General features: G+C 34.4%; 1 protein-coding gene across 2 annotated transcripts; it reads left to right on the top strand.

Moving 5' to 3' along the window:
• Window positions 1-3629: 3629 nt before the first annotated feature.
• Window positions 3630-49637, top strand: LOC143247394 (putative nuclear hormone receptor HR38). Of its 2 annotated transcripts, XM_076495393.1 has the most exons (10): window positions 3630-3832; window positions 33810-34002; window positions 37045-37229; window positions 39566-40383; window positions 40635-40803; window positions 42951-43080; window positions 44418-44578; window positions 44877-45079; window positions 45703-45881; window positions 47126-49636. In XM_076495393.1, the coding sequence occupies exons 2-10, from the start codon at window positions 33861-33863 to the stop codon at window positions 47380-47382; spliced, it is 2244 nt and encodes a 747-aa protein (XP_076351508.1). In that variant the 5' UTR covers window positions 3630-3832; window positions 33810-33860; the 3' UTR covers window positions 47383-49636. The 2 variants fall into 2 exon arrangements, with proteins under 2 accessions (XP_076351508.1, XP_076351509.1); XM_076495394.1 differs by lacking the exon at window positions 33810-34002 and having other exon boundaries at window positions 47126-49637.
• Window positions 49638-60948: the final 11311 nt, after the last annotated feature.

Below are 60948 nucleotides of genomic sequence, written 5' to 3'. Positions count from 1 at the left end.
TCTCAAACAAATTTATTGGACACGAATGCGTTTTGGCGAAAAATCCGATGTTTTCCTCCGTTTTCAAAGTGCACAACTTTTATTGTCATTTTGGTCTGACAATCAGTGCCTTAACATGTGTAATATCACATACTCTGAGCTTGTAACGTTATTACATATATTTCTCTTTAAAATAACAAAAATATCCCTTTTGCGTTTCTTGTTTTGAAGAGTATATATTCAAAATGTCTTCACACAACAGCATCCTCTCAGAACGAAACTTAAACTTCACATTTTTCTCATCCCATTTTTTTCAGATTTGGTGTAAAAACTTCATTTTCTCTATAAATGTTAATAAGATACTACTGCAATAAGAATTCTGGAAATAAGTCTCTGGTCACTTATTTTATTTTTATTTTATTCGGTCACCCCACCTGTACGACCGCAACAAACAACCTTCAATTTATTGAAGTGTCCAGATCAGATATTTAGAATTTCAAAGAAGGGGATATTTTTATATTTTTCTTACTATTAACATAACAGTAAGAAGGGAATGTAGGCTAACTTTGGCGACAAGGCCATTTAGAAAAAGGCTTGCAACAAGTGGTACTTCAGTCACGGTAAACAGCAGGCTGTGTCTTATAACAAGTAAGAATCTATGAAAATAAAGTCAGTGGGAAAAGCTGCCCACATGCCACAGGCAACAATGCGCAAAGTGATCAAGAAGAAATGTTCAAAAAAGAGACACGAATCACATGTAGACAAACTATTTTCACAACATATTTATTCAACCATCATATGCTGAAGCGATTGGAGAAAAAATGATATTCGTACTATTACGTAAGAAAGCATAACAGCAAATCGTCGTGAATCTCTGTGCAATCATTACTGTTGAAATCGATGCTGAGAAACTGCCCTCTCCTTGCACTTGGTGGATTGTGGAAAGCAGTAGGGAGGTTATTGTTCCTCGGACATGACAATGAAACGACTGACCCTTCTGGAAAGGAGATCACGCTGCAGGGCTATTTTCAAAATGCACGGTCGTTAAACAGAACACGACCGTAAGTAAAGACCTTAACTATAACGACTTGGTGAGGCTCCTAAATCGTTTTAAGATTTGTATAATGTGTGAAATGATTTCCCTAAGGACATTTCTGTGACCATAAAGGCGATTCTGAATGACTTTTTATTGTGCAAGTCATCTTGTTAATGTTTAATTTTTAATTGTTTTTATTATAACTAGTAAAAAGATAGTTGTATACCTTATGCCAAAAAATTAACAATATTGCTACTATCCCTACAGATATGATATAAATAACCAATTAATATCTCCATCCGGTGGGACAGCGGTAAGTCTAATGATTTTCAAAATCAGGGGTTCTATTCCCCTCGAAAGACATATCAGATAGACCACATAAATAAAACTCATATAAATAAATGAACGAAAGAATCGTATACCAGAATGATCACATTAAAAAGTTGCCATTTTGACTGACCTTTTTCACCATAAATGTTTGTTTGTTTTTTGAATTTCGCGCAAAGTTACTCCAGGGCTATCTGCGCTAGTTGCCCTAAATTTAGCAGTGTAAGACTAGAGGGAAGGCAGCTAGTAATCACCACCTACCGCCAAGTCTTGGGCTACTTTTTTTACCAACGAATAGTGGGAGTGATCATCACATTATAATGCCCCCACGGCTGAAAGGGCGAGCATGTTTGGTGTGACGGGGATTTAAACCTGCGAGTCTACCTCCCTAACCACCTGGCCATGCTGTGGTCAAATTTACTTGAAAGTAAAGAGACTAATGGATCATTCATGAGAATTCCAAAGCATTTAAAATTCTAAAGTAACTTTTTTGTTGCTAGAAATGTGTTTTTTTCCAATAAAGTGTATTTTTTTGTATTTTTCGTATAGCAAAGCTACTTTGAGCTATCTGCTGTATTTACGAAGGGGAATTGAACCCCTGTTTTTAGCGTTGTAAATCGGTAGACTTATCGCTATTCCAGGGGAGGATAGGGGGCATGGAAGAGTCAACAATATTCCAGATATATTATGACATATATTTAAGCTAATATAGATTATGCTTTGTATTTTTGAGTACCAGGAAGGTTATGAGATAAAGTCTATTACAGATAACTGAAAATAACTGTAGTTACACAATGAAAATATTGGGTATGTTACCACGTTATAAATAATACAACTTTTCAATTCTCTAACTCTTACTTCCAGGGGTTTCTTCTCTGTTTTTGTGTATTTGACCATGTTAAGTTTAGTTTCTATAAAGAAGTATAAATAATCCAATGAGAACTTCAGAATCTTCATAGTTTAGCCAAAAAAAAAGATTTGGCACCAATAATACAAATCATTTGAAATAATCCACAATGTCCAGTGAGAGTATAACTTTCACTGCTTGTCGAGTTGACCATTGTTGATGCAACAGAATACTGTAGGTCAGTGCGCTTAGTGCAACTGACAATCAGCTCGATGAAGATTTCGCGCTGAGAAAATTCTCCACTCGGTTAGTATTTTATACTTTCAACCTAAAAGACACCTCAATAGACACATGGGTTGACTGACTTGACCAGAAACCTCAAAGCTAAGATACAACTTCGGTTATTTAAGTTACCGATCAGAGAAAGGACAACCAAGTAGTAGTCCCGACTGCCTGGATGACTACTTTGAACCAGTTAGCAAAACTAACTGTCACTTTTATAATGCACCCACAATTGAAAGCGTGGAGAGTACTTGGCGTAGCATACAGTGGGCCTTAAACCTTCAACATTTGGACTCGTGGCTCGACAGGTTAACCAATGGGTCACGTTTAGCTTAACGTTGTTCAGTATCGGCTGAGACGTTAGGGTCAAACATTTCAGTAGGCATGGGTGGAAAACGAAACGGTTATTCACAACTCAGAAAGTTAGCACGGTACATGGCGTTCGGTTCTTTGAAACTTAATTGTTAGAGCACTACAATACATGAAAACATTTGAGATAGTTTTTTAATATAAATAATACACATAAATTTTACCGTTATATTATAATATTTTTTATCAATCATCTTGTATTTTTTATTCTGCCATGGCTGTACACAGTTTACTTCAGTGGTTCTAAAACTGTGTAGGGTTAGAGCCTTCCAGGTAGTCCAAAATATGAGTTACATAAAATGAAGCACCGTCCTTTCTATTAATTTTTTTTTCTCTTGGTGGGAAACTAAAGGGGGTGAGGCAGGATCGGTAGGTGGTTCGCGGAGGCTTTTGCTCAGCTAAAATGGTTCTCGAACTAAAAATTATGAGATCCATTGTTCTGCTTTAGCCGGCGACAAATAACATAGATAACATTAACAGATCTGGACAGCTCTAAATGTTTCTCATTTAATTTTATTTCACAACATCGAACGAACATCAGAGAATTTAGCAGTGAACTAACATACATGTACAGAGCTACAAATATATATATACTTTCCTTTGACACGGTGACGTCACCGGAGTCAGTTTACGCCAATGTCCTTATTAACTCGACAACACACTGGGTTTCGGTTCCTTAGTTACCATGACAACATTTATCATCATGCGTCACTCGTCCGTCACATAACGTGAGAACGAACGGCGCGAAGCGAAGACGCACGCCAACTGGCACCAGTCAACAATCACACTTGGCATAAGCCAGTTAGAAATGGGCCAAATCGGTTCTCTTTTCGTGTTTCACCAAAGAAACAGGTCACAGTGCACCGATTATAAATGCGATCAAAGAAAGTTTATTAGAATTAAGGATTTTGGAGTAAATTGCAATGATATTAGATGCCTTTGATGGCACACAACAGAGTTAGCTATCAAAGGAAAAAATTATTTATATGAAGGTAAGGATTATTATTTGATATATGTTTCAGAAATTGTTTGACCTATGGTAAAAAAAATGTTTAAAAATTGAATAAGGTACTTTTGTGGCTTAAATCAAAATCATCTGATGTTTTATGTAATTATTTTATTTAAAGAAACGTTTGTTATTAAGCACATAGCAACACAAAGGGCTACATGTGTCATGCAGGTATAGAAACCCAGATTCTAGTAGTATAAATTCCCAGACATACCGCTGCGCTACTGGGATACATTTGTAAAACTAACTTCACACGACTTTACTGAATTATTCTAAAGACATATGTTTGATTTCGATTACTCACACGTAGATTATAATAACATCAACTAAAACTATGTGGTGGGTAGAGCACAAACAGTCTGTTGTGTAGCTTTGTGTTTAACTTCAAACAAACAGATAAAATAAAAATATCAAAGATAAGAAAATCTAAATTAACGTGTAACCACCCTAGTCGTCTAGCGACAAGTCTGCAGGCTTAAAACACTTAATATTGGGTTTCAATACCCGTTGTAGACACAGCACTGGTAGCTCATTGTATGGCTTTGTGATTAACAATAACCAAGCCAAGATGTAAAAATATTCGAAGAATAAAGAGAAAGTATCGTACGGTATTTTATTGTATTACAGTTAGGGCGCTCGACTCGTAATGCGAGGGTCGCGGGTTCGAATCCCCGTCACATCAAACATGCTCGCCCTTTCAGCCTTGGGGACGTTATAACGTGACGGTCAATCCTACTATTCATTGGCGAAAGAGTAGCCACCACAGTTGGCGGTGAGTGATGATGTCTAGCTGTCTTTATTCTAGTTTTACACTGCTAAATTAGGGATAGCTAACGCAGATTCTCCTCGTGTAACTTTGCGCGAAATTAGAAAAACAAAAAACAAGCAAAAACAATTATAATGGGTATTTATATTTTTGCTAACAAAAGTATGTTGATTCGTTTATATTTACTGCTTCCCTATACGTAGTAACAGTGTTACTTTCTGAATACGTTTATTTGTAAATTAGTTATTGAAGATAATCGTAAGTATGCCATACTCCAAAACATAGCCATTGTTTGAATATCCGAAAACAAAGATGCTAAGATAGTACGCCATCTGGGTTGATAGATAACAACGAAACAAGTGTTAACATAGAAACAAGATGTCTTGTCATTTAATAAAGTAATCCCAGCAAAATACATTATCTCAGAGTTGGTTGTTTTCAACAATTACCATATCCTTTCTCATTTGTCTAGTCTAGCTCTTGCTTCTCAGATATCGTATTTTGCCAAAGAAATCTCGTTTATCTAGTATACTTCTCAGATATCTTATTTTGCTGAAGAAATTCCTAAAATCTCGTTCATCTAGTCTGCTTCTGAGATATCGTATTTTGCAAAGAAGTCCTTAAAATCTCCTTTATCTAGTATGCTTCTCAGATATCTTATTTTGCAAAAGAAGTCCCTAAAATTAATGTTTTGTCTTACATGCTTTAATTTAATGTATTTCAACAAGTTCTTATAACAATTGGGGTAAAGTATAATTATGTCAAAATATGTTAAGGCAAAACAAACTGTGAACGATTTGTGAATTGTTCATCTTTTTTTGTTTATTTTCCGACACAACTACATTGCTGTTTTTTTATTTTCACAAAACAAACCAAACTAATAGAATATTAATATGTTGTTGTTTTTACCGTGGTCTGCAATGGTTTAGAGAAGCAACGAATCTGTCCCTGATTTCAAAACGGGCTATCTGCTGCGTTTGCCGAGTAGAATCGAACCGCTGATTTTAGGGTTGTAAATCTGTAGACTTACCTCTGTACCAGCAGGGGGACGAAACGGTGGAGAAACGCTACTTTAGACGACCCTTAGCGATCTGAAATTGAAACTTGGCAGAAATGAAACTGTGCTATTCTTGTTTAGCTTCTGTTATTTGTATTTGCCAATTTTAAAGACGGCTCAAAATTTTTCATACCTCTGAGTGAAAAAATCATCCAACTAAATATTTTGTTCAAATATATGGAAGAAATTCATCCCATCTGTTTTTGCAGAAATAGTAAAGCTTTACCGTGGGCGTTTCCATTGACTTGAAGCGTTTAATACAATCTATTTGAATTTAATTTTGTAAAAGTAGTTACTGGTAACTTATTGCGATAGCAGCTTGTAACATTTATTCTACTGCTACCAATGTCGTCAGCAACTCGCTAACATCATCTGTAAAGTTTTGGTGTAACAATTCGTAACTTTGCTCCCAATATAAAATTATTCGAATGAGACTTCGACTGTGTCTATATAACACTGTTATTTTGTAAATATAAAGAATACACATAGTTTAAGTTTTTTTTTTCTAGTACGTATATATTGCGCATGAAATTTCCCATTCTCAAAGTATGAGTTAAACCTAGCGTTCTAGGTCTGACACGGACAGATGGTTAGAGCGCTAGGTTCACAAGCTGAAGATGGCAACGTCATTGTTTTACCTATCCGCGTCTTCTTTTCTCAACGTCGTGAGCTGTAGCAAGTACGTCAAATCATTTGACGTCACAGGTGTCTGCTCGAGCTCTACAAACGAGGATTTTTTTTTCAGTGTCATAAAAGTTGGCCAAAATCAAAAATGTATTTTGAGAACAACATATTTTTTAAAGTTAAAAACAGTAAATAATGGAAGTGTATTTAAAAAAAAACTAGGAACATGAAGACATAGGAGGCGCTGTATGTATTATATCGTTATTTACCCTATTTCGTAAAGTACATTTTGTGCTTAAACCCAATTCATTGAATTCTGTTTCAGAGAGCACATTAATATGTTTTATTACATAATGCATACTTCAACTTACAATGCATATATAATACTTCATTAATCTAGGCCTTGAAGGCCTATACAAGCTGAATTCTATATCTACAGGAAAATACAGAGATGAACTATTTATTGGTAAACGAATATCCCAATAGTTACCGCTGAGTGGTGTTAACAAGTTGTTTTTCTTCTACTCTATCACTGCTAAATTAGGGAAGAATAGCGCTTATAGCCCCCTAGTAGCTTTGCGTGAAATTTAATATAAATCAAACCGAGAACAGTTAGTGCTACAACCACTTCTATTCAGGATGATTGTTGATGACGTTCTAGTTAACATTTCCAATATTTTATCTGGAGTAAGAAAGAAAAAAATGTTTTAAATACGTGCTTGTATTTAGGTTGCTTATCGTTAGCTCTTCTTTGGATTGGTCTCCAGCAGCACAGCGGAATGTCTGCGGACCTACAACGCCAGAAACAAGGTTTCGAGACCCATGGTGGACAGAACACAGATAATCCACTGTGTAGCTTTGTGCCTAATTACAAAGAATCCTTGACTAACCCCCCAGTGGCACAACTATATGTCTTTGGATTTACAACGTGAGAAACCGGGTTTCGCTACTTGTGGTGGGCAGAACACGTACAATCTATTGTGTTGCTTTGTGCTTCGCTACAAACAAATTATTTAGATATTTAACTACATTTTTGCAAAATAACTTTTTAATTCGTGATATCTTTTCGATAGTTATATGTATCTTAGAAATTTCTGTCGCGGGTTCGAATCCTCGTTACACCAAACATGTTCGCCCTTAAAGCCGTGGGAGCGTTATAATGTGACGGTCAATCCCACTATTCGTTGATAAAAGAGCAGTCCAAGAGTTGGCAGTGGGTGGTAACGACTAGCTGCCTTCCCTCTAGTCTTACACTGCTACATTAGGGATGGCTGGAGCAGATCGCCTTTCTGTAGCTTTGCGCGAAATTCAAAAATCAAGAAAACAAACTTAGAAATTTTTAGTGATTTAATACATCTGCTTTTAAAATTGTAAAAGCTATACGCAGATAACGGTTATATTCTAAACACGTGAACACTTTTTCAGGCGTTGATGATAATACAGTTAGAGTAAAAATAGTTTAAGTGACATTTCAAACACAGAATAGACTTGGACGCATTCCAAGATTATGCTTATCACCTAAGCTATTCTTAGAAAAGTCTATTTGTATCCTTTGGAGAAGTTGTTCTTGTAAGTGTTTTTTTTTTGTATTATTTTGTTTTGGGCAGAACTAAAATGATTGTTTGTTTTGAATTTAGCGCAAAACTACTCAAGGGCTATCTGCGCTAATTGTCTCTAATTTAGCAATATAAGACTAGAGGGAAGGCAGCTAGTCATCACCACCCACCGCTAACTCTTGGACTATTCTTTTACCGTCACATTATAACGCCCCCACGGCTGAAAGAGCCAGCATGTTTGGTTGGACAGAGATTCGAACCCGCGACCCTCGGATTACGAGTCAAGTGCCTTAACCACCTGGCCTTGCCGGGCATCTAAAATCGTTGACAAACTGGAATTTCGGATTCCATGTTAACCCCCTTTATATCAAGTGGCACAAACCTAGATTACAAGGTAGTCAACACTTTCATTTCAGAATAATTTTTGGTGAGCTCAGAATTGAAAATCGTTATATTTACTCCATGCTTTCAACTCAAAACATGGCAAATGTTATTAATAATAAATTACTATATCACTTAAGATTTATGATGGTAATGTCATAAATTGTCAGATCCAAGAAACGGTCTACAAGATAAAAATCTACTTGAAGTAATCAGAATCCATCGCATTTTAAACTGATCAACAGAATGCTATACTTTGTAGAAGATGGATCCACAGTAAAAAAAAATGGTAATACTTGCTAGAAGGCGCTGTACTGCAATTAGTGTACTGGTTGTGATATAAAGGGTCATGATACATGCTAGAACTTAATCTGTCGCTATAAATAACTCCTGCAACTTTCTCTCCGAATGTCGGATGTGTTTTCAGAAACCCATGACAAAACCAGTGAGTTTTTTTATGTGAGTGACTCACATAACAGTGAGTCTTCTGTTTAGTTGTCATCCAATGGACTAGAAGGAAACAGGTATTCGACAGTGTCTGCTGCCAACACTTGGACTACTTTAATTGAACAGTGAATCTTACCATCATTCTTATAACGCACCCACGATATCAAATTGTCAAGTGCGATTTTAAGCAGTAGAGCACACCTGGCCCAGCAGTCAACTGAGAGAAACATGTGGCAATGAAGCTTCTGGAAAGAAGATATATATTTATATATTGACAAAGAGGAATATTTGGTAATAATGTAGAATATCTTTCATACCTAAGAGTTAAGTGAAGAATAGTTAAGAATAAAGCAGTGTTCAGGCAGAATGATGCTAATAGTTAAGAATAAAGCGGTGTTCAGGCAGAATGATACTAATAGTTAAGAAGGAAGCAGTCTCTGGGCAAAACGGTGTTAATTATTAAGAAGAAAGCAGTCTTCAGGCAAAATGGTGCTAATTGTGAAAACTTTTGGATTCTTTGGGCAAAATGCTGCTCGCTCTGACACTGTTAAAATGTAACCAGGATATTCTTTCAGATATCGTGTAACCATCAAACGTTCTGCATATCTTTGCAGCACGGTTTTCATATCTTAACTTTTTTAGGCTTATCTGTCTTGACAATTCTGGAACTAACTAAAGTGCAACTGTTGGAATTTGGACATATCATATAAGTACCACATTGTCTCACGAATAGAATTAATACTAGGTATGAATGGTGGTCACAATGAACATTGGTAACACGTTATATGCGACAATTTCGGGGCCAGTGTTCTATGACGATAGTCATTTTGGCCACTAGAGTTCATCAGCTTATCCACCAAATGTTGTGTTTCGCCATCCATTGATCGGTTTTCTAAATATGGACATTTTAGATTGGGTTTGTTATGAAGTTCGCGCAAAGCAGCATGGGATCTTTCTGCGCTAATCGTCACTAATTTAGCAGAAATAGACTTAAAGGAAGGAAGATAGTTAGCATTGCCAACTATTGGGCTACTCTTTTACCAGCAAATAGTGGGATTAACTACACATTATAACGTCCCAACGTGTGAAAGGCGAACTCCTTTGAGGACGAGGATTCGAACCTACGACCCACACACCCATAGAGATAGTAGGGTAGTCCAGCATCCTAACCACTAGGCCAAGCCATCGACATTAGAATAAATTGGATGAATTTAAAATACCTTTATATAACCATATGATACAACGGCTTTAAATCGTATCCTTTACATAATGTTTGAGCTATGAAATACAACGACACGCAGCTAGAAAGTACATTAATCAATGTTCGTGTTATTAACAACAACGAAATATGTTCATCTTTTCCACATGACACAGTGTAGCTATCCAGGGAAAACGTCAGAGCAGGCTTTGTTTGTTTGTTTGTTTTTGAATTTCGCGCAAAGCTACTCGAGGGCTATCTGCGCTAGCCGTCCCTAATTTAGCAGTGTAAGACTAGAGGGAAGGCATCTAGTCATCACCACCCACCGCCAACTCTTGGGTTACTCTTTTATCAACGAATAGGGGTATTGACCGTCACATTATAACGCCCCATGGCTGAAAGGGCGAGCATGTTTGGTGCGACAGGGATTCGAACCCGCGACCCTCGGTTTACGAGTTGAACGCTTTAAGGCGCTTGGCCATGCCGGGCCATCAGAGTAGGCACAAAGTACTTTCTTTTTAATAGCCCGATTACAATGATATGATGCTGATTATTGCCGAAAAAAAACAACAAACAGAAAGATGGTAAAACTAAGCTCATAGTAAGAAACACATCATGATTTGTGAGTGAAATTTTTCTGTGCTGAAAGTCGAAAAAATAAATAGTAATATTTCAATTGAAAATGTAAACTATAATTATTCATATTTTATTTCCGATCACACCAAACATGCTCGCCCTTTCAGCCGTGGGAACGTTATAAGTCACGACCAATCCCACTATTCGTTGGTAAAAGAGTAGCCCAAAAGTTGGCAGTGGTTGGTGATGACTGACTGCCTTCCCTCTAGTTTTACACTGCTAAATTAGGGATAACGACTGCAGATAGCCCTCGTGTAGCTTTGCGCGAAATTCAATAAGCGAACACGTCACGTCTTTGTTATCATTATTGTTTTCTGCTAACTACAATGGAATTAGCGACGCTACAGTGATGTAAGAAGATCAGCTGACCATTATTGACTTTTTCGACGTCATTTCTTACGTTATTTTTTTGGCTAGTTAATTATTTTCTTGGTACAACAGTTGACTGACGTCAAAAGCAACTTACGTCACAATAGATCGATTCTGGTAAATTTCTTTTCATTCGTAACAAACTATTGACGTAGGTATAAGTTGGACGATTGGCTTGGCTGAGTAAAAGTTTTGAGGGATCAGAAGTGTGTGTGTATGTTTTCTTATAGCAAAGCCACATCAGACTGTCTGCTGAGCCCACCGAGGGGAATCGAGCCCCTGATTTTAGCGTTGTAAATCCGTAGACATACCGCTGTACTAGCAGAGGGCAGGAATCAGAAGTAGTTGTATTTACAGGGCGTCGAACTATTGCCATTGTCATCAGAAAGATGTCTGGAAAACAGAACGATTTAACACCTGCTACACGAGCCAGTCCAGAAACATGATGTGGATAAAAAAAAAATAGTCTTTCGGGAAAAATTTGGATTATTTTTATTAGAGAGTTTGTTTGTTTTTTGAATTTCGCGCAAAGCTACGCGAGGGCTATCTGTTTCTAATTTAGCAGTGTAAGACTAAATGGAAGGAAGCTAGTCATCACCACCCACCGTCAACTTTTGGGCTACTCTTTTACCAACGAATAGTGGGATTGACCGTCACATTATAACGCCCTCACGGATGAAAGGACGAGCGTGTTTGGTGCGACGGCGATTTATTAGAGAGAGAAAAAAAGAGACGATTGTTAGTATTTTTTAGGCCTACGTCGCTAGACCAGACTTGGAATTACTAGATGTGGTGGTGAATGTGATGGTTTAAGTGTAGTGATTACGTTAAACCGTGGATTCAAATCGTATGAGAAAAGAACATATTAGAGGATATCCCAATCGATCTGACATACCAGCTGAATCAGAGATTTGTCATTTGATTACTGCATTGGTAGCGAAACATAAAAAAGCGAACGCTGTAGAATTACTATATTTATAAGAGGGGAATTAAAATTATAATTAAGAAATAATTGGCTTCAATATTATCTCAAATTGACGCCATATTAAATCGCGAAATGAAGTATTGAGTTGAATCAGATGTACGGTGCACTACAAGATAATTTCTCTAGCGGGTCTCCAATTAAAAATGCAGTTTCTGCAAATGCAAGAGTAAATATAAGATGGTATAATGCCCAGTATAGTACCACCGTATAAATTTTGTCATGCCCTATTTTCATCAATACTTAGTTTGTTTGTTTGTTGTTGTTGTTTTCGTTCTATAACTTGAGCTAAGCTTCATTCATAAGGATCTGTCGAAATGACCCTAAATCAGCGGTCAGCCATCCTTGTCTTAGTGTTAAGATATACTGGGCTGAATCGTATAGCTAGTGTTAAAATTTACTATTTTTATTTTCTATTTTCATCCCAGTATCGCCATTTTGAATGTTGTTTTAAGAAGTGATTTGTATTAATACTTGTAGAGAAATGAACAAAAACATGTAATTTTCAGTTGGAAGATAAATAAGAAAAAAAAATGTTTGCAATTAATTTAAAGATCATAGATTCGACCAGATTGTTTGAAACATTAGTAGATACTGTTTTAAGCGAAACACGAAAACGCTGTTAATAAAATACGTTATTGTTTATAATTTGTCTCAGATGATTTTCCGATTTATTATATTATGTAAACTCAGTATAAACATTTCAATTGGCCGGAAATTTTAATATGAATCGAGAAGTTATTTGAATGTCCTTATGTGTCAAATTTATGATATTTGTCAACACACTTGATACACACGATTTTATTTCTTAATACAAATATATTTTAATATAGAAAAAAATACAATTTATAATAGCGGTTATTACAAAAATTGTACAAACAGTGTTTAGTCTTCTAACTGGCCTGAAACTGAATATTTTATCGACGGTCCAGGTCAATGACGAGTGAATTAATTTTATGTTGATACACAGATACGCTTCACTTGACGGGAATGCTAGCTAGCTCTCTTTTTGTTTGGCCTCGCACGGTTTATAAGTTCACTTTTTACCGAGGAAGGTAGATATCCAATGTCCTGGTAGAAATTCTAACGTTCGAAGTTAATTCTCCGATGTTGAACGGTTCGTAATGTTCGAAATCTTTAAACGTTCCTGGACAAATATCTGTAGTTTTCCGATTAATAAGCATTTATCACAATTATAACTTCCGAGGCTTATGATATACTGACTGTAGCAGATCAACAATATTATACTATCGGGAGGCGTTTTCGAAAGCTCAGTTGTCAAAAATACCGTCAGTTACTAGTATTACAGACACGCCTATATACATTGTTGATTCTTGAGAATCGACTACAGATTTGGAGAAAATATGGGACTTGGGCAATACAAATTAAACAATATACGTTACATGAATTAAACTGAAAGAAACGTAGATATTAATATAAATACATAACAGTAAATCCGTTACAAGTAATCTTACTAAGTAAAATACATTGATTAAGGAGTTCAATGTAACAAGAGAGCAGAATAATTAATGAGTTGTAATAAAGTACATTATATAGCAAAGCTTTTCATGACCGGCAAGAAGTACATTTTAATTTGATTGGTTAAGGCTAGATATTCAAAGAATATTTATATGATTGCAAGGTTAGGCTTCAGCTATATACTTGTTTGTATCCGTTTTTGTTTTTCTTCATTCAGAACGAAACGTCATTTTGTTTCTCTGCGTATAAATATTATAGACAACAGTTTCATTTAACCTGTTAGTTTTATAACTACAATATTAACAATATACAATCGTATTTAACAAGTACGTTTTGGTTAACAATATATCATATAATAAATGCGCTTTGGTTTAGCACTACACCACATCATGCCGTAACAAGTGCACTTCGTTTAACATCATTATTCCACGATTTAATAAGTTCTAAGAGGTACCGAGAAAAAAAAAAAAGTATTTAAATAACCCACACCGAAACTGGTGTCCGTTGATTTAGAATCAATGAAATGACATCGACCTAATCAGTTTCGGTGATCTATAGAATATAAACAGTAGGAATTAAACAAGCAATATCAGTATATGTTTTGCGCTGATAATTAAAATTCTGTATTAGTCCAAATACATATACGATTATCACAAATAAGTGACTCGTACTGTAATTAGGCCTCCAATATAACACGACAGATAAATCGATTGTTTATATGATTGAACATTTCGGGTTACTGTAGTTTCTTATTTAAATTCTTAAGTATAGTTTTATTCACGAACTAATGAATTGTAATGGAAAACCCAACAAACTACTTTCATAAGCAAAATAATGTGTAATTAGGCTTATGGTGTTGTACATTGATATCATCTTCGGGTATATAAATATATTTAAAAAAAATAATGATCCAATTAATGTTTTACATCAAAGCTTTTAAGAAAGGCTATGTACATGCATTTATTTGTAGCCGTTTGTTAAGTAAATGCATAACAATATTATATACTACGTTGTTCTACTGGCTATAATTAACTGTCTCGTTAACACCTTGCATTAAACCTTATTTGTTTAGTTCTCTTACTTTTATAGAAGGCCGGCATGGCCAGGTGGTTGAGACACTTGATTCGTAATGCGAAGGTCGCGGGTTCGAATCCCCACCAAACATCCTCGCCCTTTTAGCTTTGTGGTCGTGGGGGCGTTATAATGTGATGATCAATCCCACAATTCGTTGGTAAAAGAGCAGCCCAAGAGATGGTGGTGGATGATGCTGACTAACTACCTTCCCTCCAGTATTACACTGCAAAATTAGGGATGGCTAGCGCAGATAGCCTTCGAGTATCTTTGCGCGAAATTCCAAACAAACCACACCTAATTTTATGTTAATGGACCGTGATTCTAAGGCTGTTTCCATTAAAGTTGAACATATAGCCAAACAATTCACAAGTTTTTGGCGTTCTTTGTATATTTCATTGTGTGTTTGTGTGTATTTTTAGGCTATAGAACTATGAAGTATGTTTGATTTATGTTTTATGTTTTTATGTTATGCGTTAGCACTTGAAAACAGTCTATCAAATATATGATGAAGTGTTACTAATGAAAACATGCTTATAATGTAGGTCAACATAGCTCGTTGGTATTAACTTATGACTGCATAACTTGTCGGTATTAAGTAACAGATCTTATATTTGCCATGTTATTTAGATTAGGATGCAGCAACACTTAGTTATATCAAAAGCTCATTCGAGAAACATCCTTCAAGAAGGAAGGAATATTGTACGAAAATTAGAATAAAAATTATAAGAAGTGAATTGAGATGCAAGAGCTTTTCACGGTGATTTCATAAATAATCCCAAAAATATACGAAAAATCAACAACATATTCAACATTAGCCAATGGTCCTGGTTATCGATTCCATGAAGAAATATCGAATAAATTATGTTAGAAACAATCATAAAAACGGATTGGCCTGCGTATAGTTTACTTAAAGCTTACTTCTTTCCGAAAATTGCGTACATCATTTAGTATTTTAGAATGAAGACTGAAATAGGCAATTTGACAATTCACTTACCTAACGGTTAAGCTGCGTGACTTCTAATCTGTGGATCGCGGGTTTGAGTACATCACTGAATACGCTCGCTATTTCATCTCTGGAGGATGTTACAACAAAGTAGTCATTCCCGCTAGTTAGAGAGTAGCCCAGAAGTTTGGCGGTGGGACATGTTAACCAATTTCTTTCCATCTAGTCTTTTCAATTAAAAATTAGGGACGGTTAGAGAAGATAGGCCTCTAGTAACTTGGCGCGAAATTCAACGAACAGTGAACAGTTTCTCCTAGAAGATAAACCTCTTTCACTGGGATTAAACCTGGAATTCTCTTAACAACTCACTCTTTAATCTCAAATATTTCAGACCATTCTACCTTCACTTGTGTGGTTTTATCATAATAGGAAATTATTTATATTTAAAATTGATATCTAGAAAAATGGTTCAACTGGCGTCAGATAATATTAAGAAGTCATATATTATTCGTGTGTTGTCGTATGAAACCTATTTACTTTGAGTAATTTAGGGATTTTATCAGAGGTGGATGAAAGAGGGAAAGAACTTCCTAGAAATTAATTTCTGAGGGGTATTAACCCCCACATTACAGTCATTAACACGAGATCTGCTTTACACACATCTTTACATGGTCGAAAATTCCAAGAAAGTAATAACCAAAGAAGCCGTGGTAGCAAATCGGAGATAATCTCTACAGAAAACTCTGAAAGATATAACGTGTATTCTTTTAAGTTTAGAAGATTTTAAGCATGTAGTTCTTCATTTACATTTGTCTTCTAATTGTCTAATTACTTTTATTTTTTGTTGTTTTTTGGTTTGCTGTTAAGCCTAAAGTTAAGCATACTACTTTCCCACTGGGAGGGGGGATAGTTTTATTGAAATATGTAAAAGTAGCTAATATATTTGTGCATACTGTATACATGATAGATTTTATCGTATTGATAAAATAGTTTGTGTGTGATTTATGTTACTGTTGAATGGTATGTAAACAAGATATATGCATATCAATTTCTTTCTTAGGTGCTTAATTCGTCTAAGATTTATCAACTCGAGCCTATGCTTATCAATGCACTGTAAATAATAGTTATCTCTTTTTCAAATATTCAACTTATGTAATGAGGTACTAGCAGCGTGAGATTAGTTCAGATAAAGGATTAACCTAGTTACTCTTTTACTGATACATTTTTAAGTTCTCAGTGGTTTACAACTAACGCGGGTTGCACGTAAAACAACACATCACTGTCTCCACTTTTTATACTAAATTATGTTTAACAGTTAAGCCAAAAGTTTACTTTAATACACTAGTAATTAAACAGAAAATCCAACAGTGGTCAGCACAAATAAATGAAAAACGCTTTTATCGGCTTCTTATTTAAGTAGCACAGAAGTACAGTTTTCATTTCTCTGTCAATGAGAAACCAAACTAAAGATCTGCAAATAAAGTAGTGATAGTTTAAGTATTTTCAGAGTATTAGAGGTTTAGTATAAAAATATACCTATTTTTTTGCCATGATTTCTGATTAATGGAGGTCGATAAACTATTATTTTGTTTCATAGTTTAAGCATTAGAAATAATGCTTGTGATTTGTTGAAAATAAATCTATTTCATGAGTTATAATTAAAATAAACGGAGCACAATCAGTATCTTCGTTTCGGAAACAGATGTATCACATTTAAATTTAAGTTCTGTTAGACTATAATTCTCAGAGTATATTGTTGTTGTTGTTTTGAATTAAGCACAAAGCTACACAATGGGCTATCTGTGCTCTGCCCACTACGGGTATCGAAACCCGGTTTTTAGCGTTGTAAGTCCACAGACATACTGCTGAGCCACTGGGGACCCGAGAGTATATTAATGAAACGATTTTAAAAATACGAAGCAGTACTTCGAGTCACTTTGTTAAACAGTACAATTCTTAATTTTATCTTATTGTAATGCTAATTTGTTTGTTTTGAATTTGGCGCAAAGCTATTCCAGGGTTACCTGCGCTAGCCGTCCCTATTTTAGCAGTGTAAGACAAGGCAGCTAGTCATCACCACCCACCGCCAACTCTTGGTGTTACTATTTTAGCAACGAATAGTAGGATTGATCGTCACATTATAACGCCCCCATGGCTGAAAGAGCGAGCATGTTTGGTGCGACGGGGATTCAAATCTGTGACCCTCAGATTAAGAGTCGAGTGCCTTAACCAGCTGACGAAAAGCCCATGCCGGGCCTCTAATTTGTGTATGTCTGTGTGTGTGTATATATATATATATATACATATTAATATGACTTCCTTTTCACCGTAACTCATTCCTCAGTCACACAAAATCCATTGTTTGTATTCTTTATATTCAAATTAGTTCTATGCTCATGGTAAGATATGTCAGTACATGATTGGAATATGTAGTATAGTATATCACTGTTTAATTTAAATCAAACGAAGTTTTTATCATAACAATAAACACTTGAAAAATATATAAGAATTTCAGATCTACTTTCAGTTTCTTTTGTTATGTGATGATGATTAATAATACATGATAATATCTATTAATTATCGCAAAAGTCTCCATTCATTAGAACCAAACTCACTCAAGCACTGGTTTGGTAGCGCCATTTACTGTAGAAAAGTGTATCTTTTAATTTAGGGTAAGGTTAAGCAAAATATTGCAATGTTCATGTAATTATATTATTTAACTACTTTGAATACATATTTGCAAATTATTGCCAGAATAATTTACATTTTTCATGCAGTGAAGTCTGCCATCCTTCTTTACAAAAAAGTATTTAGTTCAAGGTGTTACTAAATGTGTTACAAGGTGTGTGAAATTTTGGTTTGTGACTCTTCAACATGAAATCCTTCTTTATCATCTGGCTAATGGTACCATAAGAAGCACAGCCAGATTCATCACAATATTTCTATTTGGTCATAGGAGAAAGATCAAAACGCAAGATTTGATTATGGACTATCATATTCAAGTTATTGCTCTCTCAAAATTTCTGTCATGTAAGGTTCCTGTTTCTGTGGAACCAGAGCCGGCTGTAAGGCAAACCTGAACATGAACCATTTACAAACTGGATCTGCGTAGATTTCATTTTTATGAATAATCTTTAAAGATTAAACTGCAAAAGATAAAAACAATATGGCCGACCTGTGAACGAACGTACCACATCGTTCTGTTGTACAGTTTCTTTCAGATGTTTTTGTTAATGATTAGTATAGGAATTGTCGCAATTTGAAACATGCTCTCATTGGCTAAGACCAAAGTTGTATAAAAAAGTTAAAAGCCGAAGTCTTCATTGGCTAAGGCTGGTATTATGTGTTAAAAGTTAAAAGCCATATCTTTGAAAGATGACTTTTAACTACACATAATTTCTTAACAACTGTGTTGTACGAACATACTTGTCTGACAAACAATGTGACTGGTACACTTGTTATAAGCTCAAAGATCGCATTGTCGAATAGTTGAAAATTTACTGAGAACAACTATATGAAAGTGGTAAATATGGTAAACACGATGTTTATGCCGCCACACTGTTGCTTCAGCATATGGAAATTGTTAAACTCTCCTAACTTTTTATATATGTTAAAACTTGATAATAAATTATCGGTAATTGTTTTTATAAACTTAAAATGACAGTTTTAAGCCTTATAGTAATAACTATGGATCCATTATATGTTCAGGTTATTTTCAACCAACTAAAATATAATAATATTCCACGTTAACTGAAAGTTCTCAAATCATATGTAACCTAATAATAGACACCCTAATTAATATCTGGAGTTCTGTAATAATTGTATCTCAAAAAATAGACACCCTAAATAATATCTGCAGTTCTATAATAATTGTATGTAAGATAAAAGACACCTTAAATAATATCTGAAGTTCTATAATAATTGTATCTTAGATAAAAGACACCCTAAATCATATCTGGAGTTCTGTAATAATTGTATCTTAGGTAATAGACACCCTAAATAATATCTGGAATTAAATAAAAATTGTATCTTAGATAATAGACACTCTAAACAATATTTGGAGTTCTGTAAAAATTGTATCTCAAATAATAGACACCCTAAATAATATCTGCAGTTCTATAATAATTATATGTTAGATAAAAGACACCCTAAATAATATCTGGAGTTCTCTAATAATTGTATCTTAGGTAATAGACACCCTGAATAATATCTGGAATTCTATAATAATTGTATCTTAGATAAAATAGATACCCTAAATAGTATCTGGATTTCTATAATAATTGTGTCTTAGATAAAATGGACAACCTAAATAATATCTGGAGTTCTATAATAATTGTATCTTAGATAACAGGAACCCTAAATAATATCTGGAGTTCTATAATAATTGTATCTTAGAAAACAGACACCTTAAATAATATCTGGAGTTCTGTAATAAATGTATCTTAGGTAATAGACACCCTAAATAATATCTCGATTTCTATAATAATTGTATATTAGATAATAGACACCCTAAATAATATCTGAAGTTCTGTAATAATTGTATCTTAGATAATAGACACCATAAAAATATCTGTAGTTCCGTATAGTTGTATCTTAGACAACCTAAATAATATCTGAATTAAATAAAAATTGTATCTTAGATAATAGACACTCTAAATAATATATGGAATTAAAGAAAAATTGTATATTAGATAATAGACACCCTAAAGAATATCTGAGTTCTGTAATAATTTTATCTTCATAAAATAGACAGCCTAAATAATATCTGGAATTAAATAAAAATTGTATCTTAGACAATAGGCACCCTAAATAATATCTGGAATTCTATAATAATTGTATCTCAGATAATAGACACTCTAAATAATATCTGCAGTTCTATAATAATTATATGTTAGATAAAAGACACCTTAAATAATATCTGAAATTCTATAATAATTGTATCTTAGAGAAAATGGACAAACTAAATAATATCTGGATTTAAATAAAAATTTTATCTTAGATAATAGACACTCTAAATAATATCTGGAATTCTATAATAATTGTACCTTAAGTAATGGACACCCTAAATAATATCTGGATTTCTATAATAATTGTGTGTTAGATAATACACACTCTAAATGATATGTGGAGTTCCGTAAAAATTTTATCTTAGTAAAAATGGACAACCTAAATAATATCTAGAATTAAATAAATATTGTATCTTAAACAAAGGCATCCTAAATAATACCTGGAATTCTAAAATAATTGTATCTTAGTTACACCCTATATAATATGTGGAGTTTTGTAATAATCGTATCTCAAATAATAGACACCCTAAATAATATCTGCAGTTCTATAATAATTATATGTTAGATAAAAGACACCTTAAATAAAATTTGAAGTTCTCTAATAATTGTATCTTAGGTAATAGACACCCTAAATAATATCTGGAGTTTTGTAATAATTGTATCTTAGATAACAGACACCTTAAATAATATCTGGAGCTCTGTAATTATTGTATCTTAGATAATAGACACCATAAAAAATATCTGGAGTTCCGTAATATATGTATCACAGAGAAAATGGACAACCTAATTAATATCTGGAATTAAATAAAAATTGTATCTTAGATAATAGATACCCTAAATAATATCAGGAATTAAATAAAAATTGTATCTTAGATAATAAATACCCTAAATAGTGTCTGGAATTCTTTAATAATTGTATCTTAGATAATAGACATCCTAAATAATATCTGGATTTTTATAATAATTGTATATTAGATAACAGACACTCTAAATAAAATGTGGAGTTCTGTAATAATTTTAATTTAGACAAAATGGACAACCTAAATAATATCAGTAATTAAATAAATATTGTATCTTAAATAATAGGCATCCTAAATAATAACTGGAATTCTAAAATAATTGTATCTTAGATAATTGACACCCTATATAATATTTGGATTTCTATAATAATTGTGTCTTAGATAATAGACACCCTAAGTAATATGTGGACTTCTGTAATAATTGTATTTCAAATAATAGACACCCTAAATAATATCTGCAGTTCTACAATAATTATATGTTAGATAAAAGACACTCTATATAATATCTGGATTTCTATAAAAATTGTATCTTAGATAAAAGACACCTTAACTAATATTTGGAGTTCTCCAATAATTGTATCTTAGATAACAGGAACCCTGAATAATATCTGGAGTTCTATAAAAATTGTATCTTAGATAACAGAGACCTTAAATAATATCTGAAGTTCTCTAATAATTGTATTTTAGGTAATAGACACCCTAAATAATATCTGGAGTTCTATAATAATTGTATCTTAGATAACAGACACGTTAAATAATATCTGGAGTTCTGTAATAATTGTATCTTAGATAATAGACACCATAAAAATATCTGTAGTTCCGTAATAATTGTATCTTAGAGAAAATGGACAACCTAAATAATATCTTGAATTAAATAAAAATTGTATCTTAGATAATAGACACTCTAAATAATATATGGAATTAAAGAAAAATTGTATATTAGATAATAGACACCCTAAAGAATATCTGGAGTTCTGTAATAATTTTATCTTGGATAAAATAGACAGCCTAAATAATATCTGGAATTAAATAAAAATTGTATCTTAGACAATAGGCACCCTAAATAATATCTGGAATTCTATAATAATTGTATCTCAGATAATAGACACTCTAAATAATATCTGCAGTTCTATAATAATTATATGTTAGATAAAAGACACCTTAAATAATATCTGAAATTCTATAATAATTGTATCTTAGAGAAAATGGACAAACTAAATAATATCTGGATTTAAATAAAAATTTTATCTTAGATAATAGACACTCTAAATAATATCTGGAATTCTATAATAATTGTACCTTAAGTAATGGACACCCTAAATAATATCTGGATTTCTATAATAATTGTGTGTTAGATAATACACACTCTAAATGATATGTGGAGTTCCGTAAAAATTTTATCTTAGTAAAAATGGACAACCTAAATAATATCTAGAATTAAATAAATATTGTATCTTAAATAAAGGCATCCTAAATAATACCTGGAATTCTAAAATAATTGTATCTTAGATAATTGACACCCTATATAATATGTGGAGTTTTGTAATAATCGTATCTCAAATAATAGACACCCTAAATAGTATCTGCAGTTCTATAATAATTATATGTTAGACAAAAGGCACCTTAAATAATATCTGAAATTGTATAATAATTGTATCTTAGGTAATAGACACCCTAAATAATATCTGTAGTTTGGTAATAATTGTATCTTAAATAATAGACACCTTAAATAATATCTGGAGTTCCATAATAATTGTATCTTAGAGAAAATGGACAACCTAAATAATATCTGGAATTAAATAAAAATTGTATCTTAGATAACAGACAACTTAAATAATATCTGGAGTTCTTTAAAAATTGTATCTTAGATAATAGTCACCCAAAATAATATTTGTATTCCATAATAATTGTATCTCAGATAAAATAGATACCCTAAATAACATCTGAAATTCTATAATAATTGTATTTTAGATAAAATACATAACATAAATAGTATCTGGAATTCTATAATAATTGTATTTTAGATAATAGACAACCTAAATGATGTCTAGAATTATATAATAATTGTATCTTATATAATAGACACCCTAAATGATATCTGGATTTCTATAATTATTGTATCTTAGACAATAGACTCCCTAAATAATATGTAGAGTTGTGTAATAATTGTATTTCAGATAATAGACACCCTAAATAATATATGAAATTCTCTCATAATTGTATCTTAGATAAAATGGACAACCTAAATAATATCTGGAATTTTATAATAAATGTATCTTAGATAATAGACACTCTAAATAATATTTAGAATTAAATAAAAATTGTATCTTAGATAATAGGCACCTTAAATAATATCTGGAATTCTATAATAATTGTATCTTAGATAATAGACACCCTAAATAATATCTCGATTTTTATAATAATTGTATCTTTGATAATAGACACCCTAAATAATATGTGGAGTTCTGTAATAATTGTATTTCAAATAATAGACACCCTAAATAATATCTGCAGTTCTATAATAATTATATGTTAGATAAAAAACACCTTAAATAATATCTGATGTTCTATAATAATTGTATCTTAAATAATAGACACCATAAATAATATCTGGAGTTCCGTAATAATTGTATCTTAGATAAAATGGACAACCTAAATAATATCTGGAATTAAATAAAAATTGTATCTTAGATAATAGGCACCCTAAATAATATCTGGTATTCGATAATAATTGTATTGTAGATAAAATAAATACCATAAATAGTATCTAGAATCCTATAATAATTGTATTTTAGATAATAGACACCCTAACTGATGTCTAGAATTCTATAATAATTGTATCTTAAATAATAGAAACCGTAAATGATATCTGGATATCTATAACAATTTTATCTCAGATAAAATAGATACCCTAAATAGTGTGTGGAATTCTATAATAATTTGATCTTTGATAATAGACACCCTAAGTAATATGTGGAGTTCGGTAATAATTGTATCTTAGAAAATTGACACCCCAAAGAATATCTGGAGTTCCATAATAATTTTATCTTAGATAAAATAGACGGCCTAATCAATATTTGGAATTAAATAAAAATTGTATCTTAGATAATAGGCACCCTTAATAATATCTAGAGTTCTATAATAATTGTATCTCTGATAAAAGACACCTTAAATAATATCTTGAGTTCTATGACATTTGTATCTTAGATAATAGACACCCTAAGTGATATCTGGAGTTCAGTAATAATTTTATCTCAGATAAAATGGAAAACCTAAATAATATCTGGAATTAAATAAAAATTGTATCTTAGATAAAATAGATACCACAAATAGTATCTGGAATTATATAATAATTGTATCTTAGATAATAGACACTCTAACTAATATGTGGAGTTCCGTAATAATTTTATCTTAGTTAAAATTGGCATCCTAAATAATATCTAGAATTAAAAAATATTGTATTTTAAATAATAGGCACCCTAAGTAATATCTGGAATTCTAAAATAATTGTATCTTAGATAATTGTCACCCTATATAATATTTGGAGTTCTCTAATAATTGTATCTCAAATAATACTCTCCCTAAATAATATCTGCAGTTCTATAATAATTATATGTTAGATAAAAGACACGTTAAATAATATCTGAAATTATATAATAATTGTATCTTAGGTAATAGACACCCTAAATAATATATGGAGTTTTGTAATAATTGTATCTTAAATAATAGACACCTTAAATAATGTCTGGAGTTCTGTAATAATTGTATCATAGAGAAAATGGACAACCTAAATAATATCTTGAATTATATAATAATTGTATCTTAGATAATAGACACCCTAAATAATATCTGGAATTAAATAAAAATTGTATCCTAGATAATTGACACCCTGAATAATATCTGGAGTTCTCCAATAATTGTATCTTAGATAACAGATACCTTAACCAATATTTGGAGTTCTGTAATAATTTTATCTTAGGTAATAGACACCCTAAATAATATCTGGAATTCTATAATAATTGTATCTTAAATAAAATAGATAACCTAAATAATATCTGGAATTCCATAATAATTGTATAATTAGATAATAGAGACCCTGAAAGTTTGTTTGTTTGTTTTTTGAATTTCGCACAAAGCTACTCGAGGGCTATCTGTGCTAGCAGTCCCTAATTTAGCAGTGTAAGACTAGAAGGTAGGCAGCTAGTCATCACCACCCACCGCCAATTCTTGGGCTACTCTTTTACCAACGAATAGTGGGATTGACCGTAACATTATAACGCACTCATGGCTGAAAGGGCGAGTATGTTTGGCGCGACGGGGATGCGAATTCGCGACCCTCAGATTACGAGTCACACGCCTTCACACGCTTGTACATGCCGGTCCGACTCCCAAAATAATATCTGGAATTCTGTATTCATTGTATCTTAGATAATCCTGGAAGTCATTTATATGTTTGGCCTCATATGCATCAGGAACCCGTACTTAAACTATCTTTATATACCACCATGAATAGTCCATTTACAACACAAACTGTTCCAAGTGTTTCCATCTCTCTCATTCTATTGCGTTTTGTGTTTTTTCGATTTCATCTCCAAACTTAGATCCCTGGAACACAAATTTATAGAACATCCAACTTGTGTTTATTTGTTTGTTTGAAGTTAAGGCTATCTGTGTTTTGCCCACCACGGGTTTTGAAATCGGGTTTGTAGAGTTGTTAGACCGTAAACATTCCACTGTGCCATTGGGGAGGGTGACAATTGTATATCCTCTGTTTGCAATTAAGCACAAAGCGACATTTCGAAATCCGCTTTATAGCGTTGTAAGTCCGTAGACGTTCCACTGTGCCACTGAAGGGGTGAACTTGTGAAATTAACGTAAGAGTCTTCAAACTGATCTTGACACCGTTACGTAATATGGAAGGTTCCAGATCACTTTAGGATAAAAATATTAACACGTATTGTTTATTTTATTAATACGTAATACACTGAATACATATGTATGAAGAGACGGAATCACTGACACATTATTAATTAGTCAAAGACATCTTACGGCTATGTTGATTACGTTTGAGGTCTTTTCTTCTGGTGACTGAAACTACACTTAGGTTCAATTTATATATAATATGGGGAGCACCTCCTCATCATTTGAATTAACGAGAGGATGTCACCCCTACATAGTTTTCACTAACGATCACGCCAAGTTATAGGATATATTTCTAATAGATCATAAATCACCCTACCTAGAATTATGAAAACAAAGATACATCCAGTTATCATGAACTGTTCCAGTTAATTTTTTTCTGATGCTACATTTTTATTTGGGGTTCATCTTTTTTTTCTTTTTTTTCAAACGATATCCGGTGTATAATACTTTCCAGACACAATAGTCCTGTGAAAGGTGCGCTTGAATAGGTGTCAATATCAAAACAAAACTAAAACTATGTTTCCCGGCCCAGTCTAAAAGCTAAGTGCTCGCGTTCTCTTGTTTCTTGTGACGTTACCAAAACGAGTTGTCGACTAGATTTAACGGGTAATTCCCAGGCTGTCTGAAAAGAAGTGTATAGTCGAGACGCTGGTTTAGTGCGCTGATACATACATACCTGTACATTGGTGTATGAACGTGGACAACAATGTTCAAAATTGTCTAGGGGTGTGGCGTGGAGGTCTTGAAATGGTGCCAACAGCGAGCACGTGTTGCTCTATATAACAAAGGCCTACGGGTTCTTAATTTGAAACTGAAAGGATTCATGACAAAACTGAAGTCATGGAAACTCCGTTCAACTGACTACCTGTGGAATCCCCTTCGACAAGGACACCGTTCAGCGCATAAAGAATTTGAAAGCTGCACCTGATCACGTGAACAATCTCGTACGAGGCAGAGCTCAGTTTATGGGATCTAATAGCTCCGGCCATGGAACTATTAGATCCCATGACGTAAGGGAATATAATAAACAAAACACTTTTTTTTTTTTTTAATTAAGGCGTTACAATTTAAATAGAGAAGGAAATCCCCCTGGCACTGTATTATTTTCGGTTGTAAATTACATGACGTCACAGCATATTTCATAGAAAGAAAATCAAAGAAATAAGGGCTTTTCCACAAGGAAACAAACAAACGAGAAGGAAATAATTTTTGTATTGCTTAGAATACGAGTGTTGGTATTTATAAACGAAACTGATAGTGACGTATGAAGTGTATATCAAAATCTATAACAGCATATATATTCATGATGAACTGCAAGCTATTATGGTAACGTATAGTTCTAGGTTAGCAGAAGGCTCTCATGGGAAGGTAGATTGAAGCTTTGTTTTCTTGCTGTTATGCTCTAGTTATAGAGTCCAGGAAACTGTCGTATTTAGAAATTCGTTTTCCACGTTAGGCTGTTACATATATCACAAGCTGAAACAGGTGAGGCTCGTTGTGGATTACTTCCGACATTTTTTTTTATCGTGCCAGATTCGTACTTCCCTTTCCTTGCAACTTTATTGAGGAATATAAGATACATAACCAATTGCTGTTTAATACAATAATCAACAGCACACAGGATTTGTTCCTTACCTCCAGCATAGTACTTCTTCCTTCGCCTCTCGCTCAGTTTATTCGTCGCTCTCATATCTCCCGGCCCCTTTTTTTTTCTTCTACTAAAAGCCTGTTTTTATACCCCCCCCCTTTTAGAATATTACTCCAAAAGCATCTGTTATCCATTTATCATGTTACACCGTCTTATAATCATAGGGAGTATCTTATTCTTCTCAGCAACTAAACAAGAAAGGCAGCAACTCACTCCAATAAGTTTTAATGACTTAGCACTTTAATCCGTAAATCTCAGGGACTGGCCAAAGATCAGCCGCTTTCTCAACTCCAACAAGCGTTCTTCACGCCGAACTTGATAACAAGGTTCAAAACTAATAGGTGGCGTCTTGAGGGTGAGGAATCTAAAACACCAATTGTTAAATAATATCTACTACATACCTATCGTAACGGAAAATCTCCCACTGATGATAAAAGACATCATGAATCTCCTTGTTGGAGAATGGTGTGTTATAAGCTGAATAGAAATTACCTTTATCTCCGTAGCTAAAGCTCTGTACTAACTGAAAATGGAGTCGTTAAAAAAAGACAGAAACCTCACACATATAAGAAATAAATATTTAAGATATGATATTTCAGTGGTTTAGCATTTGCACGATTATCTTGAATTACGCTTATTTTTAAACACAAATCACAAGTTTTTGTTATCATCGAATTTTTCAATAATTCCCGGCATGACCAGGTGATTAAGGCACTCGACTCGTAATCCGAGGTTTGCGGGTTCGAATCCTCCTCACACCAAACATGCTCGCCCTTTCAGTCGTGGGGGCGTTATAAAGTGACGGTCAATCCCACTATTCGTTAGTAAAAGAGTAACCCAAGAGTTGGCGGTGGGTGGTGATGACTAACTGCCTTCCCTCTAGTCTTACATTGTTAAATAGGAACGGCTAGCGCAGATAGCCCTCGTGTAGCTTTACGCGAAATTCAAAACAAACCAATTCTCCAATAAAGATTCAAACGACAAAATATATATAAAATATTATCTTTTATAACTTTGAATCATTTTACTTTAAACTTGTATAAGTTACCTCCCCAGTAATACAAAATATTATCATATATACGAATATTACTATATCTGATTACTGAGCATTTCAGTTTTATCGTGTGTCATAATAATTGTAAGTAAAAAAAAAAAAAAAAGTGGCTTTTCATTTCACACAGAGAGAAGAAGAGAATAATGAATTTGGAGGTAAATTAGAAACAGGTTACACACTCACATCTTATTTGTGGTGCAACTTGAAGAATTAAAGTAAATTTATACAATTATATTACAATTTTAGTTGCTACGTGACTCGTGAAGTTTGCTTGTTTGTTTTGAATTTCGCGCAAAGCTACTCGAGGGCTATCTGTGCTAGCCGTCCCTAATTTAGTAGTGTAAGACTAGAGGGAAGGCAGCTAGTCATCACCACCCTCCGCCAACTCTTGGGCTACTCTTTTACCAACGAATAGTGGGATTGAACGTGACATTATAACGCCCCCACGGCTGAAAGGGCGAGCATGTTTAGCGCGATGGGCGATGCGAACCCGTGACCCTCAGATTACGTGTCGCACTCCTTAACACGCTTGGCCATGCCAGGCCGACTCGTGAAGTGGCAGAACATTTACCGCCTTGTGACACAGTTTTAGTTATGTTACTAGATATGTGACAGCACATTTACCGGCTTATAATACAGTTTTAGTTGTTATGCGAGTAAAAGTGAATTTAAGTTAAGTACGTTAAGAACAATCACTTTCTTTTCAAGCTGTTGACGTGATTGGACGGATAATAGCGAATAGCGTCCGTTTATCAGCCACTCTCTTCGAACATGTCAAAAAAATCTGCCAAGACAAATCAGGGTGAGCCTAGTTACCTAGTGTCAATAAACACGTGTCAAGTCACTTTTATCTGAGTTTTATTTTTGTTTTGTTTTTTTCGTGTTACGTTATTCATGTGTTCAAATAGTTAAACATATTTGCTGTCAGTTGTCTACAAGGAAAGGTGTAACGTGATCAGAGCAATAAACCTTCACGTTGTAGTAGCAGTTTAAGCACTCCTTTAAATATCAGATACCACATCGCGTGATTTATTTATCTATTTTTGGTCTAGGTGTGACAGTCTAAAGATTCCCATGCTTCCTACTTAATGAACACAGCAGCATGTCTGTGGACTTACAACACTATAAAGAAAGTTTCGATTCACGTGGTGAGCAAAGCACTGATAGTTCATTGAGTAGTTTTGTGATTACAAACAAACGAAGATTCCCATTATTTAAATACGACAAGGAAAGGAACGCATGCGTATTTTTGTTACTTCCTCGCTGAATATTTGCACTCATTCATTGCTGTAGACTGCGCATGTGCCATGAAGAGTTACACTGTTACAGATAAGCTGTATTGCAACGACTTAAAAACTCTTTCCACGGTTTTAATGAGTTGTTACACATAATTGCTGTCCACCAGTTCAGAAACAAGTTCTATGGCAGGGGGTGTTACGTTCGGATTGTTTAGATTATAATCTAGATGCTACGAAACTAATGGTAACGTAGATTTGACGAAGAGAGATCCCCCTGTCAAAATTTCCTATATAGTTGATCAATGATTACCACATTCTTTATAAAGTTGACCAATGATTAACTACATTTTCTATATAGCTGACCGCATTATTTATATAGCCGAACAGTGATTAATGGCATTGTTTTATACACCTAACAAATGATTAACTACATTTCCTATATAGTTGATCAATGATTAACCACATTCTTTATAAAGTTGTCCAATGATTAAATACATTTTCAATACAGTTGACCAATGATAAATACATTCTTTGTGAGAATGTTCTTAAGTTAGTTATTAAGAAAAGTGGTTACTGAATGGATAGAACACGAAACAACTGCTAACTTGTGGACAGACACACACTATCAATATCATCGCTTTGAACTACAGTAACAGTTAACTGAGACGTAGAACCCGAAAAGAAAGTTAAGCTGTTTTTGTCGGCCCAGCATGACCAGGTGGTTAAGGCACTCGGCTCGTAATCTGAAGGTTGCCGCTTTGAATCGACGTTGCACCAAACATGTTCGCTCTTTCAGCTGTAGGGGCGTTATAGTGTAACGGTCAATCCCACTATTCGTTGGTAAAAAGAGTAGCTCACGAGCTAATGTTGGGTTTTGATGACTAGCTGCATTCTCTCTTGTCTTACACTGCTACATTAGGGACGCCTAGCGTTTCAACGTACTTTCCTCTCAACATTCTTATCTCACTTATTTCACTCACAAAGAAGACACACCCAAAATAACAACAAAACTTTAACAGCTTCTACATGTTCATACTACATTGATCCTTATCGCTTAACAACTGGGTTAAATCGAAAGATGGTTGTTTGTTTGTCTTTCCAACAGGGACAAACATTAATATGCAGCTGGAACGATTCACGTTGTGTTTATCCGGCTGTTTCTTCACGATTACACACCAGAAATTTGTTTCACTTAATTCGTGGATATCAATACCCGCCCTCTGGTGAACATTTCCTCTTGTCAATCTCACAACTGGCTTAATGTTTTACTTGGCTTTTATCCACTGTTTTTACACAATTAAACAAAACATGCAAATGTGATAAGAATTTAGCTTATTTTTTTAGCCGGTCTTTTAACAATATATTTTAGTCGTTACGACATGTCTTTTTGTATTATGCTTCTATGCATATAAAACAAAAGACCAAGTTTTATAGAGTTATTTGAAGATAAATCAATGGAGATTAGATTTTGAGATTATGACATTCTTACTAATGGTCAATAACATCAGTTATAGTTTCGTGAAACCTAAATATATTTCGGATAACTGGCAAACTACAGTTTAATAATAATTTGATGTAACTGTTGATGGTAAAATAATTATTATAAAAGCATCACAAGTTTCAACCACCAGAAGTAGACATTATATAACTTTGTGTCTGAGTGAACATTTCGAATTTTGTCCTCTGTTTTTCCTTGTTGTTGTCCAGCGAAACATTTAGTTCCATAAAATGTTCATTTGATTGTAACAATGTACGTATCATTGGAGTCATTTTATTTGGTATTTTGTAGTTTGAAATATTGTTATATAACATTGAAATCGATAAAACATTTGTATCGATGTAGAACAAATTATTTAAAAATAAGTATCATCAGTTGAGAAAACTAAGTGAAACATGAATGGACTTATCATGTTGTGGGGACTAGAATCAAGAGAAACAAGTAAAGGAAATTCGTGGTTGTTCAGCGATAACAAAATAAGTGACAAAATTGTGATGCAGCTGTGAACGAAGAACTCCACAGTGGGCTATTTGTTCAGTGCCCACTATAGGGATTAAACCTTGAACTTTTGTACTATAAACAATAAAGTTTTCGTGTGAGTTACAGGAGGAAGGGGTAAGGTGGAAGGAGGGTGCATTTCCACACTTTCAGGGGTTCAAACAGTCAATACAACCCAAGTATTTGGAACAAATTAGCTAAAGTATTACATCTGTAAATAAAGCAATGTGTAATATCCAGAGAGAATTGTCTCCAGAGCTGATTTGTAAAATACGTTTATTAAACTAACTTGTTGCAATAAATGAAAGGATTTTAGGATTCAAATGCTAAACGAACGAGGAACGATTTACGATCAGTTCACAGTTTTAGACTGGTTTACCTCTTCTTGTCATTTGATTAAACTTCTGGGGTTAAATACTCTTAAAATATTGTAGAGGTACCCAAATTAGGGGATCTTTAAAATAGCGAAGGACGAATAGAGTCAAATACCCTTAAAAGATTGTGGAGGTAACCAAATCAGGGGTTCTTTAAAATAGTGAAGGATGTATATGGTCAAATACCCTTAAAATATTGTAGAGGTACTTAAATTAGGGGTTCTTTAAAATAGCGAAGGACGAATATAGTCAAATACCCTTAAAATATTGAAGAGGTACCTAAATCAGGGGCTCTTTAAAATAGTGATGTACGAATACAGCAGAAACCATACTAGTCATTTTCTTTTATTTTTTTTATCATTTCCCGTTAGTATTGATGGCTAAATGTATTATTTACTTTAATTTTGAGTGGAAATTTCGTATAATTTCTCTTATAATATTTTGATAAAAAATACTGATTTTATTATACGCGTCTATCGGTAGATAAAAATCAGTTGTTGGAATGTTTCCTACGACGCAGGAAATTATTTTGAAAACTGTTAACAAAACATTTCGACTATGTGAGAAAAACGAAACGCTAACGTTTACTTGCGTGTTTACCTTGATATCATCATAAGTCGGCATAACTCTGTAATAGCAATTTATGCTTCATAAATGATTCATCGTTTCACAGTATTCTTTGTTTTTTAATTTCGCGCAAAGCTACAAGAGGGTTACCTGTGTTAGTCGTCCCTAATTTAGCAGTATAAGACTGGGGTGAAGGCAATTAGTCATCACCACCCACTGCCAAGTCTTGAGCTACTCTTTTACCAACGAATAGTGGGATTGGCCGAAATATTATAACGCCCCCACGGCTGAAAGGGCGAGCATGTTTGGTGTGACCGTATTCCAACCCGCGGATTACAAGTCGAGTAGCCTAACCACCTGTCCATGCCAGGCCGCTCGGTGTTGTACTATCGCTATTACAATTTATGTAGAGCAGGATGTTTTATATTTTTGCATTTTTTAAGGAAAGTTGATTGACATTTAAGTGTTATGTGTAAAAAATACTCTTATATTGTACGGGAATTCCAGAATAATCCTTCTCACTTGTTAAAGATCGCTTTCTCTTGGCTTTCGTTTTGGAGCTATGACCATGATGGCCAACCCTGAAATACCAGCTGCTGTCGCCACGCCCCCAGCATGTTATTTTAATCTAGTTTGTAAAAACCCGCTGCAGGTAATGGCACGTGCTTTGTTTGCACGACGTCAAACGCTCGCGCCGTTTCCATTTCGCTGTTCCTTTGTACTTTTGCCACGTCACAGATCTTCGTTACTAACCTACGAACTTTTATTTTTCCGATTCATTACTGTTCGTTCTTTTAAATCACTTCAGTTCTGTTAAACCTGCGTGGGTGAACTTACTCGTCACGTCGTTATACGGAGGGAACTAAAGCTCTTAACTGCCTCGAGCTAACCGTTCCACTCCTATTTACTGTTATACACGGGCTTACGACGATTGGTTGACGCACCAGGTACGCGCTCTCTGTTTGACGTCAGAGATAGCACTGACGTCATGGGCCATCTACTGCTCCCCGGAATTGGCTGCTAGAATATATTCTCATGGTAGAAAGGATTTTCCGTAATAGGGCCAGAGACGAGAGACACAACGTACAACCAGATGAGCATACAGATTCCAGATGCATTTCCCGTGGACCACGTACCCGCTTAATCTAACTGATCAGCACCTACCGTCCACACCTTTCTCCAGAGATACAAGATTGCCTGACTTTGACCAAGATCCCTTCTTTGACACTTGCTTCTCAACTGTCCCTACCACAGGTTAGTCACTTATTAAGAAACAGGACTAGTGAAATAGCAGACGTGTAGAGGTATTGAATAACATATTTCGTGTGTTATTATATATATATATATATGTAAAAATACTGGACTGATCCGATTGTAAAACATAGTCACACTAATGTTATTCATTCAGTTAGCAAGGTCTGCTTTTGTCTCCTGCTTAATAATAAAATCAGAGAGAAGTATGTTTTTTTGTTTTTTTTGCTTTAAACAATTTTCTAAGTTGACTTCAACAAATATTTGATATGATTTTACACAGTGGTTCTGTTAGGCTTCCCAGAGGCAATGAATAATTCGACACTGTATGCATGCTAATTACGATCAGGGTTAATTAAAGTAACTGACAGACTAAATTGTTAAAGTTCGGTGACGTGGTTACACTATCGTTACGTGTGATATGGCTGGTCGTTTGTATAATTAATTACACAATATAACTTATTTTTTTACTTATTTAGAAATTTAGTTGTTTAGAATTAAGTTTTCTTTTATTAAGCTAAAATTAATTTCTTTTACATAAATTATAGTTTTCTCTATCTGTGCTCTGCCCACCACGGTGGAGTCCGCAGACATTCCGCTGTGCCACTGGAGGTGTAGGGGCACTAAAACAGAAATAAGTTCTATTTATAATTTAGAAAAATATTATTAAATCTTGAAGTAAATTTAACTGTTTTCTTAACACTATACTAGATTAACTTAAAGTTATCCACCGGAAACTGTTTCCCTGAAATTATACTAGAAGAACTCACTCTTAATTCATTAAAGACAGACGATTTATTTTCTACCTTGTTCAAATAGTGTTTAATGGAAAAATATGAGAAATAGTTCACTTTTTTGATTGATATGATTAAAAGAACTTTATTAATAGCCCAAGAGATGTCTGTAGTCTATTGAATATAGACTGTACAGGAAGTATTGAACATAAAATGTATAAGAAGTATTGAATACGGACTGTATAGGAAGTATTTTCTTCTGTGATTAATGATTGACTGTTTTTGAGTAAAGCTACACTGTGTCCACCGCATGAATCAAACCCTGGAAGTTAACGTTCTAAGTTATTAATCCTACGTTTGACCTTTGTCTCATCAGGAGACATTTTGTAAAGATGTAAACTTTTATATAGTGAAAGTTATTGGCACTTTAAAAAATGGTTTACACGTTTATTCAACCATGTTGGCTACTTACACGTTTACCAATACTGTCGATACTACTTCGAAGTGAATGGAAAGATTAAATTCTACTAAAACAAATAAGCGGAAAAACAAACAGTGTCAGAAATCACGTTCTCTGTTTCCCTGGAGTAATTCATTTTAGTGACGTACGTAACGTGTTGTTAGAAGGAAACAAAAGTGAAACTAAGTCGTCACTAACGTATTTTGTAAATTCCCATAGCAACAAGAAAGTTTAGTTTTCAGTTTCGATTTTTCAAGATGTGCTACGTCAGTCCCAAGGTTACCATTTATTGGCACGTCGGTCTTTATTTGACGTCAACCAAGTACTGTACAGGTGGTTCACAAGGGAACGGGGTTTACACACAAGTGCAACGTCAGTGGTTTAGAAAAGAATAACAGCTAACGGCGTAATGATACTACGTCCCTATTCGTGTTAGTTAGAGGTGAAACAGACGTAAGTCACTCTTCTTATCATATATGTTGATTCATGAAACAGTGAGTGCTATGAACGAATGAATCATTCAAGAGCTATTACTGAAGGTGAGAAATGGTTTATATGAAGTTATATATACATACACACAAGTATCGAAAAGAAGTTGTTTGAAAACAAACAAGCAGTTTTTTATTTCTATGTGCGGTAAAAATACCAAACCAATCACAGGCACATTTTATAAATTCTTACATATATATTATGCCCCTGTAAACCTTTCTTTTTTTATGTCACGAGTGCCTTACGTAATAGCCACAAAAAGTATATTTCAATATTTAACATAGATAGTTAATGGTAAAAATTACTGTTAGAGGGATGAACTGTAGAGTATAATTGAGATTTAAAGATATTAAAAATGACAGTGATTTTTTCTTATTTAGAACATATACCACTGCCTTTCCCCATGTTTTCGGAGCTAGGATATAATATCATTAAGCCATATAACTTTCCACCAGAGCACAAACGTATCCGAATGACTCTTAGCAGTGTTATGGTTGTCGCCAATTTTCTATCACATTTTAACACTGGTAATTGCATTTACTGACTCGGGACATTAATCAAATTTTATCTTGGACATTTGTTAACTGGGTTATTAAACTCGTAATTAGTAGGAAAGAACATAAACTCTTCAAGGGGAAAAAAGTTATTGCTTGTGATTGCATCGCTGAAATTTCTGTGTCAGTTCCATGCTTAACAAACTAATGTGTCATGAGTTTTAAAGCGTATCTCATGTCTACAGGTTTTTTTTGGTGGCATCGATTATTTCGGTTTCTTGGAAAATTTGGGTAGAATAAAAACTTTAGTGGCGGATAACACACAATATCACTTCAAATGTCAATAGCACGTTATAAAAGTCACAGTTATTTCCGTTTTGTTTCGTCAAATCGTGTTTTAGCTACAATTCGTGTCAATCTCCAACATAACCAAACTATTTATTAAATGCTTGTGTGTATGTAAATATACAACACTGAAAATAACTGTTTTGTGCAGAGCTACTCGAGGGCCATCTGCGCTGGATGTTCTTAATTTTAGGAGTGATACACCAGAGAAAAGGTTGCTAGTCAACACTACCCACAGCCAACTTTCGAGTTACTTTTTAACTAAAGAACAGTGGAACTGATTAATGTCACATCTGAAAGCCACTAAGTCTGAAGCGGCAAGTATGTTCGGGGAAGAGGATTCGAATCTCTAACCTGAAGACTGTGAGCCGAGCTCTCTAACCACCAGCTCATACCAAAAAAATACGTATTAGGTTTTAGTTTTGTTTTTTAAGATACACATCTATAACAGTCATTATTTATTTTCAGAGCTTTTAATAAACGTGGCACCTAAAACACAGGATAATTTCTGCTTTATATACAGTTGATAATAATTTGAAGAGGAAAGAACTCGAGTTTGATATTCAAGAATTGCCGGAGTCCGTCAACATTGAGGGAATTGTTTCAGGAACAAGTGCTGATTCTAACACAACCAGTGTCGAGACTACAGCTAGTCAAGTATCTAAGTCGTTGTCAGATTCTACAATGTTGCTTCTTCACCAGTCCCAGGTAGGTTCATGACCATCCAAATTACACCCACAAATATTTTTTGTAACTAAAGGAGTGTGAATATATATACTTCTTTTTCACACTTAGAATATTCACACTAAACGTAACATATGGATGTCAGGAAACTGAATCCTTCGTGGATGAGACTGTGGAAAACACTAAATTATTCCACTTTATGTGAGATGTAATTTTGTTCTCACTGATGAAAATGTTGAAATACACTACTATTCCAAAGGGGTTTTACTCGTTAGTGTTAGAGTATTATGTTTAATTGACATATTGCGTAAGTTTGTTTGTTTTTTGGAATTTCGCACAAAGCTACTCGAGGGCTATCTGTGCTAGCCGTCCCTAATTTAGCAGTGTAAGACTAGAGGGAAGGCAGCTAGTCATCACCACCCACCGCCAACTCTTGGGCTACTCTTTTACCAACGAATAGTGGGATTGACCGTCACATTATAACGCCCCCACGACTGGGAGGGCGAGCATGTTTGGCGCGACTCGGGCGCGAACCCGCGACCCTCAGATTACGAAGCGCACGCCTTAACGCGCTAGGCCATGCCAGGCCCATATTGCGTAAGAAAAGCGTGCTAATAGGACAAGACTTAACCTGCCGTTCATATGACATGTGGAATATTCGATCTTATAATTCTTAGTTTTATTGACCTATGATCTTTTTGCTATATAAGAAAGGGCATAATTACAGGTGGAGTGCATTCTCCTTAATTTTTATGTTGACTAAATATTGTCTTCCTTACACAAGACGGTTGACCAAAACCTATAAAACAGGGCATAATTATAGATGGGATATGTACCCTTAATTTTTGTATTAAGTTAAAACTCTCTCCGTTACACAAGAGGGTTGACCAAAACCTTTAAAAGAAAGCGTATAATTACAGATGAAGTACGTCCCCTTAAGTATTGCATTAACTAAAAGCTGTCTCCCTTACGCGTCAATTACAATAATTTAGAATAATAAGAGTTTGTTTTTGTGGGGGATAAAGCTGCTATTTTCGGTCCCCCTCCTCTTTAAGAATCAAAATTATAATTTCATATAAAGAACGGGTTTGTAAGAATCAAACTTGGATTGAATTCAACCATAAAGGAATTAAAAACTGCCTTTCTTTTCACACAGTCCCGAATAAAATGAGTTTTATTTTGTAAACTAAGCAAGATTGTTGTTTTACATTTTTTAAATTTATTAATTTACACACGTTTTCAAGAATAATTTCGTTAACCCTGGGAGACAATGTTTCTACTTTATTTAGCGCAAATTGTATGGCAGTTCGTACACACATTATGAAACAGACTTGTGGTGCTATTTGTCAAATAAACGGAATATTATTTTTTTCTAAAATTAAAATATCGGCTTACACTGCTTAATGCTCTCACAGTTATATAGCAAGTGATGATAAATCCTTGTGAATGTGTGTCGAATGTATATTTGATCGATGTAAGGAGCGTTAAGTTAACCAAGCTTGTTATAATTGGTGAACATATAATTCGCAAACCAAATATACGATTTAATTACGATTCGAGTAGGAAAGAAAAAGATCTCAGAGTCTGTTATCTCAGTTTACAAGAGTATTTGACAGTTTACTTTGTTATGACAGGACTTGAATTTTTTAAAGGATTTTTCCTGAGGTCTGACGTCAGTTGGTGGTATTTATCTCTCATTATCTTTATAACTGTCGTCTGTGAGAACGGTAAATCAAATGAAACTTATACAATCATGATAAGAAACAAGCTGATATGAAAGAGTAAGCAAACTTTCTGCGAACTTATCAGTTACCTTAAAATACGAATTCACGAACTTATCCTGGATAATCGTTAATTATTTATGTTTTATTTTTGTTACGACTTAAGTTTCGACTCATTATGCTTTACGTATATATTCTTTCCTTAATGAACAATTTAAAAAACAGATCAAGTAGCCAATAACACCTTAAATATGAATTTATATGGATAAATATTTAATGTTAATTTTTATTATGTCCAATGTTTAGTTTACCGAAAGATTCAATAAATATATAGTGACCAAAAGTACAAAAGATATTGATTTCTGGCAAGTAGAAAAACAATGAAAAAATCTATAAAAGAAACTGATTTTTAATTAAATATCTAGATAACATTTTAAGACATCTTATGATTTTTGGAGCATGGTTTAGAATGCGAAACGATGTGTTTATTTTGTATTGATATGTTTAACTTGAAAGGTGAGTATCTTAGCTGTTTAGAATCCATCGAAAATAATTTTAGGATGTGTTTTATTTAACTTTCGTTTCCGTTTGAAACATCACACGCATTTATTTATTCTCTTTCCTTACATCCAATCACAGAATTTACCCTTTGGTACAGCTGGAAGTTTTCTGGTTCCAGAGTATGACGTCCCATTTTCAGAAGAGAGTTTCTTTGGAGAAGATTATAAGTTTCCTTACACAGACTTTAGTGCAACAGCAGAAAGCTTAGTGCCACAATCAGATAACTCTATTGAAGACATGTTTCAAGCTAATTTTCCAGAATTCAGTTATGGAGTGAATACAACAAACCAGACTTACTTGATGGAATCTCATCCTTCAGACACTGTTTCTTGTTCCATGTTCTTACCAAGCTTCCAAGAAACGTATTCTCCTAGATGCAGTCATGATCTCTCGGAACAAGATGTATTTTCTTTCAAATATGAAGAGATGTCTCAACAGAACCTAGAACCCCAAAGGTCGCAGGATGCATTCCAAGATCCTTTAGGAAAACCACAGGACGCCTCACCACAGTGTCCCACTTTTCCTTTAACACGCCCCCTTGAAAGTGAAGTTAACTTTTACAAAGAACATTATACTGACCTAAAGCAGTGCACATCAGCAGCGACACCACCCGTCACACCCTCTTCTTACCCCTGCAATCGTGCCACGAACCCCGGTCCCTCTTTCCAACAAATGACATTAGTACAGCATCAAACTCTTCCGCCTTACCAACAAAATGGTTTTCCTTCATCACTCCAGATGCCTTTTTTTGTGGATACGAGCAACTTTTCCTCCGAACCAGCACCCTCTTCCCCTACTGTAGCTTCGTATCATCCTAGTGTACAGTCACGTTTCAATAACAAAGGTCGTAAGAAACTGTCTTTGACAATCCCAAGCTCACTACCGTTAGATACAAGGTGGGTGGATTTCAGGCTTATAATAAAGTATACATGAGAATATTTATGACAGCTATTATTATAAAATAAACAACGTTGAAACGGTAAATGTTTCAATTGTAGTCTTTAAGCGAAGAAATAATAATTAATAAAGTATAAAAAAACATGGATAATGTGTTTGAAATGAACAAATATTAACGATTATAAATATTTTAAAAAGGCATGTTGAGCAACTGTCGTCTTTTGATTTTTTTTTTTGCATTTTCAAACAGCCTGGGAGGGCTCCCGCAATCTCCTTCCACTCCAGATACTCCCAATTCCACATCCAGTTGCTCTTCCTTGGCGCCATCCCCATCCCAGATGTGTGCTGTTTGTGGGGACAGCGCCGCCTGCCAACATTACGGTGTGAGGACTTGTGAAGGATGCAAAGGTTTTTTTAAAGTAAGTTAGGCATAACTGTTGTAGCTTTCATACTTTTAAAACTGTTTCCCATTTGTAAACGAAACACAAAACTTAAGATGGGGTGTATGTTTTTAACTTATTATATCCACTTATATGAACATGTGAAACAAGAAATCGGGTTACAAAAAACGTAGAGTAACTCTAACAGAGAATTCTCAACTCAGGTGATTCAAAAATTTTGTAAAGTGTTGATACAACCTTCTCACTGTATTGTTTGTTTGTTTGTTTTGGATTTCGCGCCAAGCTACACGAGGGCTATCTGCGCTAGTTGTCCCTAATCTAGTAGTGTAAGACTAGAGGGAAGGCAGCTAGTCATCACAACCCACCGCCAACTCTTGGGCTACTCTTTTACCAACGAATAGTTGGATTGACCGTCACATTATAGCTCCCTACGGCTCAAAGAGCAAGCATATTTGGTGTGACGGTTATTCGTCCCCATAATTCGTTTGCCTAAATACCTTTGCCATTTTGCCTAATAACCGTCGTAAATTATTATTTTTGACTGCTGAGTAAGTAACGTCTTTTTTTTTTTATTGTTAAGTACACAGATACACAATGTGTTATCTTTGCTGTGCCCACCACAGGTATCAAAACCTGGGTTTAAGCCCTCCCAATGGCTCGATAATGCGATTCGGAAGAACTTCATAGTGTGAAGAAATAAGTAATAAATATAAATATAAATATGTTTAATTTGATTTTTACTGTTCTGAAAAATTACTAAAACATTTGAAATTTAAATTTTGACTTGGGAAAACATGATTTAAACGCGTTCCTCAGTTGGTGAAACTGTGGTCATTAACACGTTCACTCCTCTAGTGGCACAGTGGCATGTCTGCAGACTTATGCTACTAGCAACCGGGTTTCGATACCCGTGAGGAGCAGACACAAATAGCCCTTTTGTGAAGCTGTGTACACAATGACAAACAAACCATTAATGTGAATCCATAAGTACCTTTTTATTCAAAGTAAAATTCCCATTTAATATAATTAATTCTCTATAATATAAGTAGATGGAGTACCTGTTCCGTGAACGGAAGGTATATAAATTCACGTGAAAGGTTATATTAGGACACGAAAAGTTGCTTCCCTTATGTGCAATACTAAAAGAAAAAAGAGAAAAACATGAAAAATGTGAGACCTCAGATTTTCATGTATTTTACACGGACCCGACAAACCTTCATGCCAAATTTGGTGAAGATCCACTAACAGGGGGCGAAGTAGTTGTAAAAAAAACCACAAAAAATCCCATAAAATCCGCAAATTGAAAAGCATCCGTCATGGACCTAATGAACCTTCATACAAAACCTGGTGGAAACTTTGTTTGTAAATAAGCACAAAACTACATAACGGGCTATCAGTGTTTCACCCAGCACGGTTATCCTATCGAAACCCGGTTTCTGCAGACATACCGGTGTGCCCCTGTGGGGAGGAGATGAGGTAGTGGTGATAAAGACAGAAACTTCCATATAAACCTCAAAAAGGAAAACTGAATATTTGTACGTCCTCCGCACAAACGTAATGAACCTTTATACAAATTTCAATGGCGATCTATTCACACTTTGCGAAGTAGTTACATGGACATGCAACAGGCAGTACGATTATATTTATATAGATATCATACAAAAAATAGTACATGATTAGGTGGTTAACGCACTCGACTCGTAATCTGAGGGTCTCGGGTTCGAATCCCCATTACACCAAACATGCTCGCTCTTTCAGCCGTGGGGGTGTTATAATGTGACGGTCATTCTCACTGTTCGTTGGTAAAAGAGCAGCTCAATGTACAGACTAGGGACGATTAGCGCAGATAGCCCTCGTGTAGCTTTGCGCGAAATTCAAAACAAACCAGCCAGTACCATTATCTTTATATAGATTTAATCAAATTAATTCTCTTTTCATATGATTTTTTCGTTATTTATGAATGGATCAGTAACGAGTGCTGATAATAGAAAGATTGAAAGTAATCAAAATAACCGTTAGGTGGAGATTTTATTAGGTATTTAATACTGAAAGCAGGTCCAAAGAATTTTTTTTGTTCAGTCTTTCCTTTGACTAAATCATCAGTTAATTTTAACGACGATTGAGGTTATTTCAATTTTTTTTTAATCTCCTGTCTCATTTTGCAGCGCACCGTTCAAAAGGGAGCCAAATATGTTTGTTTGGGAAACCGAAAATGTCCAGTAGACAAACGTCGTCGGAACCGTTGTCAGTTTTGTCGCTTTCAGAAGTGTTTGGCTGTTGGAATGGTTAAAGAAGGTAAGTCCATAACGTAGCTGATTTATCTGTTTAGTCAGCTCATTCTAAGAAGCCTATATGTCTAAGCACAGTTGGACAAAAATGATAGAATAGCGAAATTAGATTTGTTTTAGTCCCAATATCCATTAAAGAAAGAGAAAGACTCGTGTATTGAGTCATGATTTGGTGCTTGATTCACAATCTGTGGGTGGTGAAAATGCTCACCGTTATCAAAAATGCTCGCCCTTTCAGCTGTGGGAGCGTTATAATATGATAATAAATCCCACTATTCGTAGATAAAAATGGCCTAAAGGTTGATGGTGGGTGGTATTATAGTCTTCCCTCTAGTCTTACAATGCTATATTAGAAACGGCTTTGAGCAGATTTCAAACCCAACAATGCATTGAATATTGGGACGACCTCTAAATAATACACATTTAGTGACAAAAATATGTGAGGCCTGAGACTCAATTGCTATTTTTACATATTTTATTCATACCCGCAAACAAACAAACAAAATTGGTACATCAAATTTTGTATTTGTTTTCCATGTTTCGTACGAAGCTACTAAGGGGTTATCTATGCTTGCCGTTCCTAATGTTGAGCTTATAAGACTAGAGGAAAAGGTAACTAGTCAATTCCACCCGCAACGCTTGCGTTATGCTCGTTTAAATAAGTAGTTATAGTTCATCGCCACTGTTACAACACATCAATTTCTCCAAAGTTCGGAGTGCAAATTTATTTTTGATGGTAACAATTGTTAATTATACAGACTTGTGCTGGTTTTTATTGTGTAGAAATTTTTACCTGTTCTACAGTAATCCCTGCACGCTGAATCCGAAAATGACATCAATTTTAATCCATCATGTACAAATATTTAACAAAACATCGTATATACTTTTACATAAGTGAATCAATGTCATTGAAATCGAACAACATTTTTGTTATGTTTAAAATTTTGACAACCACTGTCTATAGATTTCTCCAGACCAATTGCGACGTGAGAGTCTTTAGAACTGAGAAATAACAAATATAATAATAAAAAATGCTCTTTGTGGTAACAAAACGAAATAATTTAATTTATTTAATTATATTATTAATTAATAATTTAATCCAAGTAAGAATTGTTTTTTTTTCTTTTCGATTTGTAAAAATTTTTTACGTGTTAGAAAAAAAATACTATTTTCGAAACCTGTGTAGCTGAATTATGGAAAATATGTTATTAAAACCAAAACAACTTTTATGAAGTTTAAATAACTAGACGTTTTTATTTTAAAATATGTGTATGTACAAATGTATGGCGAAAATAAAGCCTTGACAGCCAATAGTTGATTTTAATGTTTTTATTTTTCCACCAGTTGTAAGAACAGATGATTTGAAAGGTCGTCGAGGTCGGTTGCCATCGAAGTTGAAGTCACCACAGGAACCTCCATCATCGCCACCTATAAGTCTTATCACCGCTCTCGTTCGAGCTCACGTGGACACGACACCCGACGTATCGAACCTTGACTATTCAAAGGTAAAAACTATGACAAATAAAAGTTTAAGTTGTTTTCATTTTTTTCATGTTGAATTTGCCAGTGTTTCACAATGTAGCGTATGTTTAACCCTAAAACATATAGAAAAAAAAAGCTTATGTTTGGATAGTAAGTTATTATTAACATTAGACCGTCAAAAGAAAAATTAATTATTTCCACTGGAAGCCGACGTGTCAAATATCTTGACGTACAAGCTTAAAAATTGGATTTATTACGTCTCATTTAAGCTTTTCTAAAAAGCATCATAATAAATAATTGCATATACGTACATGTCTACAGTATAGGGAAACAGCTGGAGGTGAAAGTCCGTTAACAGATTCCCAGAAAGTGGAACAGTTTTATTATTTGCTGACTTCATCTCTTGACGTCATCCGAACGTTTGCAGAGAAGATACCAGGTTTCACAGACTTAGATACAAGTGACCAGGAACTGTTGTTTCAGTCAGCAAGCCTGGAACTATTTGCCCTAAGGCTAGCTTACAGGTAGTTATGTTAAAGAAATACATAAGTGTCTATTAATATATATGCTACAGTAGCTCTGTTTAGTTACCCGTTTAACCGACAGAGAGAGCTACTATCCAACGACGAGTGAAATTTAACAAGAATAATTAAACGTAAAAGAATATTAAACATTCAAGAAATTTCAACTAAGTAAGTAATCTATTAGATTGTTTTTACAAAATACAACAACAAAACAACACACACTCGTAAGAAAGGAATTTGAAACAAATTCAACTTCAAACTTTGTTTAGTTTGTAAATATTAAGCATTGTTCTTCTTCCTGGGGTTTTTGTTCATTTGTTGTTATCGTTTTCTTTTCTTTTATTTCAAAATAAGCTAAACCATTTTCACTTAATGTTGAAGATTCAGAAAAAAATTTAAGTGGTGGTGACTTTGAAGCATTTAATGGCCACATTACCAGGTTAAGATTTAGTATATTACATTGGATGTAATCTCTCGTGTTCTTTTTCCATTTACTTTCCAAATATAACCCTCGTAATCTCGGGTGCTTATTTCATGTTGTAATCCATCAGTTCATGTAATTGTTTATTATTAATTCTTACTAAAGCACAACGTTAAAGCAGTTTCTCATCACGTGTTTACAGGACGAAACCAGAAGACGAAAAATTAATATTTTGTAATGGTACGGTCCTTCACATAGAGCAGTGCCGTCGAGGGTTTGGAGAATGGCTGTCGGCCATCTTGGATTTCTCCTGTCTTATGCATAATATACAGATTGATATTTCTGCCTTCGCAAGCCTTTGTGCCTTGACTTTAATATCAGGTGACTAAATTCTCAGCTATGGTTTTCAGTGATTCAAAAGTAAAATTAATTAAAAATTATTTTATGTCTTGTAATAAGTCAACACTGAAATTTTTTCACAAGCATAACATTTTCATTGTAATTCCCATTTGTAAACACATTCGACTTGTGTGCATGGTAGCGTAACATTGGTTTAATTTTATACTGTTCATAAACACAAATCAGAACATTATTGTAAAAAATGGTGATTTCTAAAATATTCGGTTGTCACTTTTCTAAATAGTAACAATTCAAATGTTATAAGGAAAGAAGCGTTTACACAACTGTAATTATTTTTACACTTTATTATTTATGTTTTACGAAAATAAGTTGAATTTTTGTTCTGTTTTTACCACAATACTTTTTTCAGTTTTTTTTTGGTTTTCAGATTAATTTGATTTATTCTACACAATTACAAATTTAGGTAATTCATTCAGTGACGAAAAACAGAGTTTTAAACATTGAAAACCTAGTACTCTTATAGAACAATTGAAGCTGGATTGGAAAGTTAAATAATACATGTTAACCACCCATAATATTAAAAAAGTTAAATGATTTCAGAAATAATGATTTTTACAAAGTCTAAAGACTTTTTTTAACCTTCTATGTTATATAATTACACACTGTATTTAAATACTGGTGTAAAACTGACAGACCTTACTTATGTTATGTACTTACACAGTGTATTTAATACTGGTGTAAAACTGACAGCCCTTACTTATGTTATGTACTTACACAGTGTATTTAAATACTGGTGTAAAACTGACAGACCTTACTTATATTATGTACTTACACAGTATATTTAAATACTGGTGTAAAACTGACAGACCTTACTTATATTATGTACTTACACAGTATATTTAAATACTGGTGTAAAAGTGACAGACTTTACTTATGTTAGATACTTACACACTATATTTAAATGCTGGTGTAAAAGTGACAGACTTTACTTATGTTAGGTACTTACACACTATATTTAAATACTGGTGTAAAACTGACAGACCTTACTTATATTAGGTACTTACACACTATATTTAAATACTGGTGTAAAACTGATAGCCTTACGATAACAGTTTATCAAGCTTCACTCGTACTTTAAAATTTAGACTTGAAATAACTTTTACGTCACATTTTTTATAGTAGATTCATATTTACTTCCTCAAAATATTCAGAACAAAGCGGTGGCGTCAGTTACTAACTGAGTATTTTACGTTCTGTTCAAATAGAAAGACACGGACTGAAAGACGCTCCGAAAGTGGAACAGCTCCAGATGAAAATAGTTAGCTCCTTGAGGGATCACGTGACCTACAACAACGAAGCTCAGAGAAAGCCACATTACTTCTCACGGATCTTGTCCAAACTAACAGATCTCCGTACTATTAGCGTTCAGGGACTTCAGCGATTATTCTATCTGAAGTTAGAGGAGTTAGTTCCGGCGCCTCCGCTAATACATAATATGCTTCTCTCCAGTTTACCTTTCTGAGCTTTTCCATGAGGGAACTGAATGTTTTCGGTAGAATATATCATCTCTTAACGAGAGCTTTGTTAACATAAAGAAGGGCATCCTTGAGGCCAAGATAAAATCCATGATAGCGAGTTCATACCATACTGAGGCTTTGAACAAAAAAAGAAAAGAGTAATTGTTTATTCTACGAGAAACAAATGTAATAAGAAGATACGCACTGGTACAATCATACCGTAGGACGATCGTGAAGATACGCACTGGTACAATCATACCGTAGGACGATCGTGAAGATACGCACTGGTACAATCATACCGTAGGACGATCGTTCACTTGTATGAAGAAGAAAAAAAAGCTTGAAATATTTATTTATAATTATATCTGGTTTAGACACTATAAATAGAAGTTTCACGTAATTCGAAACGTCTTCCTGTGTGTACTGGGCTGGACATTCTGAGGGGGTTTTTACTTCTGTAATATATGAGTAGGTTTATCGAAGGAAATAAAAGCAACAATTAAACAAGTTAAAATATTATACAAATTAAATTATCTTGATTAGCAAAGCTCTGTCCTTTAATATTTCCTTAAACAAGTGCTAGTCATCTAATTACATAGGAGTAGCTGATTTTGAAAGGTTTAAAAGGTATTTTGAAAATGAAAACTCTATAATGTGTGTACGCGTTGTTCTGTTCTGTTTTAAACGATTTGATATCCACGTGGTTAATGTTAAAAGTTCTCGTCAAGCGAATGTATTTCCGTACAACAATGATCCTTATACCTGAAGTTTGGACATTCAAAAATGTTTCAACAGTTTTAGTTACGATGTAAGGGCAGTATAACTGTTGTTTTCAAGGCGACATTGCAATGAATGTTTCCCAGTTACTTCACATGTAAATACTCCACATACTCTCGACCCAAGGTGCTAACGATAGTTAAAGGAGAGCATATAACTGCAGTATGCTGTATGTTTTGTTTTTGTTTTTTTTTTCCGTTGAGGTTTTATAATAATTTACGTTTGACTAGCATAATCCAAACTTTTATTGTCCATTATTGCCCATGTACGTGACAGTACTTTTATTGTCCATGTACGTGACAATACTTTTATTGATTTTTATCTACATTTCTCTCTTGAACGGACTGAGTTTCAACTTTGTCTGATGTGAAGACAATTCATTCGAATTAAAAATTTAGTCTTCGACATCGTGTTTTTCTTAATGTAAATTCATAATATAGTTAGAGTTTCTTATTGTTTCATGCTGTATATAAAATAGTCTAGCACATAGATGAATACAAGTGATCAAAACCATTATGTGTGTTGTTAACCAACCGATATATATATATTTACATATATATAATAGTATAGTGACCTCTTAATCTTAGATGCACATAAAACACCCTTTTCTTGTAACTTATTCATTGCGCATATTGCAAATCAATTTTTTTTTCACAACTTCACTAAATATCCTCGAATTTATTTAATTCCAAGGTAAAGATATACACATACAGATCTTTGGAACTCGTAAGATTATAACACTTTAAATTTGGTTGTAAACATAGCTTATACATGAAACATATTATATCCATCAAACTGTCTAAACAGCTAGTTAATAGTTGGTCAAATTTTCGTGACTTTATGTTTTATCAAGTATAAATTTGAGTTATTTCAGGTAGTGAAGACCTATATCACATGTACCCCACTACCTCAAGTTTATATATAAGTTATGTCAGTTACCTAAATCACATGTACCCCAATACCTGTCAGTGATAAAAATATCCAATAAACGTCTCGAGTCCACAGTTTATCTTAATATTAATGTCGCTATAGATTAGAAGAGAAAGTTTTATTGCAATATTGAAATATTTAAGGTACTTTTACTTCTAAAAGAAGGTGTTAAATATTGATAATTAGATTACACTTGTTTATGAAAAATCATGTCATAAAGGTGTGTATATATATATATATATTCTGTAATGTTTATATTATTGTCCAGTGTTTTGTGTCAAATTATGTAAAATGCCAATGTATCGTCTTATAAACAAACTACTTGATTTGAAAAAAAAAAAATTGTTCTTTCGAAAACTACTGTTGTGAGTTTTCTAACATCCTAGTTTTTATATCTCTAATCAATCTTAGACTAAACACACTCTTGTGGCTCAGTGTGTTTATAACGCTAAAAGTCTAGTTTCGATACCTACAGTCGATAAAGTACATCGTGCAGCGTTGCGCTTAACAACAAAGTAATTGAAATTAAATAAAAACTTCGTTTCGAACATTGGTCAGATTATATATATTTACATTATTAATAATTACAATAAAACGTTGTCTTTATTTCAACGTTTTACACCTTGTTATACTGAAAAGTAAAAAAAACAACAAGAACATTATTTATCTGATGGGAAACAGCTGTCATTTTTCAAAATATTTAACCTGCATCATTATTAAGCAGAGAAGCACTTCATGGTTCCTTCATAAAATACTATTATATTATATTCGATATGTACAGTGTAAATATTTTAACAGCTTTCTTGGAGATTTAAAATAATAAAGTCTAAACGTGTATTGGAAAGTCTATTACCTTTATCATAAAACTTTTCAGTTTCACAATAAACCTTTTGAAAGTAAATTGTCTTCGACTGACCATAACATTATAACGCCCCCACAGCGGAAAGAGCGATCATGTTTGGTGTGATGGGGATTCGACCCCGTGACCTTCGGATTACGAGTCGAGTGCCTTAACTACCTGGCCTTGCCGGGCCTCGCTTTGTTCTAAAAATCGCCATGTCGTTATCTGTAGATTTGTTTGTTTGTTTGTTTTGAATTACCATGCAAGCCTGCAACAGTATTGTCTGTTATAGCCGTCTCTAATTTAGTAGTGTAAGACTATAGAGAAGGCAAGTAGTCATAACCACCCACCGCCAACTCTTGGGCTACTCTTTTACCAACGAATAATGGGATTGACCATAACATTATAACGTCCCCACGGCTGAAATGACGAGCATGTTTGGTGTTACAGGGATTAGAACCCGCGATCCTCCGCTTATGAGTTGAGTGTTTTAATCACCCGGCCATGCCGACCGAGGTTATGTTAACATCTAGTTTAAGAAACGGCCCGGCATGGCCAAGCGTGTTAAGGCGTGCGACTCGTAATCTGAGGGTCGCGGGTTCGCATCCCCGTCGCGTCAAACATGCTTGCCCTTTCAGCCGTGGGGGCGTTATATGTGAGGATCAATCCCACTATTCGTTGGTAAAAGAGTAACCCAAGAGTTGGCGGTGGGTGGTGATGACTAGCTGCCTTTCCTCTAGTGTTACACTGCTAAATTAGGGACGGCTAGCACAGAAAGCCCTCGAGTGGCTTTGTGCGAAATTAAAAAAAACAACAAGAAAACAAGTTTAAGAAACAAGAAATGATTATTGAAAACCCGACAAAAGCCATTGTTTTCCCACTATTTAACATTAATACCGGTTTTATTTGTTATGAATTTCGTGACCCTCGAATAACGAGTCGAACACACCCTTACCAGATGGCTATGTCGATCCTCCTTATTTGTAGAATATTACGTTATACTGGGAACCCACTAAGTATTATTGTGCATAAATTACCAGCTAACATTTTTATTTCATTTGCGGTACAGTGGTTAATTGTATTAATTTGTAGATGGCACTTTAATTTAAACAGCAAAAGGTTTGCATAAAATAATAGTAACGTGAGCGGAAAAACTCAGTCAACAAATAAATATTTTGAAGCATTTGTAGAAACTTTTCGTCTGCGTCTTGTTTTATTCAACATACTTCAAATAACAGTTTTATACAGATAGCCTGTTAATATAGTTGTCTGAATTTAAAGAAAAAATATCAAATAGTTTTTTTAAAGAAAAATAGATGGTTGAGATGTTTGTTGTCTTTGATTGTCAAAAGTAGCAGACGACTTATCTTAGAATGTTTCACTTAAATTTATTCGATAGTGTCACCTGTTGACCAGAAATGAAATTGTTTAAAGTGATAAAACAAGATATATATATATATATATATACTTTAATGGAGATTATAAAACAAATACTGGTAGGAATATTATCAGACTGGCAAAGAAAGGAAATGGAGATTATTCCTGTCTTTCTTTTTGAACTGTAACAGAAAACATCTGTGGTGATGACAACTAAATGATATTACATCCATCAAACAGTATCGAAACACCAAACTAATTATTTGTTACAGAAGGTTAAATTACAGGTTAGAAAGTGAGTGCTATGACTGACAGCTTCTCAATTCTTACTACCTACAGACAACTGTTGGAGAGATGGGAGCTGTAACCACACTGTAGTGACATAAACGCCAGATGTTAAAATAACCTTGCAGAAGAAATAAACCACCCCATATTTCTTGGACTTCCACCCTTCTCCTTCAATAAAATTTATTTAAGTACAGTCCGAATAAACTAAGATCAGTCAAGCTATCTGGAATTCGTCTTTCCGCCACTGAGCAAATAGCGAGTTAAAACTAATATTTCTTCTTTCCTTTATAAATTATAGATGACCCTAAATAATAGCGCCCTCTTAATAATATAAAAAAAAATCAATCATTTCACTTATAAAAGATATATTTTCATGCGTTAATGTTTATTATACAATTGTCTACTTTTTACCTTTTAGTTTTGTACCCACTACAATTTGATGTATCTACAAGAATTAAACGTATTTATAAAGGAATTACTGCTGTTAAATATTCATACTATTTTCTTAAATTGTAAAATCACAAACCTATTTAATATAATGTATGAGACTATACTGTTTGGAGTAGGTTGACCAAGCAAGAATGGAAAAACTAAAGTCTTCCTTTCATCAACAAGAAGGAATGTCAAGTGCCGCGGCACTAGAAATTATTTTAGGCAGAATTAAATTAATGCATGAGTCCTCATGTGTGGTCAAATACATCATTCGAAAAGGTTTGATCCTCTTGAGTCCAAAACTGTAATCAGATCTCACATCGGTCAAGAGATGATGGAGCTATGAGCTAAAAGTTTGTACTTGAAAATTCAGAGCCATTCTCTCAGCCGTTATGCTGCGGCTAAAAATGGTTAATTATTGTTGTTGCTGTTTAAGACAAAGCCATATTAAACTGTTTGCTTAAATACTTGTTCATTAAAAAACAACGCAGTTATTCGAAACACAAAAATTAAGTAGATGTTTTACATAGATTGGTTTGTTTTGAATTTAGCACAAAGCTACAAGCTACACAAGGGCTATCTGCGCTAGTTGTCTCTAATTTAGCAGGGTAAGACTAGAGGGAAGGAAGCTAGTCATCATCACCCACTGCCAACTCTTCGGCTACTCTTTTACCAACGTATAGAGGGATTGAGCGTCACATTATAATGGCCCACGGCTGAAAGGTGTGGTTTGTTTTGAATTTCGTGCAAAGATACACGAGGGCTATCTGCATTATCCATCTCTAATTTAGCAGTGTAGGACTAAAGGAAAGGCAGCTAGTCATCACCACCCAATGCCAACTCTTGGGCTACTATTTTACCAACGAATAGTGGGATTAAACGTCACACGGCTGATAGGGCGAGCATATTTGGTGTGATGGGGATTCGAATCCATGATCTTCACATTATAATTGGAGCGCCTTAATCACCTGGCCATGCTGGGCCAAGGTTATGTTGGCATCTATTTTAAGGAACAAGAAATGATTATTGAAAACCCGACAAACATCATTGTTTTTTTCACAATTCAACATTAATGCCGGTTTGATTAGTTGTGAATTTCGCGTAAAATTGCATGAAATCTATCTGTTTAGTCGTCCCTAAATTAGCAGTGATAGACTAAGGTGGAAGGCAACTAGTCATTACCATCTACCACCAACTCTGGGGATACTCTTTTACCAACAAATAGTGAGATAGATTGTAACATTATAACGCCCCTACGGCTGAAAAAGGGAGTACGTTCGTTGAAGGAGGTCTGGCCCACAGATTGCGAGTTAAGTGACCTAGCCTCTTGACCTTGTCAAGCCAAGACAAATATTCATTAGTCAAAATATTGTTTGTTACTGGCTCATACCGGGAATGACATGATCGTCTCTTAATATAGAGAAAGAACGTTTTCCCTTTATATTTATTCCACATGCTATATGTTATATTTTCTTTCCCAAATGGCGCAGCGGTATGACTGAGAACTTACACTTAAATCGTTAGAATCCAGGTTTCGATAACCGTGGAAAAGAGAGCACAAGTAACCCTTTGTGTTGCCTTGTGCTTAACTTCAAACAAACCAATATATTTTTAGAAACAACTAAAGCAATGAGCTGAAATTGTAACCAAATTTTTGAGGAATAAACAAACACAAATCAGGTAGGATATATAGCCTCGTTCTTCTATCTTGAGGTTCAAAAATGTTGAATATGTTTGAATATGTTGAGTTGTAAAAGCTAGTGTAATTTTAAAGGCTGTTTAAGGCCTAAATTGTCTCAAATGCAAAGAAATTCTTTTAAGCAAATGCGAACATTGCTAACAGACAAATATCGATTTAAACTGAACAACACTTTTGACTTGACCAAAAACAAGACGGTTCTTTAAAAAAGTGTCTAAGGTAGAATAACGGTGCAAGTTACGGTGCAAGCCATTAAAACTAACTCTAAAAAAATAGCTTAGTTATTAAAATAAAAATATTTTTAAGTTACCCGGATGCATGAATAACATATGAGACGGAATAATATTTGCTTTGATATAAGTTAGTTCGAGATATCATGTACAGTTAATTACGATTTATACCAGAAGATGGCAGAAGCGTTTTGAATTTATATTCACCTACAAAATGTTTCCTTCCAATGATTACAATTGGAAAGTGAATTTGTGGTTTGGTTTGTTTAAAATTTCGTGAAAACCTGCATGAGTGTTATATGCGTTAACCGTCCCTAATTTATCAATGAATAGTGGGATGACCGTCACATTATACACGTCCCCACGTCTGAAAAGGCGAGTGTAAATGACGACCCCTATTGACAAACAACGTTAGGATGTTACTCATGTAATGAACTTCTTAGAAGTTATCTATAAACTGTGCTAACCTGTGTTTGATGTTATTGCGATTCGAACCCGCGACTCTCAAATTACAAGTCGAGTGCCTTAACCACCTGGCCATGCCGTACCCGAAATAAAGTGTATTCAGTGATGGTGAACAAGGATATTACATCATCGAACAAGGTATTATTTTATTACCACTCTTTCATCATGTTATCTTTAAATAACTCAATATAATTTTAAACATTAACCTTACAACACTGGACACTTTCACGTCCATATGACCAAACATACTGTTGGTATGAACAAGATTTGTAGTCACTACGAAAAAAAGCAACTACCTAATGATAGGTGAAGTGAAGAAAGAGTGTCATTGGCCATTATCCAGTTCCTCATATAAAACCGATCAATAGCACATTTATAGATTAAATAGTTTTCGGAATACTAAGTTTATTTGCTATCTATCCGTTCAATGACATATTAAAGATCATTGATAATTGTGTATATCACGTGATCGACAGACCAAGTAAACAGAAACAGTAAAACCAACAGCATGCTGAAATGTGTGAAATTTCTAAAACACTAACTTGGAGCATAGTATTGGATTTCTGGACACAGTTTAGGTTTAGCAATATCAATTAATTTTTTAACTATAAAATTAAAGTTATTGGGGAATATATTTGATATTACGAACTGCAAAAAAAAATCGTAGCCTCTGACATTAGTTTTATGTAATATTTGTTTGTTTGTAGTTAAGCACAATGCTACACAATTTGCTATCTGTGCTCTGTTCACCACGAGTATGGAAACCCGGTTTCTAGCGTTGTAGGTTTGCAGACATTCGGCCTAACTATAGGCTTAAATAGCATAGTTAGTACTAGAGTAAATTATTCATTCTATATGTGGGTAGATCTCTGTTAGTTACTACTTAAAGACATACAGCCGTGCCATTGATAGGCTTATATAAAATAGTTAGTGCTAGAGCAAATTACTCATTCCATGTATAGGTAGGTGTCTGTCAGTTACTAGTTAAAGACCTTGGTTAACACTAGAAGGATGGAATTGGAAGACATAAAGTCAGGTTTTTCACAAGCACTACAAGGATGGAACTGGAAGACAGGGGTTAGATCTTCTCGGGACATTTGAAGGCAACATACCACAAAATATTTACTGTCAGTGGAGTGTATATTTCGGAGTGGCTGATTCTCAGATGGATGACAGAAGGCAAAGCAACTACATGAGAAGACCATCACGTGGATGTATGTGCCAGTTTATCCAAGGGTTAAGCTAAACGAAGAACCTAACAAGCTTGCAAGGAAAGCCTTCTTTGTTAATTCCAGCCCAACATTACTGACGGGATATTTGTCTCTGCACTGATAAGGAGAAATCATCAACCATGGAAGGTCTTCACCAACATAAAAAGAGAACTGTACTGCTGGAAGACATATTGTCAAACTTCCATCAAGCTCCACTAAGATGGAGATGGAAGACATAAAGGTACGTATGTTGTACTGATGAAAAGCAAGATTGGAAGTCAGCAGGACAGTTTGAGGCAAGAACATCGCTGAAACTTTTCCTACCGGTTGTGAGACATCAGAAGCCAACTCCTATCGGTATATTCCCAGTACTGCCATCTAGTATTAAACTCAGAACAAGCAATTCAGTTGTATAAATAAAAGGATTTAGGTTCCATATGCTTTTATTTTAAGCATGTTTCTAGGTAAAACATTTTACAGCAACAAAACCAGCACTTAGAAGCCTTAGGATATAGAACAAATGGACAAACGAAAAAAAAAGATATGCATTTTTTATCATAAGTGCAGGCATGTATTTTATTCGCTTAAAATTTGTGTGTTTCTTTGTTTTGAATTTCGCGCAAAGCTACACGAGGGGTACTGCGCTAGCCGTCTATAATTTAGCAGTGTAAGACCAGAGGGAAGACAGCTAGTTATCACCACCCACCGCCAACTTTTGGGCTACTCTTTTACCAACGAACAGTGGGATTGACCACAACGTTATAACGCCCCACGGCTGAAAGGACAAGAATGTTTCGTGTGATGGGGATTCGAACCAGCGACCCTCAGATTACGAGTAGAGTGCCTTAACCGCCTGGCCGTGTCGGGCCCAGATCGAATCAAAGAATACTACTAATACACAGGACCCGGCATCGGGAGAAACGTTGCAGTAATTTCACTGAGAAAGAACTAGTTGTTCAAACACATTCATGTATATGCTTCCAATTAGAGAAAGGGTCGCAACGCAAGTGTGCTAGAATTTTCTATCGCATTCCTTATAGGAATTCCTTATACGCCTTTCCTCAACAGATGTAGAAGACATCTTGAAGCAACGTTTAAGTTGAATGCAGTGATATTTCGTTTGGTTACGTTGTTGGTATTCACGCTAAGATGAAATAAGTAATACTGAAGCAAAAAACGAAGTAATATTTCTATTAGATAGAAGAACATTTTGATGGGCGAATCACAACCACGGAAAATACACAAAGATATTAGGTTTCTGTTTCCTTGCAACATTTTTAACGTCTTATTTCCACTTATATTGGATCTCGTTTTCTGTAGAGTTGTTCTTCAGTACAAAGACGAGATTACTGTCATTGAGATGTTTTTTGTTTGTTGGTTTGTTTTTTTTCAAGTTTATGTGGCCATTGAAACAAAATATCTTTTATTGAGAGGTCTTTGCTCTTTTAAACTTATCAACACGTTGATTACGTAGAACGCAACTTGATGATTGCCACAGCAATTTTCTGATACGTTTTACTTCCTTTTTGGAGATAAAGAATTTAGTTCCTCGGGCTTCCACGTATTTGTTTTTTTTTTTTTTAATTTCGCGCAAAGCTACACGAGGGCTATCTGCGGTAGCCGTCCTAATTTAGCAGTGTAAGACTAGAGGGAAGGCAGCTAGTCATCACCACCCACCGCTAACTCTTGGGCTACCCTTTTACCAACAAATAGTGGGATCGACCTGTCACATTATAATGCTCTTAGGCGAGTATATTTAATGTGACGGGATTCGAACCCGCGACCCTCGGATTACGAGTCGAGTGCCTTAACCACCTGACCATGCTGAGCCAGGGCAGGTCTAAGTATACAGACTTAAGACACTAAAAAACGCACTTTGAAACACCTGGTGGGCAGAGAACATCTTGCCTATTGTATGAATTATTCATAAATTATTTTATAAGTTTCAAAATGATCTAAATGGGATTTACGGTTAGCAATTCTCAGCCCACTCTATTACTTTGTTGTTTCAAAAATCTTTAGTGACGTGAATAAAACGATGAGATACGATTGGTTATGTTCTGTTTTAAGTTATATATAAATGTTAAAATTAACAACATGAGAGTAATTTTTTAAATTTTCAGCAGTGTAGCTGCGTCTCACCCACTCATAACTCAGGCCCACCCGATCAGTTTACTTGAGAGTTACCACGTTCGAATACACCATACATAGAGTTTTTTTTTTACTCTCTTTAACTTGCCTCCAAAGGTTACATTTAGAAAATGTTGTACATGGTACAAGGTGTATCAAAATCATATTTTATTGTTTACAGGTATTTGACTGTATGCTAAAGTTACTTTTCTATAAAGTCGTTTACAGGTATTTTCCGGAGTGGCATCGTGTTTAGTCTCCTGATTTATGAATTTTAATATCGCTAAGTTAAGGAAGTTTGCAAATACTTGGTAAGCTAATAGCGTGTTTTTGTGTTTTGCTTATAGCAAAGCCACATCGGGCTATCTGCTGAGCCCACCGAGGGGAATCGAATCCCTGATTTTAACGTTGTAAATCCGTAGACTTTTCGCTGTGCCAACGGGGGACAAGATAACAAATCACACTATATCATTGAATGTAAATTATGCCTAAAATAAACTTTAATGTAGAAAAATTGGACTGTGACACGTGATCGTGCCTTTACTGAGATGCACATTAATATGTAACTTTATCTTATTTTCTTCTCAGCATTACGGTTCAACTTTTATTCATTCTTAATATTTTTGTGAAAGAAACTTATTAATTTGAAAGTCGACTACGCTGTAGACTCTTGAAGAAGTCTGGTCTGCGTATTCGTTTGCATCAAAACAAAGCCACTTTGAGCTTTCTGTGCTTTTCCCACCGCAGGAATCGAACCCCTTACTCAAGCGTCAAAACTGCGCAAACTTACTTCTGTCTCGCCAAGGAACTTTCAAAAGAGTGACTTCCTTGTTTCCACGTCTCTATTTATACGATAAATTCTGAGCTGAAAAGTGGCACCTCCATCTTCCATTACGTATCTGATTGAAGGTTTCATTTGCTTCGATCGATGAATTCATTCCTTTAACATATTCATCACGTGTTTTGTGATGTATTTTTACCAGTGTTGAAGACTTATAACGGTAAAGGAACGAACAGATAGTTCATTGTGTAACTTTGTACGTATCTACAAACAAATAGATCTGGAACATATTGGACTCACTCACAACCTCTGAAGAACGTATTAAGTTAGCTTGGACGTAATCTAGTTCTTTTATTTGTAGAAAAATTTTCTTAAGAAAACCAATTAGTCCGATGATTAAGAAATAAAAATATCAAGATATAACCGACAGTGAAAGAAATAAAAACCAAATAATTTTTTTCCTCTCTAGAAATTAAGGTGAGTTATTTTATTTTTTTCACGTGTCGTTTAATCGGTCATAACGTACATATGTTCTTTCACTGTTCGCTGGTAAATAAGTTTACTTAAGTTCACTCTCAGAAAAATAAGAAAATGTTTATTTTTCCCTACTGTACTTTCGACTTAAGTAAAAAGTTTCACAATAGCTATTAATGCTGTGTAGTCACAAGGATTTGGAAGCCCTCAAAGATCAGAGCTGAGCTTTCGGCGATCATATTTTGAGAACTATGTTTGTTTTTCATTCAGCACATATAATGGGCTAGCTACACTATGCCCACTACCAATCCTTAGACGTATTACTGAACTGCTGGAGGGCTTTATAACTATGAAGAACAGACAGTAATATTTGTTTGTATCTTTAACAATTTGTTGTTATTCTTTCGATAATAAATATTAAAAATATGTATTAATACAAATTTAGGGACCCCTGCTGGTACAGCGGTAAGTCTGCGAATTTACCACGCTAAACTTAGGGGTTCGATTCCCCTCAGTGGACTCAACAGATAGCCTGATGTGTCTTTGCTATAAGAGAATACAAATAAATTTATTATATAGAAAACTTCGAAAGTATATGCGACCATTATGTTTGCAATTAAACACCCAGCTGCACTATGGGCTATCTACGCCCTGCCAATCACGAATATCAAAACGCGGTTCTAACTTTGTTAGTCTGCAGACTTCATGTTGTGCCACTGGGAGGTGGGGAGAGCGTCTTGGTATGTATTTTGTTGTGTTTTAAAAAACGCACTATGAAATTCAAAAGCAATTTAAAAGCCTTTTCACTGAAAACCGACAGAAAAACGAGAAAAGAAAAATTGCCAGTCAGAGAAGCTGATAAAAATGCTTGTGATGAAACGAAGGTGACAACATATAATATTTACACATTGAATTCTACATTTGTCGGATCGTATTTTTTTTCATTCTAATGAGTTTGGACGAATCGATCGAAAGACCTGAGTGGGAAGAAGAAACCGGTCATATCAAAGGAGAGACATTAACTTATTTTTCTACAGTTTGTTATTCTTACACACAAAACGACAGTGTCGTGTTTTTCAGTGAGAAAACAAAAAAGGTAGCAAATATATCTGAATAATGAAAAAACCCGCCTAGAATTTGAGAGAGCTGGAAATTTAACAATAATGACATGTTTGTTTGTTTGTTTTGAATTTCGCGCAAAGCTACTCGAGAGCTATCTGCGCTAGCCGTCCCTAATTTAGCAGTATAAGACTAGAGGGAAGGCAGCTAGTCATCATTGCCCACCGCCAAGTCTTACGCTACTCTTTTACCAACGAATAGTGGAATTAACCGTCACGTTATAACGCCCCCACGGCTGAAAGGGCAAGCGTGTTTGGTGTATAGTGGAATTGACTGTTACATATATATCGTTCCATGAATTAAAGAGCGAGTTTTGGTTATGGGATTCGAATCCGCTAACTGTAGATTGTGGGTCCAGAGCCCTAGCCCGCAGGTCTGTAACTAGGACCTGTTCTCAAAAACAACAGAGAAAAATATATCTTATTGTAATGGATCTTGTGATGTATAGATTCAAAACTCAGATCTTGGAAACTACTGCAGTGATCACCACCAATCATAAGTGGTAATAGTTTTATGACGAGGAAGTGTTTTCATAGCTGAGCAATAAACAAATAAATTGAAATGTTCGCAGAAACGACATGTTTCAGATTTAATGAATAAACATTACAAAAAAGTAGTTTCAAAACTAAAATAATCAAAAAACAAACTCAAATATATTATTTGCTTTTTCTTTCGTGAAAATTTCATGAGTGTTGCAACAGAAAAGCAAGACACTTTCATTGATAACTGTATCTAGATATAAATACTTCAATAAAATCTACTCTGTTATGTAATGCCGTGATGATAGCGCATTTTTATACTACAATTTCAATAACAT

Source organism: Tachypleus tridentatus, chromosome 3 (assembly GCF_004210375.1).
Source record: "Tachypleus tridentatus isolate NWPU-2018 chromosome 3, ASM421037v1, whole genome shotgun sequence".
Classification (NCBI taxonomy): domain Eukaryota; kingdom Metazoa; phylum Arthropoda; class Merostomata; order Xiphosura; family Limulidae; genus Tachypleus; species Tachypleus tridentatus.
Note: the sequence above shows the minus strand (reverse complement) of the source record. Positions and strands in the feature narration are given on the sequence as shown.

Coding starts and splice junctions, on each gene's coding strand:
- LOC143247394 (XM_076495393.1), top strand. CDS start 33,861: ATGCATTTCCCGTGGACCACGTACCCGCTTAATCTAACTGATCAGCAC. Junction 44,579..44,876: donor CGAACCTTGACTATTCAAAG/GTAAAAACTATG, acceptor ACATGTCTACAG/TATAGGGAAACAGCTGGAGG. Junction 45,882..47,125: donor TGCCTTGACTTTAATATCAG/GTGACTAAATTC, acceptor CTGTTCAAATAG/AAAGACACGGACTGAAAGAC.